Genomic DNA, 72,089 nt, shown 5'->3' with positions numbered 1-72,089 from the left:
AGTTATCCCAATGTATATCTTGCCCCTGTGGGGACCAGTTTTTAATTGGGGAGTGCTAGCTAAGCGGCTTACAGCAATATTGGGGCAAGGAAGGAGACCAGCAGCCTCCCTCAAAACAGAACAAGACTTATTTTAACAAGAACAAACTTAAAAAAACAAAACAAAACACAAACAGGATCAGTAGGATCAAGGGAAAGGAAATAAAATGGGGAAAGGGAAATTATAATACCTGAAAAAGTACCACAGCCCAGGAATTAGCTGAAAATATGCAGCAGGACGCCTGTCGCTCTCTAGCTTCCACCTTGAATGCCCAATTCTCCTCCCCCAAATCTAGAAACACCCCACACAGCCCCAGCCAATGGAATGGCCGTTCTGTCAGTCACATGACTGCCCTCACTAGGCTTCCAATCATTACAATTTTGCCAGGCCCATGTAGGCATTGGCGAGTAGTGACGACGTGAGGTGCCAGAGCCCTGGCAATGGCTACAACCAGTGGTTGGAGCACTGTGCGGTTTGCAGAGCCCCAGGCCAGTGCACCCGAGGCATAAAAACCTCAAATAACAATTAATTCTTTACACCACTGAACCCAGATGGCTGTGGAGGAGAAAATGAGGTTGGTGACTTTGAGCAGCCCTCCCTGACTTAAATCCAATACACTGCAAGTCATGACATTGGGGTGATATCATGGTTCTCTTAGAGAAACAAGTGTTGGGGGGACTTGGGACCTGGATCGTATGGCTAGCCTACCCAAAGAATTGGTGGTTTATCATGAATTTTGTAAACTAAAAAGAGATTTAGGAAATGGGAATATATAGCTGGGGACAGATCACTATGGAAAGCTGTCCCATCTGAGTGAGAGAAGACAAGGGGAGGGAAGGGTTAGACAACTAGGAGGGGATCTTTGAATAATGGCGTATCAGTAGGATATACAGCATCCATTCATATCCTGCATATCATTTTACAGAGCTTGGTATTACTTATCAGAGGACCAGGGTCATGCTGGACAATACTCATTCCTGAGGTGAGAGACATAGCTGTCCCTCCCCCAGGAAAGTTCAAGAATTCCTTGGGGTTTGGGGTCCCTCATCTCACACCATGCCCTCCTCTCTTATTTCTGGGGAGAAAAGGGCAAAGGTCCATCTTCTGTAGCTTCTTCAAGGCTTAAAAATGGATCATTGAGGTGTTCCTGTCAATTAAGGAGATAGGGAGTAAAAGTTTGGTGGGCACAGTCCAAGGGTCCCATAGGCAATATATACCTGCGCTATACCTGAATTCAAAATTCAAAACTCAAAACAATATAAATTATAATCCCCAAATATTGTATCTTAAATAGAAAATTTCTACTCTTATGGAGTTGCAAGGAGCAAAAATGTTAACCAAGAGACATACATATGTAAGAGGTTTCACTTAACATCTTTCACTTTGTCATGGGGTGCAGAGCACCCCAGAAGTTCTCTGGGGCCCATCAAGGAATCTTCTCCTTGAGAAACTAAACCAAAGGACAGATACCCTAGAGAGATAAGCAGAACCAGTTTGTACTGAGCTAGCTTTGGGACTTCCACCCTTCATTCTGGTCTCCCTTACCCCTGGGGAGATAAATTTGGGTGCAGCTGTGGCCTTTGTGTCCTGAAGAGAGATCCATAGCCATCCCTCACCCAATTCCTCTAGTTACTACCAGTGGGGGATGGTCCTCTACTCCTCACCCAATTCCCCTAGCTACCACCAGTGGGGGATGGTCCTCCCTCACTAAAGGAACTTTCCACAGTCAAATGGTTACCCCTCCCCCCCATCAGTCCTCTATAAAAGTACCTGCTAGTCTCCTGCTCAAGGAGATTGGTACCTCAGAGCCACGTGCTTTGTGTCTTTCTCCCCAAGAGAAGTCCAAGGATTTCTCTTGGTTACCCTTCCCTTCCCGTGCCCCACCTTATTCTAACTGCTTTTGTGTGCAGGAGGGTATAATTCTTTAAAGGGGAATTCCTAAGAACCCCAACCCCAAGTCTTTATGAGTCACAACCCGTACTCCATTTCCCCCATTACAACTTGTTTATTTTTTCCTTCTTCTTGAGTTTAAAACTATTCTGGTGTAAAGATCAATTATTAGAAATTACTTCCATATAATGAGCAAACATACATTCTTAGTAAGAGCATTCCTTGTTTAGGAATTTCTTAATCAACATAGCCTATAACAAAAATGGGTAGGAGTCTCATTTAATTTACAGTTGTTTCTAATTAGCACATGAAAATTTAAATTTTTCTTTAAAATTGGCCAGTACTTTAGTTTGCAAGACTGTAAATACCCAAGTAGATGCTACAATCAAACTCAATTTTTTTTTTTTTGGTTCTTTCTGAATTCATAGGTAAGCACTTAAAGTGACAGTACAGTCTTTTTTTCTTTTCCTCAAAAGTTTGCAAACTTTACTTTCAAGTTCTCTGTTCACACTGTCAGTGAAAACAGTGTACAACTTTCTTTCTACTTGCTTTTACCAATCAAATAAAATTCTCTGCATGTATTCTCTCTCCCCCCTCCTCCCCCCTCATATCACTGAAATTACCATCAGGGAGGAAAGGAGGGAAAGAAAGAGAGAGATAAAAAGACTCTCAGTTTCCCTTTTTAAACATATCTATGTAACTCAAAATATCTTAATTAACCTTATGATTTCTTAATCATAGTACTTGAGATCATGGGGTCAGCAGACCAACACGTTCCTAACCCATTCATTCCATTTTTAACAGTAACCAAATTATATACTATAAGAAAACCTAGAAACAAAGTGCCTTAAAACAATATTAGGAATTTTTTTTTTTTTGGTGAAGCAACTGGGGTTAAGGGACTTGCCCAGGGTCACACAGCGAGTAAGTGTCAAGTGTCTGAGATCAAATTTGAACTCAGGCCCTCCTGAATCCAGGTCCTGTGCTTTATCCACTGTGCCACCTAGCTGCCCCCCATTAATTACTTAAAACACACACACACACACACACACACACACACACACACACACACACACACAAAACCCCAAGTTTTTACAATGTCCATCTAAGGTTATGAATGCCTATCAGAAAATTTTCATTCCAATGCCAAATTAAAATTCTGAGTCTTTATGAGTCACAACCAAAAATTTCTGTAGCTTATACATAAAATGACAATGTTTGACAGACACATAAATGCACATGAGACACACAAAGAAACCAACAACTGTGAAATAGTGAAGGTTACTTCTTCCTGTCTAGCCCTCTCTGGGTGTGTTAGGGGCTGATCAGGAGGCCTGTCTCCCTTAAGTCTCCTCTTTCCTACAAATAACTAGTATTTGGTATTACAATAGAAAGTGATTTTTTTTTTCCATTTTTCTTCTTTTCCCCTAAATCCAAGTTTTTTCCCCAATTTTTTTTAAGTCTACACCTAAGGTGTGTCTGTTTGGGGGGGGGGAGAGAGAGGAAGGAGGGATCACACAGAATACTCCCTCCATTATCATGCTTGGTTTGGCTAGACCAAACTCAGACTACCACACTTGTGTCTAAGTGGGTGCAGACAAAAATCTGAAGAGAGTTTCTCAAGGCAGGAGATCTCCAGACCACAGAGAAATGAAGATCTAGAAGTAGCCTGGATATTCTGACCTCAGATCATGGGGGCCACCCAAAACCACTGAGGCTCCTGACAGAGCACTGTGCACACCCCACCTATGGAATCCAAATGAGCAGCCCCCTTTTTACCAGTATGACAATTTTTCCCAGGTTTTGGCACCAAAATATTGGGGGGACTTACAACCTGCATGTGGAGCTAGGGGGTGGGGGAGTACCTCACCTAAAGAATTGGAGGCTTATCAGGAATCTTGTAAAATCAAAAAAGATTTATTAGGAGAGAGGAATATATGGCCAAGGGACAGATCACTATGGAAAGCTGCCCCACCTAAGTAAGAAAAAGCCTGTTTTTTTTGTATGTTTACAAAACAAAGGGGTGGGAGGGGCTAGATAACTGGAAGGGGATCTTTGCTCAGGATAAGCAGCATCTAACCATATCTTGCATATCATCTTGCAAAGCCTGATATTGCTTAACAGAGTACCTGGGCCAAGCTGGACAACACACATTCCTGAGGAGGGGGAGATATAGCTCCCCCTGCCCCAGGAAAGTTCAAGGATTCCTTGGGGGTTGGGTTCCCTCATCCTGCAACAGAAAGAAAAACAAGAATTCATCCAGAGGCCTAACAAGGCCTGGGCTGGGACCTATTGTAGGCCAATTAATCAAAGGCAGAGTTGTTTGGGTTTAAGGAGTGGTCCTTAGAAGAAATTTAGCTTTTAAACCCCAAGAAATCTTGTGAGGTTCTAGCAATCAAACATATTCCTTTGGACAAAGCTCCTGGAGGTGAGAGCATGATTCTCTATATGGAAAGAGGGTAGAGAAGGAGAAAGAAGGGAAGAGGAAAGAAGGGAAAGGAAGGGAAGGGGAGGGGAGGAGAGGAAAGGAGAGAGCATTAAGAAAGGGAACAGGAAGGGGTAGGGGAATAGATAATGGAAAAAGAAGCTGTGTTGTTCAACTGGACTGCTGCTACTTACAGAATGTTGAGAAGCAGAGGGTAAAATAGATATTGAAAGAATTTACTGAAAGCTTCCTGAGTTTCTAAAATGAAAACTCCCAGGAATATTGTAGTCAAATTCCAAAGCTCCCAGAACTTTGACCTGGAAGGGACTAACATCATCATGTAGTTCCTAGCTTCTTAGACTACAGGTCACAAACTGCAAATGAGGTTGCTTAACTGAAAAGGGTGGGAGGGTCTCTGCAGGCTTGATTCTGAACACCAACATGGACACTTTGCACCACGCATGCTATCACAGGATTGCATTAAAATTTCTCAGGCAAAAAGAATGGTCTTGATGTAAAAGTCCTCTGACAAACACCATTTACTGATAACTGGCTGAACTGCATCTAGTTTCATTTCTAGGCCAATGAATTGCCAAGGGCTCACCCAATATTGTATTCTGGCTTCTGATTGATTTGTAAAATCTGTCCCCAAACTCTTCTTTCTCTTCCTGAGACTTCTGAGATTTCTTTCTGATCTTCAGCTTGTTGTGCAAATGAATATGTCTGGAACTGTGCTAAACTTATTCTCCCTAATGGCAATCTCACTGGTATCTCTGTTCTGGTGTGATGATTGGAATGACACCACCTGCTGGAGATTTACTGTAGGTTGCTCCTCCATGAGGAGAAGGCGTCTGAGGGCAAGACATGGGGCTCTTTGGCGTCAGGAAGTGACATTTGCTTGTGTGAGGAAGAGGGGTTGAGGCTGGGGCTCTTGCTCTCTTTCATCAGGACTGTGGTTGAGAGTGGAGCTAGGAATGCTCTCTCCCTTTAATAGAAAGATGAATCTAGGCCTTTCGCTCTCTCTTTACCAAATTCTTATTCTCCTTAATAAATGCTTAAAAGTCTAACTCTTGCTAAAGCATGTAATTTATTGGCGACCACTCATTAGATATTTTAGACAGACTAGCTAGAATTTTAGCCCCTTACACTGGTATCCCATAAAAACCCTGTTCCCAGTTCCCATCTTGGAGTATTCTTAGCATCTGTTATGTAATACCATGAGTTATATCTCCTCTGTCCTGATTAAAGACATTAACTTTATTATATTCATTGTTTTCATTCATTTTCAGGTTAATACCTCTAGATATACATTGTAAAATGAAGCCCTGGGATAGAAAATGACTTTCAAAAAATTCATACAGTTTATAAACAGTAGAGGAATGATTCAAATCCTTCTTGCCAGAATCAAGAAATAAGAATCTTGTAATGAAAGCATTCAGCCTTTCTATAGTAGAAATGAATTAGGTAGGGCTTCTTAAACTTTTTTCACTTGTGACCCCTTTTCATCTGGGACATTTTTTATGTGATAGCATGATAGCATGTGCAGTGCAAAGCATACATGTTGTATGTTCAGAACCAAGGCTACAGTGACCCCACATTCAGTTAAGCAACCCCATATAGGGTCACGACCCATAGTTTAAGAAGCTAGGAATTAGAACAACCTACCAAAAATGGTGGTAGGGGGTCCTTAGGTATTCCTCTGTAAAGAAGCACACTCTCTCACAGTCCAAGTGGAATAGAAATGGTCTTTCATTTGGGTGCTTGAGAGAGGAAAGTTGAAGAGGGCCTCAAGGGGAAGAGATGGCTTAGAGACATCTTTTTTCTTCCAACAGAAGAAAGGGCAAAGCTTTGAAAGAGGATAGATGAGGTGGCCACCTGCCATTGGAAAGTTCCTTTTTGAAGTGGGATAGGGAAAGATTCTGGAGAGTCAGGGGAATTTTCTTTTTTTGGAATGATAGACCTGTCTCCTGGGGATAACACTTTCTCCTAGCTCAGGTAGCAGTCATGCTAACTTATTTTCCTGCTATAGAATTTTATCTCCACTTACTTCTTTTTTTGGTGGTGGGTGGTGGTGGGGCGGGCAGTGAGGGTTAAGTGATTTGCCCAGGGTCACACAGCTAGTGTCAAGTGTCTGAGGCTGGATTTGAACTCAGGTCCTCCTGAATCCAGGACTGGTGCTTTATCCACTGTGCCACCTAGCTGCCCCCTCTCCAATTACTTCTTAGGTGTGTCCATCCTGATATCTACTTGGCCAGTTCAAACTTTTATAGTCCTTTAATTCCTTGATATATCTTAAGCCCCATGGCAAGAAACATTGTTAAAAATATTTTTCATCACTTCACTCTCATCAGTTTTGCATTGTAGGTAGAAACAGACCCAGAATGTTACCATTTTATTATTTTTCTTATTTAATGAAATATATAGTGCAGGTTTATAAATTAAAATTTTTGTTCTGCTTAAAATACATATTTGTATGTAAATTCATCCTCTCTAGATTCCCTGAAAGCTTGCTACATACAACTATAATAATTGACATGTCATAGTTCTTAATTGTTTTAAATGTGTTCTTATCCTTGAACTCTGATATTAGGATGCCAATAGTTATTGAATAATCATAATCATTCTTCAATAATATCAAACATACATGTTACATTTGAATCTTTTTTTCCCTCACAATAACCCAGAAAGGAAAGCAGTGTGGGTACCATTGTCCATTTCAGAAATGAAGAAACTGAGGCTGAAAGATATATGGGATTTGTTATCACCAATACTAGTAATATATTGCAAAACTATGATAGGGACCAAAATCCCCAGATGCAAAACCCATGAGTATTTGCCATATAACAACCCACTCCACTGAAAAATTCAAAAGAACTGGACTCGTGCCAGATTCCCTGGTGTTTAATTAAACAGTATGGAATGGCATGAGGGATGAGCTGACCTCACAGAGCAGAGAACAACAGAAACCTGTTCTACTATAAAGTTTCTGTGTTATTAAGGTAAAGGACACATTTAGAAAGAGTTTGCTTCTTGTTGCTTGGGTGGGACCAGTTGTAGAGAAATGGTGTGTAGTAAACATTGGGAGGAAATCCCCGATTTAAACATTACTTCTTATAAACTTTATGATCTTGCACAACTAAATTTAATGCCACTGATCCTGAGATTCACCATGTATATAACTGAGATAATAATTCTTTAAGGAATACCCTAAAGGGGTACCTATAAAGACTTAATCAGATAATGTGTTTAACACATCTTACAAACAAAAATACAATTTACACATGTCAACATGTATGTATTATTTTGAAATATTTCCATCTAAAGAGGAAGTGTGTGAATATTTATTCCATTGAACAAAGGTAAGCCTGAGTTATTTTTACTGTCCCAAAATCCACACCTTTAATCTGAGATATTTGTCAATAGATGATCTGTAAATTGTATGATCCCATTATGGGATTTCACTTTACCAATTTGAAGGGAAACTTTTACTTAAACTAGGATCAGAATCACCTTGCCATTAAGAGAATGATACTACTTTTCAGATCTCTCTCTGTCTCTGTATCTCTGTCTCTCTGTCTCTGTCTCTGTCTCTCTCTGTATCCATTATATACAAACATGCATATGCATTGATCAACATAGATATTTTATGTATGTATTTCTGTATGTCTACACTGATGTTTATGTAGGTGAGTACACCTATTTGCATATACATATATACACACAGAATGATAGATGAGAGAGATGATTGATTGATAGATATTGCATTTCATGTTTAACAATCACAAATAACAAAAAGTTATATGTTGGGGTAAGAATGTGTCAGACAAGTATATGTTTTTTCTTGCTAGTTGATGCAAAAAGTAAATACATTATTTAAAAATCTTTTTAAATCCCACAAGCCCTCTGTAGTTGCCATAGAAATCCAAAAATGTTTTAGTCATTAACCTCAAAACTTCCTAGCAGAAGGTATTAAGACTGAAGCCCTGGTGTTTTAACCAACTCTGATGTGAGTAACCTGTTGTGTCCTCGTACACCAATGGAAGCAATCATAAGACTATCATCTTGGAAATATTTAGATTAGCTCTATCTTAATAATGCGAAACTCTAATGGAATTGAACAACAAAAACTCCTTGTTTATTAAATAATAGATATAAGGTTGTCCTTGGTCTCCTTTCTTTATTAAACTATGGCCATTGACATGGAAATGCATTCTACAGGGTCTAGTGAGAGCTCTCTGGTGGCAGAACCTTGTCTTGAATTTGTACACCAAAGTAGAGAGCAATACTTACCCCAGGAGATGCAGATTTAACTGATCTGTTGTGCAGTTACATATTTTGTAGATACTTCATTGAGGAGAAGTACTGTCATTCCATAGTAATGGTTATAAAGAGATGAGTTATCAAACTACAGAACACTAATTGCAGTTGAATTTTGAGCTAGAATCCCTACACATCCCCAACTATGTTACTAAGATAATTGCTTAGAGTAACACCTTAGAATGTTGTAGCTGAAGAGCTATTAAAGATTAAAGGTGGCGCAGTGGATAGAGCACCGGCCCTGGAGTCAGGAGTACCTGGGTTCAAATCCGGCCTCAGACACTTAACACTTACTAGCTGTGTGACCCTGGGCAAGTCACTTAACCCTAATTGCCTCACTAAAAAAAAAAAAAAAAAAGAAGGCAGAATAGCCTGCTAAGAAGAATAGCTATAGATATATATGTGTGTGTGTGTGTGTATGTATATATTTATATATATGTATATATGAATATATGAATATGTATGTATGTATATGTTTATGTGTATATATGCCTGAATATAAAACAAACATATGCATGTAATATAATTTTTTATTGTTATCCAGTCATCTTTTCAGTCATGCCTGGATCTTCATTACCCCATGTGGGGTTTTATTGGCAAGAATAGTTTGCAATTACCTTCTTTAATACTACGTCTACTATTATGTAAAAGGAAATATAGTTATTATACACGTGTATATAGCAATATAATGGATTTCATGGTATACCCATATATAGTAGTTTGGTCTGTTTATTATATACATGTATGTGTGTATGTATGTAGTCAACAAGACAGAAAGAAAGAGATTGAAAGTTAACCTGCATTTCTTCTAATCCCAGCTGATTACAGAATTTGAATAAAATAATTTTAGACATAAAATTGAATTTCTATTTGTATTTTTCACCCTGAGGAATGCTTCTCAGCTTTTCTTATACATTATTTCCTACCTCTGTATTTTAATCCAAATGTTCTAGAATCATAGTCCATGGGTTTTGGCATAGAAGCTACATGCTGGTAGAGAATAGAAAACTGGTATTCTCAAGGGGCTGTAGAATATTAAAAAGTAGATACATAGGAATTTTTAGACCATATGATATGGATTGCCAGAATTTTGAAGACCTTAAAATATAGAGCATAAAATGTCAGATATACTAGGAACTTTAGAACATTTGGGCAGCTAGGTGGCATACTGGATAGAGTGCCATGTCATTAGTCAGGGAGACTCCTCTTTGTGAATTCAAACCCGACATCAGACACTTACTAGCGGTATGACCCTGGATAAGTCACTTAACCCTGTTTCCCTCAGTTTTACCAACTTTAAAATATTGCCAAAGGAAACGGCAATTTACTTCAGTATCTTTGCCAAGAAAACCCCAAATGAGGTCACAAAGAGTCAACAACAAATCAGATCATGAACTAGCAGAGATTGAGGGGAGCATGACATATTATGTCATAACCATAAGGAAATTTAAGAGTAATCTAATTTATCTTCCTTATTTAACAGAGAATAAAATGGAGATCAAAGAAAGAAGTGACTTTACTCTTCCATATGCACAATTTTCATCCCTTGAATATACCGAAGATAAAATGGATCAAAGAAATCTCTCTATTGTGGAGGAATTCATTCTTATAGGATTTTCTGATTTGCCAAACCTTCAAGGATTTCTGTTTAGTATTTTCTTAATCATATACATGAGCATCATATTAGGGAATGGACTCATCATTATATTAACCATGGTTGCTCCAGATCTAAAAACACCCATGTATTTTTTCCTTGGAAATTTTTCCTTTGTAGAAATCTGTTACACTTCAGTAACTCTCCCCAGAATGTTGTCAGACCTTTGGACACAGAAGAGAAATATTAATTTCTTTGCTTGTGCTACACAGCTTTGTTTCTTTCTCATTCTGGCAAGTACTGAATTCCTGCTTCTAACTGTGATGGCCTATGACCGTTATGTGGCCATCTGCAGGCCTCTGTATTATCCTCTCATAATGAATCCCAGAGTATGTGCCAAGTTAGTCACTGGTTCCTGGATCAGTGCAATTCCAACTATAACAGCACTTGTATACCTGATTTTTTCTCTGCCCTTCTGTGGTCCTAACAAACTCAATCATTTTTTCTGTGACTCTCTACCACTACTGATGGTAGCCTGTGGGGACACTTCTGTGATGGAATACATTGTTTATGGGGGTACTGTGTTGTATATCATGGTTCCTTTTCTCTTAATAATCAGGTCCTATGTTAAAATTATTGTCATTATTCAGAAGCTCCCATCAGCCATAGGGAGATTTAAAGCATTTTCTACTTGTTCTTCCCATCTCACAGTTGTGATCTTACTTTATGGTTCTGCTATCATTACATATTCAATACCCAAGTCAAAAGCCTCCTCAGGAACAGAAAAGGTGCTCTCACTTTTCTACACTATTATTACTCCCATGTTTAACCCTCTCATATACAGCCTGAGAAACAAGGATGTTATTGCTGCATTTAAGAAGTTAATATCTAAGTAATTTGTTTCATGTATAGAATAAATCGTGGTACTGAACCTGATCCATTATCTGTCTCACGATTCTTAAAGAATTCTAGACTCCTGCTCTCTTATCTCTGTTTGAAGATTTTCCATCCCCTGATATTAATCTCATGCACTTGATAGAACTCTCTCCCCAGTATGATGTCAGTTGTGTTTGTGTGTTATAAAAAGTCCATATAATTAGTCCATGTAAAAAAAAAAAATTCTTTGCTATTTTTGAATTGTCTTTCCTGGGGGATATAAAATGGTAACTTGAGGCAATGATTTACTTGTTCCAGATAAAGGTCACTTAATGGCCACTCATTAAATACCTTTAAACACTCAATATGTACCAAACACTTTGTTAAGCACTGGGGATCCAAAGAAAGTCAGAGAGCTCATGAAGATGCATATGTGCATATAATTTCTCCTTTACATCAGTACAGTAATAGTGAGGATGTGAGCAAATGTATTTTCTCTTAGGTTATAAATATTTCAATTCATTTAAAGTTTTATGAATTTTTTTGCATGGCTTATTTTTCAACATCCCTCTATCCTCCATAACTTAAGGTGTTTTCTGGAGTCAGCTCAAATTGGCACATGAGAGCCATTTTTTTTTTTTTAATGTCCAGTCTGAACATTTACACCTTGGAAATTAACAAATACTGAACATCGGGGATTGTTTTATTGTTGTTGATTATCCAAACTTTAAAAAGTAATAAAGAAAATTTAATAATTGACATTAATCTTAAACTTCTGTTATAGATGTGTCTCCATTAGGAGAAAGGTGTGGGAAACAATATTTTAGCAAACTGATAGAGAAATCATTTGAGACATCAATGTCAGTATTCCATAAGTGTTGTGCTTCACCTGTCTACAAAAAGAAGGGTAGAAAATTTTATCCTCAGTGTTCCAGGCTATGGAATTTTCATAAACCATTGCAGATTTTTTTTTTTGGACAACAGTATCGAAATTAGAAGAAGAATCTAAGGGTCTGGTGCTACAGTAAATTAATTAAGTCACTCTAATCCAAATGTGATAAGTGATAAGATGCTCAATAAATCAAAGAGTATCAAACATAAGCTTTCTAGTTTTAAGTGATAAAAGCCATTTCTTTGAGACCTTCTAAAGCCATCTTTAAAAGCCATTGGATGAAATAAAATCATACTACACAGTTCCAATTGGTTGAATTGTTTTATCCACACTCTGCTTTTAAAGAAAACATAAACTGGCTAGAATTAGAGTTCTTCCTGAGTCGATAGTTAGGAAAGAGAATGTTCCTGTAAAATCCTGCTGAGACAGCATGTTGGGGAAGGAACAAAGACCTCATTACCAACCTAAGTGAGTCTAGATCCATCCTCATTCATCCTTCCCCCACTCACTAGGTATGAGGACTTTGAGAGTTTCATTAAGTCCAAGAATGTGAAATTTTGAAACTTCCTTTTGATATCCTAGTGGCACCCCATGTCACCATCTATTAACAGTATCTTAATTGGGAGCCAAGAATGGACAATATAGATTCAAAGATCAACAAGAATATAAGCATGCCTAAGTAGCCATTCTTGAACAACAAGGAAATGGGATAAAAATGAAAATATTATTTCTTTCAATAAAAAGCCAACCAATCAAAATAGAACTTCCTCCTTTTACCTCAACTAAAAATCATTATTGTTCTGTGGCTGTAACTCTGTCCGTCTCTCTGTTTCTGTCTCTGTCTCTCTCATATGTAACTTCTCAAAGAAAAGAAAAATGAACCATGAAAGTCCCAGATTACGCTAAATAAGGAATCTTTTTTCATGTATTGAGATTTTAAATCTCAATACAGATGGCCAAGCATCTTAATATTACAGTCTTTAGGTTCTACTTCCTCATCGTGTGTGAACCTAGTTTGTTAGTGTAAAGATTGGAATGACGCCACCTGCTGGAGACTTATTGTATGAAAGCTCCACCATGAGGAGAAGGCGCCTGAAGGCAAGACATGTGGCTTTTCTTTGGCCTCAGGAAGTGACTTTTGCTTGTGGGAGGAAGAGGGGGCGAGGCTGGCACTCTTGCTCTCTTTTGTGAGGAGTCTGGTGGAGATCGGAGCAAAAGATGCACTCTCCCTTTGATAGATAGATGAATCTAGGCCTTTCTCTCTTCACCAAATTCTCATTCTCCTTAATAAATGCTTAAAAGTCTAACTCTTGCTAAAGCTTATAATTTATTGGCAACCACTCATTAGATATTTTAGACACACTAGCTAGAATTTTAGCCCCTTACATTAGAAACTTGAGTCTTAGATTGTACTGGCAGAAACCTCAATAACAGATTGAAAAAGAATTGTAGATTTATTTCCCTTTGTCAAAAATTGGTGAGTTGGGGGAAAAAAAAGAAATGTATGTGAGTGTCCTTGATAAATGCTAAATACTTCTGACTCACCTATTTTACTCCAAGGTTTCCAACAGGTAGACCAGGTAGAGATCATCTATTCCCACAAACTACTCAAGTCAAAACAAATAAAGCTGTGACACATAGGAGCAACTGTTTACATTTTTTAGGTCAGATGAAATAATATTCTGCTACTTTTTACTTTGATTAATGTAATGAAATTATATATACATATATATGTATATAGCATACACACAAATGTATGCACATATATTTATGCATATTCATATATATATACATATACCTACATATATCATTTAAGCATTAATCTCATTTTTGTTCAATTTTCCAGCAAGTAGGGAACTCTTAAACACCCATTAATGATGTGGTCTGGTATAATGGAGAGAACCTGAAGTAGTTTAGTATAGTAGAAAGAACCCAATAATTATAGGTAAGACTTAGATTCTATTATCTCCTCTTTTACTAACCGTGTGACCAATGGAAAATTATTGCCCTGGTCTGACATTAGGGTCACACATATATAAAATGGAGAAAAGAAAATAATTCTATTTTTATTCTTTGATGAATGGTTGTTGTGAGAAAAGTATAGGTTAAGTATTCTAGAAATGGAAATATTATCAATAATGCCAATATAAATTAGGATATTGAATTCCTTTGAAATATTTTTGACAAGCTCTTTTCTTCAGCACTTATCTTCATACCCCTATCATCAACTGAGAGGTACTAGGACAAAGGGGTATAAAGCAGGGAACATGGCCTTTAACTACAGATAGTACGTTAACCATGTTACAAAGATGAGGTATGAAGGCATAACCCTCCATTTTAGTGTAAATAGTTTTTAAAATTAGCTTTGTTGGCAGATTTTTCATGAATCTAGTAGATAGAAAAACTTATAGCACAGTAGTATTCCATCACAATCATAAAACAGAACTTGTTTAGCCATTCACCAATTGATGGTCATTTTAGCGATTTCCATTTCTTTGCTGCCAACAAAAGCTTTGCTTAACCTTAACACAAAGAGAACTGCTATAAATATAGAACATTTTATTTTCCTCTTTCCCTAATCATCTTGGGAAATAGACATAGTAGTGGTATTACTAGATCAAAAGGTATAAGTAGTTTAATAATTCGTTAGGCATAATTCTAGATTGCTCTCCAAAATAGTTGGATTAAATGACAGTTCCACCAAGAGTGTTCCAATTTTTCAACATCTCCAACATTTGTCACTTTCCCATTAAATAATTTTAGCCAATCTACTAGGTGTAAAATGATATCTAAAGGTTGATTTAATTTACATTTCTCTAATTAATAATGATTTAGAGCATTTTATATGACTATACATTGTTTTGATTTCTGCAACAGAAAACTGCCTGTTCATACCTTTTGACCATTTATCAATTGGGGAATGACTTGTATTCTTATACTTCTTTTTTCAGAGATGACCTAGTCAAACTTCTTTAACATTTTTTTCTTAAATCATAAAAGTATTTTTATTATTTTCTAGTTACATATATAGTTTTTGACATTTATTTTATAAGATTTCTATTTCCAAATTTTTCTCCTTCCCTTCTCTTCTTCCCCTCTTCCCAAGACAGAAAGCAATCTGATATAGGTTATATATGTACAATCACATTAAACATATTTTTGCATTATTCATGCTGTGAAAAAAGAATCAGAACAAAAGGGAAAAAAAACTGCAAAAAAGAAAAACGAAAAAATTAGAAATAGTATGGTTCAATATGCATCTAGATTCCACAGTTCTTTTTTTCTGGATTTGGAGAGCATTTTCCATCACAAGTCCTTTGGAATTATCTTGTACCATTGTATTGCTGAGAAGAGTCAAGTCTGCTACAGTTGATCAAAATACCATGTTGTTGATGCTGTGTACAATTTTCTCCTGGTTCTGCTCATCCCATTCAGCATCAGTTCATGTAAGTCCTTCCAGGTTTCTCTGAAATCTGCCTGCTCATCATTTCTTACAACACAATAATATTCCATTACATTCATATACAACAACTTGTCCAGCCATTCCCCAATTGATGGGCATTTTCTCAGTTTCCAATTCCTTGCTATCACAAAAAAGAGTAGGTATAAATATTTTTGTATATGGGGGTCCTTCTCCTTTTTTATGATTTCTTTGAGAAAAAAGACCTAATACTGGTATTTCTGGGTCAAAGGTTATGCACAGCTGTATAGCCCTTTGGGCATAGTTCTAAATTGCTCTCCAGAATGGTTGGATCAGTTCACAGCTCCACGAACAATGCATTAGTGTTCCAATTTTTGCACAGCTTCTCCAACATTTATTATTTTCCTTTTTTGTCATATTAGCCAATCTGATAGGTGTGTGGTGGTACATCAGAGTTATTTTAATCTGCATTTTGTTAATCGATAGTGATTTAGAGCATATTCTTATACATTTGTCAGAATTATTTATATATTTGAGAAATGAGACCTTTACCTGAGATTCATTTTATACATTCACTTTCCCATTTTCTGCTTTCCTTCTTATCTTGGCTGAATTTGTTATATTTATATAAAACCTTCATTATCTTAATCTCCTCCTTGCGGGAGGTTCATATCGTATTTTGGACTTCCTGGATTCCTAACACATCCTCTGAGGTGGGTATCCTTTTTCCTTAGGGGTGTATTTTTGGAATTTAAATGTCATAAAGTGAATTTAAGGACACATTTGGTCTTTCTGCACATTATTCATGATGACATGCTTAAGCTTCTCATAAACCAAGGGTACCTCTGTTTATCTCTTTACTTAACGATCTGGTTTCTGGGTTCAGTTTCTGTTTCCTGTCATCTAGGAATATTAATGGCTATTAATGGTTAATGGTCCGTGGTAACCTGCCCTAAGCTTCTCTTTATAGTATTTGTTGATAGGAACTCAAACCTTAGTTTCTCTGTTAACCCTTTTAGCTAGCATTGATCAAGTCTTAGATTATCTGTTAAACTTTTTTAGCCCCTTCCAACAGGGTGATGTCATGACTTGCAGTAAATTGGATTTAGGTGACACAGATTTTTGCAAAGTAACCAGCCTCACTCTGTCTTGCAGAGCCATCTGGGTCCAGTGGCAAATACATATCAGGTTGACTGGAAATGGCCCTGGATGTTTAAGGCAATTGGGGTTAAGTGACTTGTCCAGGGTCACACAAGTAGTAAGTGTCTGAGGTCAGATTTGAATTCAGGTCGTCCCACTTCAGGGCCAGAGCTCTATCCACTGCTCCAGCTAACTTCCCCAGTTCTGGTTAAATAATAAATATAAAAGTCCCCTCTTTATTATGAGTTTAATGGACAGTGAACAGTAATAATGCATGTATATGCACTAAGTCAAGCAACCATTTTGCATTCCTTTGTTTTCCCATTATACAGCAGGTCTTCCTGAATTCCTAAAGATATCTTTTAAGTCCCATCCACATAGACTGTAATTAAATAGAATATGTTGTAAATGATTTGATGATGGGGCAGAGTGAGGCACAGTTGCAAAAAGTTATCAGTGGCAAGAAAGTCAACAGGACCGGCAATGGTCTGGGATGCAGTGGATAACTGACTTTTTTGATGTCTGACCAAACTCTAAGTGCTTCAGAGAGCCTGCTTCAGTCACCTTCAGGGCCATTGGTACAAATTGTTTTCATTCACGCATTCCATCAGAGGAAGTTTTCACAAGCTTGGGGTAGACATGACCCTATTTCATAGACAGATTTGAGACCTGTTAGTTACCCTCAACCTGAGTTAGCCAATTTAGCTAGCTTTACATTTTCCAAATGTAGATGAAGGAGCAATTGTGGATATAGGTTTATTGGATTTTATAAAGTTTTTTATTAACATCTATAATAATATTAATTTATGGAAGAAGAGGAGAAATGAATTATAAAATAATACAGTAAGATTAGTACAGAAATACTTGGAAGATTCTATTCTAACAGTAGTTGTTAATTGTTCCCTGTCAATGTGGCAGGAATTCTTTTTTTTTTTTTTTTTTTTTTGCGGGGCAATGGGGGTTAAGTGACTTGCCCAGGGTCACACAGCTAGTAAGTATAAAGTGTCTGAGGCCGGATTTGAACTCAGGTACTCCTGAATCTAGGACCGGTGCTCTACCCACTGCGCCACCTAGCTGCCCCAGCAGGAATTCTTAAGGGAAATAAATCAGGGACCTGTGCTTAGACCTGTTCTGATTAATGATTTTTATTGAGGCAAAAGTACATCTGGAAGCTGCTTCTGTATTTACTGTTTGGAACTGAAATTTTGAAATTTAACCACTGCATACTTGTATTTACACGCCTGTGGATCATTCAGACATTCCTCCACTCACAGTGCTAGGTTGTATCCCCAGAAGAGTGATTGCTATTATATGCTGGACTCTAAGGGCAACACTGAAGGTGATTATTCTAACACTATATGATGAGCTCCTAGTGGTGTGCTTAACCTTAATGATGATTCAATTCAGTGGGTTAATTCTTTGTTAAAGGCATTTATTCAACTGATTATTTGAAGAATTGATGTTTCGATGAGTAGCAGGGGCTGGGGCAGGGGAAGGGTACATTTCTTTCTCCTTTAGTTTAAAGAATATCACATTCTAAACTCTTTGCTCATATATCAGATAAGGCCTGGCCTGGGAATTAACTGAAATATAGTAAAGGCTAAATGCACAAAAACCCTCTACCAATATTCCATGGTACCTTAGTGCAAATTCTATTATCAAATAGTTCCCTATAGAATTGAAATTTGAAGTAAATTTTCCAGGATCACAGAGCCATTGCTTAAAGGCAGAACATAAGTGAGCTTTAATGAATTTGAACATATAACAGCTAGAATAACTAATAGCTTTGGTATCATTCCTTCAAATTCCCAACTCTGATACTTCTCATCTCCAGGTAGAAAATGGAAGCAGTTTTTCACATTTCCTACTTGACAATATTTCTGGCCTCAAAAGCCTTGTCCCTCAGCATGGCTTGCACAATACCTTAGTACCATTAATACCAATTTACTCAGTTCTAAATCCAGTACTCCTAAGGGGACCTTTTGTGGAGGAGTGCCAGGGGGAATGGTATCTGGGAGGGTCTGTCTGTACCTCAAGGCCTTCTCCTCTAAGTTCAATATCTCTATCTTTTAGTTCTTATTGACCTTCAGCTTTTCTGGAGCTCTCATAGCAGCCATTATCTGGCCTTGACCTTGCTTTCCTAGAGACTTTACTGGTTGACTCAGGACAGATTCTGTATCATTGCTTCTGGAAAGGGTTAGAGTCTACTTTCAAAGGGCCAGACACTGGGAAATGCTAGAAGAATGTTGCTTTTGTTTCTTTGCTTTTCCTAGTTCAGAAATTGAGGAAACTAAGGAGATGTAGGTTGAGGGGAAGGGGTAGAGGAGGGAGGACAGACTTTTCCCCTTGAAGTGGGAGTTTTATAAAGGACATTCAAAGCCCCTTCATGACCTGGTCCCCCACCTGCACCTTTCCAGTCTTCTTATCCACTTACTCCACCAATTACTCTTCTATTGAATGATAATGGTCCCTTGCTGTTTTCTGATCAATCAGTCTACATGTATTTAGTGCCTTCTATGACACATTGCAATGTGCTGGGAATACAAAAGGTGGCAAAAAGGAATCCTTGCTCTCAAGGAGCTAATTGGGGAAATAAATATAAACAAATCAAGGTATATACAGGATAAATATGAAATAATTAAAAGAGGGAATGCAGTAGAATTAAGAGGGTTTGAGGAAGGCTTCCAGTAAAAGACCACGTGGGTTAAACAGATTAGGTTTGCATTCGTATGGACTATGGCCTAAACAGTCCATGGCTGCAGTTTATCATCTTTGTAGGATAAATAGGATATGATGGCAGTTATTTGTCATTGCTTCTAGAAGAGGATCAATAACATCAGGAAGGTGATTGATGTCTTGACTTGAAAGTGAATAGGATTCAAATGAGGCAGCATTATGAAAAGTCATCAGCCTATCTTTCTCCTCCAGAGTCATCACAGTACAGTAGAAAGACATAATTCAAGATGACTGACTATGGCCCTGGATGGATACCAGGTCTCGCTTTGTCTGATGAGACACCCATCCAGTGATTAAAAACCAGGTAAGAATTGAAGCGGAAGATAGTCCATTAATAAAGGCCTACTGTTTGATCGATATAAGGCATCATAGCTATTGAAAAGAAATTTAGTAGCAAACATGAGAAATTTTCTTTTTGAAACTTATACCATAATGCTTGAGCAGCCTCTCTATCAAGTCCAAAGCTCAGAACCAAAAATCTCCATGGGATTTAATCAAATCAACATACATTTATGTTGTTTTGGGGGACTTGTGACCTGGATCCGGTGGTTAGCTCACCCAAAGAATTGGAGGCTCATCATGAATCTTGTAAAATAAAGAGATTTATTAGGAGAGGAATGTATGGCCAGGAAACAGATCACCTTGGTAACTGTCCTGCTGGAGTAAGAGAAGACCTATCTTCTGTATCTTTACAAAACAAAAGTGAGGAAAGGACATTACAAAGAACTGGGAAGAAAATATAGGGAGAGTACTTTGGAATAAGGGATCATCAGTAAGATATGCAGCACCCATCCATATCTGGTATATCATCTTGAAGGCCTTGATATTGCTTATCAGCATACTGGGGACATGTCCTGCAACACCTCATACCTGAGGTGGGAGAGAGAGTTGTTTTTCCCTTGGCCTTGGGGGTTGGGATCTTTAGGTTTCTTGGGGATCCACTGCATTCCCATAACATATGTGAGAGTAAACATGATAGACTATAGTAGTTTCCAAAGTGGGAGCCATGACCTGATCCAACAGATATGTGATTGTCATGCAAAATTTAATAATGTAATGATAACTACAAATTTACTGAGAACTGACTGATCCCCACCCACTCCCCCTTCCCAGGCAAATGAATTGCCTGGGAATAAACAATATTTGTCAAATCCAGACTTTTGATTGACTTATCGACCTCCCGTACCTCCCCCCAACAAACTATCCTCTCCTAATGGTTCACCACTGTAAGGGCCCAATTTATTATGGGGAGAGTTAATTGGCTGGCTCGCCATAATATTGGGGTTCAGAAAATAATGAGAGAACTCTAGGTCCAAAGTTTCCTCCCTTTCCAAACTGCCTTTTTTTTAGTTATTTTTCCCAGGCTAATAAGAAAGGAGATTGACAGACTCTTTTCCACAAACAAACCAGGTTTAATTAATGAGAACAAAATTTACAACAAAGGTGAAGTTAATAAAGCCAGGAACAAGAGAATAAGGGAAGAGAAAACTAATAAGCTCCCTGGCTCTAGTAAAGACTGAATCAAACCCCAAACTTGACTGCAGTTCAGCTAGCTCAAAGAGCTAGCCTTGCTTCCACAAATTCACCACCTGGGACCCATAGTTTCAATGAGAGTCAGCTGTGCAATCCCTCTCCTGTACACTCCAAAGCTCACCAAAAGGAAAAAGAGCTTCCAAGAGTGAGTGTTCCCCTTTCCTTTCTCTCTCCCTCTCCCACAGGGGAGGATCTTCAAGCTGCTTGGCTGAGAGTTTTCCCCTGCTGATGTCAGTAGTACACCAACAGGTCACTCAGGGCCATCCAGGTGTGGCCTACATCCAATCTTCCCCAAGTACGTACTTAGTCAGTTTCTCATTCTCATCCAATTCAAACAATACTAAATCAATCAGGTGGGGCCCCTGGGCATCTGCCAAATTCCATTATTTTATCACACCACCTTACACCCTGAACTTTATGTTATTATGTAAAAGGTGCCACCTATATTAAGTAATTTCTCTTTAGAGTTAAGTAGCATCTATACTTACCTTTGGAGCAGTTCTATGGGCTTATTTTGAGCCACTTCAGTAACATGCGCTCAACTCTCAAATGATTAAGTTAAAACATCAATTTTTTTTACCACATTCCCCACTTTGTTTCATTTGAAAAACGAATAAGTTTGCTCAATGAAACAGCCAAAAATAATATCCTATGCTAGCTAATAATATGTTAATATCAATATAGAAAAAGGGAGAGAGAAAAGTTTTGTCCAGAGGGGTAATCCCTCATGAACGCAACTCTTTGACATTGTTCTTGCAGAGGGAGGGCCTCTGCAGAGAGTCCATGTTACAGATGGTATATAATAACAGAAGGAGATAACAAAAACTAAAAAAACAAAACTGTTCATATAAAGTCTCTGAGTTCTCTTGTCTTCTTGAGGTGGTAAGATGTCATCAGGAGGAAGCTGGATTCCAGTCTGGAAAACTGGGCTCTGAACTCTGGACTCTGATCTGGAAAGCTGGATTCTCTTCTTTAACTGTTTGAATTGCTGGAATTTTACTAAACCTTAGCATAGCATTGTCAGTGATCAAATTAATAAATTCCATTACATGCTTGATTGGATTCTTTGAGTGGTGACTTACTAGCAACACTAGAACTGCCAACACTTGACCTGCAACACTAGGGCTGCTAACACTAGAGGTGTGCAACAATACTTGAGCTGTTAGCCATGTTTCTAATATGGCCCTGGGCAAGTTACTTAACCCCAGTTGCCTTAAATATAAAGGGTCATTGTCAGCCATCCTGATGTATTTCTTTCCACTGAAACTAGATGGCTCTGGAGGAGGGAGTGAGGTTGGTGACCTTGCACAGCCCTACCTCACTTAAATCCAGTTCACTACAAGTCATAACATCTAGATGATGTCATGATCCTCTTTAGGAACAAAGGACAAACAAGAACTTCACCTCACATAATTTGGCACTCAATTTCTCTTGCCCTGGCATTTCAAGGAGGCAAATTTTATATCCTTTAGAGATTGTGAAGTCCTAGGTGCCTTCCTGCCTGCCATGTCATGTGTAAATAATTTGTAAAACATGGCCACTTATTTAACTTTTCATTTTCACAAATGCTCTTAAGTCCAGTCCTTTATATCGTGCTCTAGAAAGTTGGTGTTTTCTCATACCCTACACTATCCTCTGTTGTTTTGGGAATGGTGGTGATAGAAATGAACAGGACACCTCTTTTCCACCTGGTTAGGAAAGTGAGAATTTTCAGACTGACTGTGAAAAAGAAATAAATTATATGACACCAGAACCAAGTGCTAGCCTTTCAGATTGTTTGCCCTGGTGAACAGCTACTTATTATAATAGCAAAGGGAATTTCAGACAGTTTTCCCCTATCCAATTATTTCAGGAAACTTTGCATTGGATGCATGTGTATCCTATGATCTCTTGTTTTTGCTGCAATTTTAATGATTTTGACACATTGGTAACAAGTGAGAGATTTTGGAGGTAATTTTGCTAAAAAATAATTAATTTAGTGTACTCATCACAAATTTTGATGAAAGTTTGTATAATATTTAAAGAGGAAGAAAATTTGTAGAATGCATAGTGTTACAAAACTATGAGAAATAACTCACATACTGTAAAGAGTTAATAGCCTCCCCCAGAAAACAAAATGTCAGGAACATTTAACAAAATATAATTTAATAGAATTAAATATAAAATCTGCTTATATTAAAAATCTATTAAAAAACAGTTTTATAGAGGTGAATTTACATATGCTTTATCTATCTATCTATCTACCATCTATCTATTTATTTATTTGTTTATTTTGTGGGGCAATGAGGGTTTAGTGACTTTCCCAGGGTTACACAGCTAGTAAGTGTCAAGGGTCTGAATCCAGATCTGAAGTCAGGTCCCTCCTGAATCCAGGGCTGGTGCTTTATCCACGCTGTGCCACTTAGCTGCCCCATATAGTCTGAATTTTTTTTTAAATACAGTATTATTGGACTAAAAAATAGAAAATGAGCCAAAATGCAATGTTTCAGGAAAAATACTATATTTTATTATATTAAGTGTTTCACAGTATCCAGGAAAAAGGAGCTGATAGTGACTCTAGTCTGATTGTACCAAATTGGGAATATCATTGTCATAACTGGATGTCTCATTTAGATAGGTTTCACATATGACTAAAAGTAATCAGAAGTAAGTCACAAGGATGATGAAGGGTCTCAAGATTATAAAACTTCAAGTTTTTCTAAACTGATCTCTCTCTGTCTCTTTGTCTCTGTCTCTGTCTCCATGTCTGTCTCATATACACATATACATACAAGGAAATTATTAGGCCTGCACAATTCAAGGCATATAGTCCAATGCATACCGGGGTGAAAAAGAAGGTATGTTTTGATATTGCCCATCCTTTACAATAAAAAAAAAAATAATGGTTCCAACTCAATCAAGGTCCAGAATATCAAGATGCAAATTTGAAGCAGTTCTCTCATAGCTTTGTGAATGCCTTGTGCATACTGAAAATACTGTAATAAGAGTAATACAAGAATGTCTACAGGACATTTTTGTTGTTGTTGTTGTTACTGTAGTTGTTTGTCCTTTGTTCTCAAAGGGGAACATGCCATCAAGGTGATGTTATAACCTTTACTAAATTGGATTTAAGTGAGCGTGGAAAGTACAAGGTTACCGGCCTCACTCTCTCCTCCATAGAAATCTGGGTCCAGTGGCAAGATATATTTCAGGAGACTGGAGACAGCCCTCTCTGTTTAAGACAATTGGAGTTCAATGACTTGTTCAGGGTCATACAAGTAGTAAGTGTCTGGGGTGAGATTTGACTCCAGGTCCAGCACTCTATCCACCGTGCCATCTACCTGCCCCTATCTACAGGACAAAGGGGGACTAAAAAAGAGTAACTAGCTTCCTATAGCTTGATTATTGCTTCCCCTGCTTCAATCTCTTTAGTATTAATTTTTTCAGTTCAACTATAGTGTCCTTCTCTTAGGCTATACATTAGGAAATTAAAGACAGGGTTTACCATGGTACAGAAAAGAGAGCACTTTTTTTTTTTTTTTAGCTGAGTAGCTGGACTTGGGTCTAAATACATGATGAGAATAGTTTCGTTAAATAGTTCCACAACCATGAGGTGGGAAAAAAAATAGGTATAGAAACGTTTGGAGCTACTCCCCATCTGATGGCAATTTCAGGATAGTAGTGGTGATTCTAATGTAGGAAATGAGTATCAACAGAAAGGGCAGCAAACCAAATGATACAGAATTAGCACAGTCAAAAAAAAATCACTTCTAGTGATCTAGTAGTGGTGAGACATCACAGGATGCATGATTGATTTTGTTGGAATCACAGAAGTCCAAAGAGAACATCTGACATGTTTGTACTACCAAAAGTGGAATCCTACAAATTGAAGAGCAAATGACCATTAGGAGACACACCTTGTGGTTCATGATGAGAAGATAGTAGTGAGGCTTACAGATGGCCATATACCTGTCATAGGCCATCACACCCAGTTGTAGACACTCATCCCCCCAATTCCCCAAACTATATATAGGAAACAAAGTCTTACAGTACAGTACATCACAGTAATAGTTTTCTTTCTGTGTCTAAAGGCCTGACAGCATTCTGGGGAGAGTGACTGAAGTGTAGCAGATTTCCAAGAATGAAAAGTTTCCAAGAAAAAAAAAATTACATGGGGGTTTGGATAGCTGGATTAACTTTCACTATGAAGATAATGAGACTGTATCCTATGACTATGCAAATGAAGATAAATAAGAAAATCGCATAGAGAAATCTCTAGTGTTTAGGAATTTCAGAAAATCTCAGGAAGATGAATTCCACCACAAAAGTAACATTATCTCCTACTACATTTACTTTGTCTTAATGTCTGTGGATAGAATGAATTCATAAATAAAGAGTCAATTTCCTTTCTGAGCCTCATTTTCCCCCTTAGCAAAAAAGGAAAGATCAATTGGTTGGATCATTTATTATATTCTTCCCAGGTCTGACATTCTATTTCTCAAGCTTCCCTCAAGATTTATATCTTATATTTTATGTCTTTAAGATAATTCCAACTCAAAATTCTATATTTTCATTCTCAGGAATTTATATTTATATATGGAACAAGGAACTGACATGGACTTAGACTGAATACAATATTCTAAATCTCTCTCTCTCTCACACACACACACACACACACACACACTCACAAACCTAAAAACAGATCCAATTCCATAAATAACATTTCTGTTTTCAAAGAGTTTAATCTCTTTGTGGCCATAGAAGTACTTAAAAGAGACATATGACATATATTTTTTTCACATTCCATGGCTGACTTCTTGCACCATGCACCTCTCAGACTCCCAGTTGTTGTTTCTGTTGTTCTTGCTGCCTGGAATCATGGCTTTACTCTATAGTGCTTATCAGAATCCTGCCCTTCTTTTGAGGTTCAGTTAAACTTTCCCCATTCTCTGAGCAATCATCCTGATCCCCACTCCCTTGCCCCAGCCAAGTGTGAGCTCTGCCTTCTCTGAATTCTTAGCTTAGTTGTCATATTTACTTTAAATCTGGAACTTAACAGCCCTTTAACTGTCAAGCTTAGTAGTCAACCCATGCTTGTTTCCTTTGTGTATTAACTGATATCTAATATCTAAAGGGAAAAATACACATACTGTCTTAAGTATTTTTATATACTTTGATGTATTTCTAGAACTTCAAGTGGGCTGTTAGGGAAAGGCAAGGTTTTATCCCTGGCTATCCCAAATAGATCTAAGCTAGGGTTTTCCATTCTATAAGAAATCTGTTCTCAATCTCTCTCTTCACTAATTTCTAATACACTTTCATTAATACTTAAAAGCCTAAAGTCTTGCTGAATTGATCAGTAAATTTTAGCTAGTTTCTCCCCTGAACTGGAGTCAGGTCAGGTGACCACACATTAGATTTTTTTTTTTTTTAGTGAGGCAATTGGGGTTAGGTGACTTGCCCAGGGTCACACAGCTAGTAAGTGTTAAGTGTCTGAGGCAGGATTTGAACTCAGGTACTCCTGACTCCAAGGCCGGTTCTCTATCCACTGCACCATCTAGCTGCCCCTACACATTAGATTTTAAACATCACAGTTAGAATTGTAGGATTTACACCTCTCTTCCTCTTCCTTCCCTCCCCCTTCTCAGCAATGTCTGCTTTCTGTCCTGAAAAAGATAAAAGGCAATACACAACTGTTTGTTTTTTTGGAAGAAGTATTGGACTAGATCAGAATTTTAGTCCTAGGTTCCTCCCAAAATCAGTACCTAACGTTTTACAGCTCTTGACAAATTTAAAAGACTAGAAGGTACAGAGAAGGGGATGACTTGCTTTAGTAAAGAAATTTTTCTTATCTGAGATTAATTGATATCAATGAAATCATAGGCTCTGTCCCTATTGATGATGATAAAATTAGTCATCTTCAGCATCATTGTTGTTATCATTTTATTGTTAATAATTATCATCATCATCGTTGTTGTTATCATCATGCAGGAAACCCTAACTTTCCCCCAAGGCTGAATCCATGTCATGCTGTAGACATTTTATCCTACAACAATCTCTTTCTCTTTTGTGCTATGGACCTGTCTGTCTGTCCATCATCTATCTAGAATATATCTGTATTCTATCTCTTTATTGGAGCTATTTTCCTTCACCTTCAGCAAGGCAAAATGATTTAAATGCTTCTTATCCTTTATGCTACTGATTCACTAGTTATACCTCACTGTATTTGTGACAAAAAAGTCAACATTCCTTTTCATTGTTATACATTGCCATTTGCTCACCTAGTTATCTGGCCATTTGATGGAACAACATGTTCAGGAATAGATTTCCAACATGAATTTATATGAATGCTAATTTTTCTTAATAAGACCCAAATACCCAAATAGGTTCAAAATTCTCACTACTATAAACCTAAAAATAACTAGAAGCACATTAAAAATCTCTCGTCAGAGTAGCTAAAGCTATGATAATGAAACACTCTTCCTTACCTTTTAAAGAAATATTTTAAAATTATTATACACATATATGTGCATTCATATATATGTATATTCTTGTGTATGTATGGATATGTGTGTATATACACACATATATTTGTAGGTGTAAGTGTAGATATAGATGTGTATGTGTATATGTATGTATATGTATATGTATATGCATGCCAGCTTTGCTTTCAGTTTTCTTAGGAAACATACCAGAGGCTTGAATACTCAAAATCCATGCAGTTATTAAAAATGCTGAATATATGTATGTGCATGCATGCATGTATATATATATACCTATAAGCCATACACATGTGTATACATAAAAGTATACATACATATGCATATACAGATATATTTGGCTTTCCTGAATAAGTTATATATTCAGCTTTCTTGAATTATATTCATATACATGTATACATATTCAACTTTCTTGAATAATTGCATTATCCAAAAAATATATGTGTGCATACATATCTTATATATGTACATACACACATGTATAAACACATATAGCTGTATGTATGTGTGTGTATATACATATGCATACACATACATACATATATACACATATACATACACATACATACATACATACACATATGTGAGTATGGATGAATGCATGCATGTATACACATATATCTACAATGACAGAGAATAATTTGTGAGAAGAATAAATAGGAAAATAGGAAGGGACCAGCTTATAAAGAGCTTTAAGAACCAGAGGATTTTTCTTCCTTTGATTCTAGAAAGTAAAAAGGAAACGCTAGAATTTATTCAATATTGGGAGGGGTCTGACATGGTCAGAACTGAGCTTTAGAAAGAACACTTTGATAACTGAGTTGAGAATGGACTGGAATGTGAAGGCATTTAAGTCAAAGAGACCAAGAAGCAGGATATTTTGATAGTGTAGATAGGAAATGATGAGGGCCTAAATCTGACATTATCAGAAGAGAGAAGGCTGGGGTATACCAGGATGGTGTGAAGCTAGGTTTAGTCATATTCTTTGACTCTGTCTATTTTTGTAATGGTTTTGGTCATAGATATTTGTGTCAATCTCTGAGAGATGGTAAATATTAGAATTTTATCTAAGCTATTTAATGAAATCTCTCCCCACCCCCACAAAGCTAATTTTGTCACATTAGATTATTTTTTCTTATTTGTATCCCCAGTACTTAGCTCAATTCTTGGCAAATAGCAGGCATTTAGAAACGTTAATTGAATTGAATGCCACACATAGATAATTAAAATGGCCAGTTTTTAAACAAATAAATTGTGAGGAAAAGGAGCGAGACTGAATATTGTTGGGTCAAGAGGAAAAATATATGTTAAGGTTACACTGAATGTTTCTGTTGATAGTGAGTCCCCACAGGAGATAAAGGACAGGTTCATAATCCCAGTCATGGAATAGCAAAATAAATTGGAAAGTTTAAGCAGGTGTTGGATGGCTTTAAATATAATCTCTAATGTTTTGTTTTAAGTATGTTTATATATATGTATGTATGTATATGTATATGTATGTATATATACATATATATGTATATATGTATATATGTGTGTGTGTGTATGTATGTATGTGTATATATATATATACTATACACACACATATATTTGAATTCAGGTCCTCCTGAATCCAGGGCCAGTGCTTTATCCACTGTTCTACCTAGCTGCCACCTACAGATATCTTTTGAAATAAGAGAAATCAATTTATTTATCACCAAGGGGACAAATGTAGAGGAAATGTTTTTATTTTTAGATTTGACCATTGGCTTCATGAATCACATCATTTGGGAAGGAGTTTTCTCAGTGCATCAATTACATCCTTATTCCTGAGACTGTATATCATGGGGTTAAACACTGGAGTCACAGTAGTATAGATAAGAGAGAAAATTTTGTCTGAATTGCCTGAATTACTGGATTTGGGTCGCAAATACACAATACTACCAGACCCATAGAATAAACCAACAACCATGAGGTGAGAAGAACAAGTAGAGAAGGCTTTAGATTTGCCTGAGGTCGATGGCAGCTTCAGGATGGTGGTGATGATTCTGACATAGGATGTGAGTATCAACAGAAAGGGAATCATGACAAAAAGCAGAGCAGAAATATGGACGGAGAGCTCTTTCTGATATGTGTCCCCACAGGCTACCCCCAGTAATGGCGGGGCATCACAGAAAATATGATTGAGTTTGTTAGGACCACAGAAGTTTAGAGAGAAAATCTGGTATGTGAGTCCTATCAGGACTGGGATTCCAGTAATCCAGGAGGCAATCACCAGCTGAACACATACCCTGCGATTCATGATGATAGGATAGTAGAGAGGCTTACAGATGGCCACATAGCGGTCATAAGCCATCACAGCCAGGAGCAAGCACTCTGCCACCCCCAGAGTAAAAAAGAAGCAAGTCTGTACAGCACATGCTAGGAATGAAATTGTTTTCTTTTGGGTCCAGAGGTCTGCCAGCATTTTGGGGATAATGACAGATGTGTAACAGATTTCCAAGAAGGAAAAGTTCCCAAGGAAAAAATACATGGGGGTTTGGAGAACAGGATTAGTAGTTGTTATAAAAATAAGGAGGCCATTTCCTATCAGTATACTCATATAGATGACTAAGAAAATTCCAAAAAGAAGCCTTTGGATGTTGGGAAGGTCAGGAAATCCCAGAAGAATGAATTCCACCACAAATGTGACATTGCTTCTCTCCATTTTGCCAGTTTCTTCTGCCTGTGGAAATACTGAATTCAGAAGCTATACATCCCTCAGTGTCAACCGCTGAAAAATTAAAATGAGGCTTGAGCGGGGGGAATGTGGGAACAGGTTGTTGGTTAGAAGAGCTGGTATATCACTCTTAGCTTTTGTAATTTTTGTTTTAAGATGAGGGCAGCTGGGTGGCATAGTGGATAAAGCACTAGCCCTGGATTCAGGAGGACCTGAGTCCAAATCCAGCCTCAGACACTTGACACTTACTAGCTGTGTGACCCTGAGCAAGTCACTTAACCCTCATTGCCCTGCAAAAAAAAAAAAAAAGTACATTTACCATTTAGATTAAATTCTCATTAATCTACGTACCTGGAAATGTTACTAGATTTCAGGTATGTGACCAAAAAAACCCCAAAAATCAAAACAACAGCTTACATCATGCAAAAAGAAAACAAACCTAAATAAATGAAAATGAATAAGCAAATAAATGAATAAATGCACAAATAAATAAACATATGAATAAATAAGTAAGTGCATGAGTGAATGAATAAAGGAAAAAAGGAGTAAGTGAATAAACAAATAGATAAATAAATAAACAAATGAATGAATGAAGCAAAAACAAACAAGTAAGCATCAAATATTTGGTTAACCCTTTAGTGTACTCCCTTAAATTTAAAATCACACTACAAATAATTCCTTTTTAAGTATGTATCTTAAGTTCTGATTCTACTCACTAACACACATTTCTTCCTCTTCTGCCTTTTTTGGGCTATTGTCCTAATGGTGCTATTTTCTTTATGTTGATGTTACTTATGGTCACTTGTGCTGGCACCACGCCTCTGGCCCCCAATACACACACACACAAACACACACACACACATACAAACACACACACACACACACATATTGGAGCCTCCCTCAAAAGACAGCAGAGCTAAACCAAAGAAATTAAGAAATTTCCTATGTCAGAAAATGCATACCTCATTTATCACCTATAAAATAATTTCTATACAAAGAGGAGGCATACATGTTTCAGTCTCAGTCATTGTAATAGTGTTCTATATTCTTTCAAAGAAGGGAGTTTCTGAAGTAATTGATTATTTTTGTATTAGGAGAACTTCAAATTAAATCACCAACAGGAAACTACTGATTTCCTTTTTATGAGTTATTTTGTGATCTTCCATTTAGCTTTTTGTTAGCCAGGATTTTCAGATTTTGCTTCAGAATTTAAATTGATTAAATTGAAATAACAACCACATATATGTGTTATTGACAATATATGACATCATTTTTAATGGTAAAGAACATAGGGAAGTCCATTCCAGTTCTATAATTACAGATACAAATATTAAAAAATAGCCATCATTTTCAGTATTTTATGATTTTGCAAGGATTTTATATACATACTCTCATTCAATGAATAAAACACACTGTGAAGTACAGTCAGTTCTGACTGCTTTTTTTTACCAGGGACATAACAGTGACAGAATTTATGTGACTTGCTAATATTCCTAGACCTAGAAAATATCAGAAAATGAATTGCATCTTAGACCCTCTTCCCTCTCATGCCAACAATTCTGACCCACTAGAAGCAACTTAAAGAACCAAATAAGGGATATAAAAGAATACAAATGAAATAGGTTCTTTTAGTTACATGAAAGGAAAAATCTCTTATGCAAAAATTTTGATACAATGACATTTAAAAAAAAACCTAATATTCCTGATAAAACTTTAATATTCATAATATATTTGAAATTATCATATATTAATGATACTAATATCTATTATTCTCCCATAGGTAAGAAATTAAATAACATAACCACATTGTATATGCAAAATAAGAATTGTAAATTAACTATTACAAAAACATGTTACTTGTAACATAAGTGGAATTTAAATTCTGTGTTTTCTTTTCACAAATTATGAATTAGTTAATATGATAAAAATTAGAAATAATACATTTTCCAGTCGTTCTGAGAATATAAGCATACTACTACCATGTTATAGGAGTTGTTAATTCATCAAAATATTCTGAGGACCTACTTAGAATTATGAAAGAAATGTCACTTCACTATTCACAGTCTTTGGCTCGGCAATCTCGCCAATGTGGCTTTAAGGAAGTCAATAAGAGAAAGGTCCCACTAGAGAAAGCACGTTTTGTGAAAGAGGAAAAAAATAATTATATTAAACATCCTAGAATTGAATCCATAAGTGACTGTGCAAGTTTTGTAATAGGGATGTAATGAAATGATGTATCATAAGGAAAATGAATGTGAGGAACTAAACATGGAAAAACAAGTTTTAAATGACCAGAATAAAGAAATACAGATAGTAGTACAACAGCAGCTATAATGCCCACATTAATGTGAATGCAAGGAAAAGTAAGATAAAACTGAGTTGTTGTTGTTGTTGTTATTATTATTATTATTATTATAGATTTCTGTGCAGGGCAATGAGGGTGAAGTGACTTGCCCAGGGTCACACAACTAGTAACTGTCAAGTGTCTGAGGCTGGATTTGAACTCAGGTTCTCCTGAATGCAGGGCCGGTACTTTATCCACTGTGACACCTAGCAACCTCTTAACATTAATTTCAATACCAAATTTACTCCTGATGAAGATACTGAAACATATTTATCTACTCTTAACACTTTAGATAAGGAGAACTATGGTTGTTGAGAGTTAAATAAGTTATTGATTGCACATATATAACCTATATCAAGTTGCTTATATTTTAAAGGAAGGGAAAGGGGACCGGGTGGGAGGGGATTTGGAACTTAAAATTAAAAAAGAAAGAGAGAGAATGATAAATATTGTCTTTACATGCAATTGGGAAAATGTCATTTAAAATAAATAAAATGACGGTATTGAATATGGTTAATACTTTGTTTTGCTTAGCTGTTTCTTTATTACAAGAGATATGGGGGTGGTACTATACTTGGTGATAACTGTGGTGTCACCAAAACCAAAACCAAAATAATAAGAAGGTAGAAAAAGCAGCTATAGCAAAAGCAATGAGATTTTATTTAGATGCCTGCATTTGCATGATGCTTTTTTTGTTTGTTTGTTTGTTTGTTTGTTTGTTTTTTTTGTTACACAGATATGGCAGGGCTTGTGAGAAAAAAATCTTCATTATCTGAGCATTTTTTTCTCTGAAAATATAAACCTGAATAGTATAGGCATTTTAAAGCTTTCAGGGAGCTCCTAGATGAGTGAGGTTAAAAATTCCTTTATGGTCAGAAATGTTAGAGGTGAGGAAGCCAAAGGATTCACACTTACCTTTCTGAGATGAGATTAAATCATATTCAGGTCTTTCCTTTAATTGAGATAGTAAAAAATAATCTGAAAATATAACACCTAGAATAAATAAGGCACTTTAAAGTTTGGGACACTCTTTCTCTATGTTATCACTTTTTATGCTCACAGCAGCGCTCTATTATAAGGTATTACAGATATTTCCATTTTTCATATGAGGAGAGTATGACTCAACCATTTTGAATAACTTGTCCAAAGTTCCACAGTGGGTGTCACAGGGAGCTTTGAAGTCAGGGCTCTCAAGACTCCTTCCAATAAAAGCTATTCTTTCTCTCCTTGAACATTACCATAAGCCCATATACTGCCCCACTATGAAAGGGAAACCAAACTTCTAAAAATGATCACTTACATAAAATCACTGCACTGTTTAAGTAGAAATGATCTCCTGACCTTCTATGCTCATGGGGACAGTTCTCCCATGATTCTTATCACATTTTAATGAGAGAGGTCTTCTGGCTCAAAGTCCACTCTTCTAAATATCTCTTAATGAGGCACTGCTATGTAATAATAAATCTGGGGATTTGAGCCATGGGAGCACATTACAACCCTGGCTTTCGAGATTCCTAACTGTCTAATTATTGAAAGGTCACTACTCTCCTCTTAACACTGTTTCCACATTGGTGGAATGATGATGTTTTGAATTCTTTGCACCATAGTGTTATTGTGAAAAAATCGGGTAGCAAATGGTAGGATGTTTTAACATTTATTATTATAAGAAATTATAATAATCAATGTTTTTATTCAATTACTTGAAAATAAATTAGATCCTTGTATCTTGAAACAAACATATTCTTCTCCTTAGCATCTCCCTATGAAAGAAAAAATTTGGCATTTTCCCACCTAGTCCTCGCTGTTCAGATCTATGGAAGGTATCTGAGTGTCCTCGCAATACATTGAGGTCTACATAATACTAAGGAACCTTGGAATATGAAACATAAGACATGGGTTTGAATCCCAGTTCTACTATTGTATATTGGATATACTTGAATAAGTTATCTGCCCCTTTTTAAGTTGGCTTAATTGTGTCTGAATGGAGCAGCTTGAAGTAGATTCCCTTTGAACATTTCCACCCTGAATAGAAGACTTTTATATTAAGCTAATAATTCTGGTAAGATGGGAGTATTCCCTAGGCCAGGCCACCTGATTAAAAATGTGTCCTAAGCTCCTTCTCTTTTCAGGACTTCTATTTACTTCAAAGAATCATCACCTCTTCTCAAGTAATGTACAATATTTCAGAAAAAGACAGAATTTATGTAAATAAACTATTTAAAATATACAAAATAATTGTATATTGTTTGAGAAATGATTCATATTAGATGTGGAAATTATGAAAGATTGCATGTAAAAGGTATCAGAGTATATGAACAGAGTATAGAGAGAAATGAGGGATTCTCAAATGGAATGAAGAAAAGAATCGAATGTCAATATGGCCTCCACAGGCCCCACAGAGCTGTAGTATATAGTAAATCTACATAGGTATGTTATGATCAGGTTGGGAATGAATATAAAAGTAAGTAAGAAAAGATTTTACATATAAGCCTGAAGGTACTATGAAGCCATGGAAGTTTTTGAACTTGGTGGTGTCACATTTGTTTTGGAGAAAGGGAAGTCTAGTGGTTGGAAGGTCACTTAGGTGTTATAATAGTCCAGGGAAGGTGTGATAAGGAAGTGCAACAGGGTCCTTGCTATGTGAGTAGAAAGAGGGGTAGATGGGAAAGATTTTCCAGCTATAGAAATGATAAAATATGTCAAATAATTCCATTCAAGAATGGAAACAAGATGGTGAACTGTAGTGACTAAGTGATGGTGGTACTCTCCACAGATGAAGGAAGGTTTTAGGGAAAGATACCAAGTCGTGTTTTTAAAATGTTGAGTGTCTCAGAACAGAGTATAATATTCAAAATGATAGTGTAAGTTATTTCTGTGTGTGTGTGTGTGTGTGTGTGTGTGTGTGAAAAGTTTGTTTTTAAAAGAGGCAGAGAAAGAACATTTTTGTAAGAAAAGTCAAATAAATGTCCAGGAGGCAGACTTCTATGATGACCAGATATAGATCTGTTCCTCAAACAAATCCAAGAAGATCTGTTTGAAGGCCCAGTAATGACTAAGGTAATGATAGCTGCAAAGCATCATGGTCCTTTAGTGCTTCTTGTTGCTAACACTTTTGGAGTACTAAAATTTAAAATTTGACACAAGTGTAGTTGAAACACCTGTTGTGGGCCTATGGTAATATTAGATTAAAACCTGTGGGAGTTGGTAAGGAGGGAGCTGCTGTGCTGAGATAGGAGTAGAGCCCAACCCCACAGTCACCCTGACACAGATCCAGTCCCAGGAAGGCCTCACCAGAGAAGGAGACCCACAGAGCCTCTGAATCAGCTAAAGCACCAATGTTGTCTGGAACTAAGCTCACAGTCTGATGAGAGGGCTGAGCCCTTGGCAAGGGGGAGACTTAAAGGGGTCTATGCTGGTGCTGAGGCGGAACTTGGGTTTTTCACCCCTGCTGGGTATTAGGAGGTAGGCTTGAGTAGCAGTGGCCCAGGTGGGGGAGGGGCACAGGCTTTTTGGAGCTGACAACCACAACACACAAAGCTGATTGATTAGCAAGTTGGTCTGGGGTCATCTATGGACCAGGGAACAGGCCAGGTGAGTAAAGAACCTGATCCTCCTTAAATCATACCACCTGGGACTTCTGAAGCTTGGGACACTGCAGCCTGGAAACAGTGTCCCACTTTAAGGAACTAAAAGTCAAGTAAAAGAAAGGCAAGATGAGCATACAGAGAAAGGTGAGGACCATAGAAAGTTTCTTTAGTTAAAAAGAAGATTGACATGCACCCTCAGAAGAAGATGTCAGTGTCAGGGCCCCTACATCTAAAGCTTCCAAGAAAAATATGAATTGGTCTCAGGCCATAGAAGCTTTCAAAAAGGACTTTGAAGATCAAGTTAGAGAGGTAGAGGAAAAAAGGAAAAATAAATGAAGGTGATGTAGGAAAGACATAAGAAAAAAGTCAACAGCTTGAAAAGTCAAATTGGCCAAATGGAAAAGGAAGTACAAAAGCTCTCCGATGAAAATAATTGCCTAAGAATTAGGATTGAACAAATGGAAGCTAGTGACTTTATTAGAAACAAGACACAATAAAGCAATCCAAATGAATAAAAAACATAGAGGGCAATGTGAAATATCTTCTTGGAAAAACTGTTGACCTGGAAAGAATCACCTACCCTGGAAAACTGAGCATAAACTTCAAGAGAAAAAATGAGATATTAATGAAAAAAAGAGGACTTTCAGGTATTTGTGATAAAGAGACCTGAACTGAATGGCAAATGTGACTTTTAAATACAAGACACTAGAAAGCCATAAAGAATTGTATTTGGGGGACATACCTGTGGTCATGCAGTGGGTGACTGTCTTGTGTCTGAGGCAGGGTTTTAGAGGGGATCCCCCTGCATCCAGGGGTGATGATTTGTCCACTGTGTCACCTAGCTGCCCTATGATGATATCGTTAGGGTTAAAATGAGGGGTGAGGGGAATGCACTGGGGGAGGGGGAAGGGCAGAGTTGAAATACTACATGATAGAAACAGGAAAAGGTAGGGGAAGAGATTGGGGAAGAACAGGGCAGTAAATGAATTTTACACTCATCAAAAAAGGTTCAAAGACCCTAAACTCATCAGAGTTGCCTCAAGGAGGGATGAACACACACACCCAACTGGGTGGATTAATCTATTTAATCTGGGCAGTAAATGAGCCTAATATTCATCAGAATTGGCTCAAGGAGGGAATGACATAAGCACTCAATTTGATGGAGTAATCTCTTTAACCCTGCAGGAAAATAGATGGGGAAGGGGATAAAGAGAGAGGAGCAAAAGAAGGAAGGGCAGATTGGGAGAGGGGACAGACAGAAGCAAATCCCCTTTGAAAAGGGATAGGATGAAGGAAGATGGATAATAGAATAAATATCATGGAAAAGGGAATAGGATGGAAGGGTAACAGTTAACAGTAGTAATCATGAAAAAAGAGAAAAGGGGGAAATCATACAAAAAATATTTATAGCAACTTTTTATGATGGCTAAGAATCGAGAATAAGGGAATGTCCATCAATTGAGGAATGACGGAAGAATTTGTGGTATATGATTGTGGTGGAATGGTATTGTGCTATCAGAAATGACAAACAGGATGATTCCAGAAAAACCTGGAAAGACTAATGAACATCGATATATAGTGAAGTGAGCAGAGCTTGGAGGACATTGGGCATAGTGACAGCAGTATTGTTCAATGAGCAATTGTGAATGACTTAACTACTCTTAGCAATGCCATGATCCAAGACAATTCCAAGGGACTAATGATGAAGGTTACTATTCACTTCCATAGAAGAACTGATAAAAAGAGCACTTGTGGATTGTACATATATAACCTAGTTGCTGTCTTGTTGAGGGGGGACAAAAGGGAGGGTGGGAGAAAAATTTGGAACTCTAAATTTTATGAAAATGAGTGAAACGGGAAAAAAATAAAATAAATGTTTGTTGACAAGGGAAAAAAGACTGTGGGGGTCTTACATGAAAATAATGACTTTTTTGGGTTTTCTATTGTAAGGTAAATATAAGTCACTCACTTACCAACAGAAGGCTTAAATTTGTGGAATTAGAGTTAGTTAAGAAGCCAATACAATATGAGCTTCAGGGATAAGCTCAAGGAGAAATAGGAGAGTAGGTTGAATAATAAAGTTGCAAAAAGGCTTCCAGGTGAGAAAATTGAATCTTTACCTATTTTAAAGGAAATTTGATTATAGTTGGTTTTGCTGATTTCCTGGAAAAAGTTTGTAACTTCTCCTTGAAGGCCTGTTAATCTTGTTGTTGTTTGAAAAGGTATGTGGAGTATTATTCTGTTTTTTGGCATTTGTAGCTGAGAGGGTCTATCAAGCAGGTCTGTTTCTGGGGGAAGGTAGGTGGTGGAGTTTATAAAGCAATTGTCCTGGATTCAGAAGGACCTGAGTTCAAATCTGGCCTCAGACACTTGACACTTACTAGCTGTGTGACTCTGGGCAAGTTAAACATGAAAGGAAAAAACTTAAAACTCATAGAATCATGTAGAATCCCTTACTATTTTCAGACTGTAGGATCTGGCAATTTTCTGATTTAAAGAAATAACATCTCTTCCTCCTTCTTTGTCGTTGAATTTTGAAATATAAGCATTACAATGTCTAGTACTTTAAGCATAGGTTTTGTGGAAAAATAATCTTTTGGTTTCAATGGTTAGAACAGAAATGAATCAAACTCATGTGTGGAGGAAAAGGAATCTTTTCATTAAAAATAATGTGAAGATTTTCTAACAATAAGTATTTTCATTTATAGTTTTGAGTCCCTAATTTTATCCCTCCTTGCTTCCCTCCCCTTCCTCCTTCCCTGAAGCTGTAAACAATCAGGTGTGGGTTACACATGTGCAATTATGTAAAACATTATTATAGTAGTCATTTTGTAAAAGAAAACTGGAATAAAAATGAGAGAATGTGAAAAATAGCATGCTTCAATCTGTGTTCAATAAAGATCAGTTCTTTCTTTAGACATGAATACTATGCTTCGTCATTAGTCCTTTGGGATCGTCTTGGATCATTTTGATAGCTGAGAATAGTCAGGCCATTCATTCACAGTTCTTTATCAACAACATTGCTGTCTTTGTGCACAACATTCTCTTGGTTCTGCTCCCTTCACTATACATCACTTCATACAAGTCTTTCCAGGCTTTTTCTGAAATCATTCTGCTTGTCATTTCTTATAGCCCAGTAATATATTCCATCACCATCACATACCACAGCTTGTTTAGCCATTACTCAATTGATGAGCATTCCTTTGATTTCCACTTCTTAGCCACCACAAAACGAGCTGGAAAAGGCATCTTTAATCAAGCTAAAGAGAGTCCTGAGCCTGGTACACTGATGTGTATCTGAATACATGAGTGTTGATAGAGAAAACTTATAGAAAAATTTTCATACATTCAAAAAGAAAAGGGGAGTACGGGTGTGTGTGTGTGGGGAGTTATATGAAGCTTAAGGCCCAGTCAAGAAATGCCAGCCACTTCTGGCAATCAGTGCAAGAAAACCCATTTCACTCTAATTGTTTTTTCTTTCAGGATCCAACTTACCGCAAACTTGAAGGGCAATGACACTAATCACTTTTGGTAGTTGTGACTAGCACAAGTTGGTTTTTGTTTACAGGGCAAATAGAACTCAGATTTCCAGGGTGGATCGTAGCCCAACCTAGTTGAGAGCAAAATGCTGTATGTATATATATATATATATATATATATATATATACACACACACACACACACACACACACACACACACACACACACACACACACACACAGGTAGAAGCACACCATACATATACATACATTTATAAGTGCACATACACGTACATATTTACCTATACATGTACATGTACATGGCTGGCCAAAAGTCATGAAGGGGTCTGGTATTTTAATAACTTTTGGAAATTATTTTTCTGTATTTTATGAAATTTGATTTTTCACATGTAATGTGAATTTGTTTCATATATTATGTACATGCAAATATATACTACTTGATGCTATGGTATTATAAATTAAAAACAAGAAGTAAAGGAGTTATTAAATATTAAATCTCCATCATTTTTGGCTCACCCTGTACATGTGTACATAGGTGTGTGTATATATCTATATCTATATATACACACATACATACACACACATATATATGTGCATGTGTATTATTTATATGTCTCTGTGTATATATGTGTGTAAAATGCATGTGTATGTATTTAAATTTATACTATAAATATATACTATCCAAAATAACATGCTACTTTTTCATTTGTTGTTGCTGTTTGTTAATTTTTGTCATTTCAGTTATTCTTGACTTTCTATTACCCTGTTTCAAGTTTTATTGGGAAAGATACTGTTATAGTTTGCCACTTCTTATTCCAGCTCATTTTATATATGAGGAAACTGAGGCAACCATGGTTAAGTGACTTGCCCGAGGTTACAAAGCCTGTATCTGATGTCAGATTAGAACTCAGATAGTCTTAGATTAGATGTAAAGTCTTACATTAGATACAGAAATTGAAACATTTCTTTCCTTAAACAAGAACATGGCTTATGGGAAAGATCCTCTGTTTTTTTTTTCTTACTCTTTCCATTTTCTTTGTTTTTGCATTATTACAGTTTAAAACTGTGCATGAGTTTAATAAACAGTGACATGTAAAAAAAAAAACCATACACACTGAAAGCTGGGATCATAGAATCAACCAGTTGGTTATTCACTAGAAGTAAAGTTGCAAATTATGTGGAGTGGGTTAAAATAGTACCCAGACTTTGTACCATATCTCTCACACCTTTGGTCTTTAAATGTCTGTTTTGGCCAAAGAGAAAAAAAAAAAAACTAAGTCATTAAAGGAATAACAATGGAGCTGAAAATGATATCATTTTCAGTAGTATGGAAACAGAGTTTTATTCAAGTTAAAAAGTGATTTTCTTTAAAAGAGCAGAGTTAATTTCATAAAAATTTAATATGAATACGTTTATCAAGTTTCAACTAATTTGCCCTACCAACCAAAGTAGTATTTCTCTGTCTCTGTCTCTGTCTCTGTCTCTGTCTCTGTCTCTATCTGTCTGTCTGTCTCTTTCTCTCTCTCTCTCTCTCTCTCTCTCTCTCTCTCTCTCTCTCTATATATATATATATATATATATATATATATATATATATATATATATATATATATATTTATCTGTGCCTGTCACTCTTTCTCTCACTGTCTACCTCTACTTCCATCTCTCTGATAATCCATCTCTTTCTCTCTCACAAACACATACATGAAACTAAATTGAAAGGTTTTTAAAGAGCAAATTTACTAGGAAAATAGTATGAAGCATAGAAGGAGTACAATTAATATTTCTATAGATATTTACCAACATCTGAGATAAAAGGCTATTACTTAATCTCAGTTGGAATCTAGTAAAACAAAATGAAAATATTAAGCAGTTCTCTTGTTATTTTCAAATAGAGCCCCTAAAATGGCTTTCATTTGCATGCAATAAAATTACTATAGAAAAATTAAAAATGTCTCTTTTTGTATGATCTGTGGAATAAATGGAGAGAAAACCAAAATATGTATTTCACTCATTATTTCATGATCTGTGAGACTTAGGAAGTAGTGTTTTGTTTGGTTGATTTTTTTTTTGTTTGTTTTTTCATTTCAGTGCTGACATTCTTATTTTTCAGGTTGTATATCAGGAGATTAAACATCAGGGTCACTATGGTATAGCAAAGAGCAAGTGCCTTGCCTCATCCTGCTAACTCACAACTCAGGACTTAAGTAAACCATACATGATGGACCATAGAATAAGCCCACAATGATGAGGTGAGAAGAACCAAGTGGAGAAGGCTTCAGTTCTCCCTGAGGTCAAAGGAAATTTGAGGATGGTACTCTTTTTTTTTTTTTTTTTTTTGGACATAGGATGTGGGTATCACAGAAAGGGAGTTAGGATGAACATCAAAGCAACAGCTTAGACAGAGACATCCATCTGATATGTATCCCCACAAATTTGAATAAAGGTTGGGAATCACAGAAAATGTGATTGATTTTATTAGGACCACAACAAGTTCGGAGAAAAATTGTAGCCTGTTTCCACTATCAGTAGTGGGACCCCATTCATTCAACAAGTCACAACCAGTTAAAGACATTCCTTGTGATTCATGAAAATAGAAGAGAAGCTTACAAATGGCCAAATGTTGTCATATGTCATCATGACCAGAAGCAAGCAGTCCGTTTCACTTAGAACATGAAGGAAACAAATGTGCATAGTACAATCTAGGAATAAAATATTTCTCTCCTGGGACAAGAGTTCTGCTAACATTATAGGGAGAGTAACTGATGTGTAATAGATTTCCAAGGAGGAAAATTTACCAAGGGAAAAAAAAATACATAGTAGTTTGGAGAGTTGGCTCAATCTTGGTTATGACCAAGAAGTGGATAACTAAAAAATCCCAAAGGAAAAGCCATTTGAGGTTTGAGAAAATCCCAGAAAAATGAATTCCATCACATTGGTGAGATTGTCTTCAGACACTGGGACTTTCTTCTTCCTGTGGAAATGATGAATCCATAATGAAGCAATCGCCCTCCTTCTCTGATCCTCAGTTTCCCTCTCAGGCAAAAAGTGAATGTTGGATTTGAAGATCTTTCAGATCCCTCCTAGATTTAAGTTCATGTTTTCATCACAAACCTCAATTTCCTGTGTTATATTCTTTCAATTCCTATTTCAATTCTAACATTCTATAATCTTGGTGAAAAGCTCAAAATAAACCAAGAATTGGTAGTTAGGTATTTATCCTACAACATGTACTCTGCTAAAGTTCTATAACCATCATTATTAGATAAAATTATCCTTAAAATCATTAATTTTGAAATGAACACAATTCTATATAATATTTAACATTTCTGTTTTATTATATGTTATTTTCCCTGACAGAATATACTATATACCTCATAATTTCCTCCTTCTTTCAAGGTTTATCTTATTTTTCTCCATTTCCCTGTGTAGTTTTTTGTGATCACCAGACAAAATCAATTTCTCACTTTTTAAAATTACCATTTCATAAGATCTGTAGCAGATATTTGTCAGTTAGCAAATGCCTGCTGCTTAACCTCAGTGATAATTTCCATAAATACAACCTATGTTTTGTATTGGATTCTTAGAATATTAGGTGTAATGAATATGTTATACAATTTTTATCTATTTTGAACTGAATCCTCCACGTAACATGTATTCAGTAAATTCCTGTTAGTTAGAATAGATTGGACTATGTACTATGACCAAAATATTTCCCCTGCTGACTTGAATAAATTTCCAAATTTAGAAAATCAGCAATTGTAGCAACACATTATCCCATTTTAATACATTTTCATTCATCAAACCATTTTCTCCTTTTCACATTTTAGTGTAGAATCTTGATCATGTCATTTACAAATTAAAATACCTGAAAATTATTCACTGGAAGAATGAGACAAATAGGTAAATAATAATAGTTCAAAGATTTAAACTTGCACATGAACTGAGACATAGGTCAGATAGAACTCTTCTATGTGAAAGGTGGGAGAAATTAAACAGTAGTAGAATAGTTGGTTCTTGAAGGATGGTAGGTGCCAAGGGAAGTGATATTGCAAAACCATTTTATCTTCTTTTTAAAGAATGTTCCTGAATCCAACATACTGTCCTTGTAGCTATCTTGGCTTCTTCAGTATGTTAGCTTGGTAAAATGGAAAGATGCAGAAGATGGGTTCAAATTCTACCACTGAACCTCATCATCTCTGCTTCCATTAGGAAGTCACTTACCAAATATGTGCCTCATTTTCCTCATTTATAATGAAGTGAGCCTGAGATTCCTTCCACATTTACAACTGAACTTAGACCACCAAATATGATAATGCTATTCCTGCCTTTATGCATTTAATATTCACCTCTACTCACAGTTCCTAATTCTCTCAGCAGTATTTCAATTGAGCCTCTCGTTGCCCCCCACTCCCCCGTCTGTCTCATGCCCCTCTTACTATGAAGGCAAACAATATGATATCAGTTACTCATGTGAAATCACACAAAATATTTTTATATTAGCTATCAGTAAATAGCAATATTTAGTATAATAGAAAATAAACAAAGTAAGAAAATTAAACTATTTGTATTCACAATTCACCCAATTTCTCCCTAGAGGTGGTTAGTATTATATCATTCGGAGTTCTTTAGAATTGTCTTGGATGACCGTGTTGGTCAGAGTAGCTAAGTCTTTCAAAACTCATCTCATTAAAACACTGATGTTCCTTTGCACAATTATTTTCTGGTTCCCTTAGTATCTCTCACATATGGTGAAATGAAACCCACAATTGACCATAGCTCTATGAATAGGCTTACCTTCCTCAAAAGAAATACATTTGATAAAATGTTATATGCATGTTAGAACATGTAGAACCCAAAAGGGTGTGCATGACAAGATATGCACATATAGGTAGACAGAGAAACAAAAATTAGTTGCTTGACATTGGACGATCTCAACAGAAACAGAGAAACTGATATATCATAAATATGAATATAGGCATAGACATAAATATATTCTAAATATATACATATAGGAAACTATTATATGTGTGTGTTGTGTGTGTATGGACAGAGAGTAAATGTCAATATTGTTTGTGAGTATGTAGTATGTTTATAATTCATTCTGTAGTATATCATGTAACATATATATGAACTATTAGTACACTTTATATAATGTGCCATATGTGTCTATATGGCATGCTGTCTATGAAGCCTAGATTGCTAAACTACATCTCTATCTCTCTATGTCTCTGTCTCTGTCTCTGTCCATATATAAATATAAATACATATATACATACACACATATATAGGACATAAACATGAGTTTACACTTATCAATAATGTAACACATATGTTTACATATGCATGCATTTAGGTAAAGAAAAACTATACTGCATATTACTATATATGTATTTGTAATATTAAGTAATCAATATAGAGTACATTAAATATTAATTCTATTTAACAGCTACATATAATATATTGTTTTTGTTATTCAATCATTTACTCACATCTTACTCTGAGTGACTGCATTGACTGTTCACAGGGTTTTCTTGGCAAAGATCCTAGAGAATTTTGCCATTTCCTTCTCTAATGTGTTCCAATTTTATGAAATAGAAACTGAGGCAAAGAGGTTTTAAGTGACTTGCTCAGGCTCACACAGCTAATACTTATCTGAGGTTATATTTGACTTCAGATCTTCCTGACTCCAGGCTGGATGATCTCTTCATTATACAACACAGCTGCCTACACAAAGGATACTATACATTGTTTTTACATAGTGTACTAAACCTAACATACTATATATTCTGAATATAGTATACTATATATGTGTGCATGTGTGTGTAGATACACATTCAATTCCTATACATTTTATACATAGTAATTCTACCCTTTGAAATATAGATAGATGAACTGTGTGTCATATAAGTTTATGTATATGTATGTATGCATATTTATATGTGTGTATGTGTACATATATAGCATGCATATACACACATAAAACTATCAATCTACAGCATATATACTAGTATATACATTATTATTATATATGACACACACATGTATTCTTTATGTTTATACACATATATTCATATACACATAATACTATGTTGTTCAACTGTTTTCAGTTATTTGTGACTCTTTTGACCCCATATGGGTTTACTTGGCAACAATGCTAGAATGTTTTTCTGTTTCTCCCTTTCATTTTACAGATGAAGAAACGTATATGTGCATTTGTATGTACACATAGATGAGACAGAGAGACAGGAAGAGGCAGAGACAGAGAGAGAACTAGGTTATTTAATTGACTGCAAATTCTATGGTTCATCTGGGTAAACTTATGCCAATAGAGCTAATGGAATCCTGAGTTTTAGCAAATATGCTAAATTCAAAATTAGAGACCTTACAATGAATTCCACTCCCTCAGGTCACTGATGAAAAATGATGACTTGCTGTCAATGTAGCATTTGAGAAAGATATCTAATAATCTAGAGCATATCCAGAGAAATAAGAACAAGAACATTAAAGACTTTAAAATTCCATTTAAAGTTGTTCTGAGGGCAGCGAGGTGGCAGAGTGGATAAAGCACCGGCCCTGCATTGAAGAGAACCTGAGTTCAAATACAACCTCAGACACTTGACAGTTACTAGCTGTGTGACCCTGGGCAAGTCATTTAACCCTCATTACCCCACAAAAAAAAAATTAAAATTAAAAAAGTAAAGTTGTTCTGTTTTGTTTTGTTTTGTGGAGAAAATGGGGATACTTCAAAATTTAATTTTAAGTTTGGTTAAAAGAAATGGTGAACAGTAAAGGGTGAAATTACTGTCTTCATGGGTTTGAAGGGCTTGGATGTGGGAAGGCAGGGTTAGGTTGATTCAGTTTAAACCAAGAGGGCAGGATAAATAGGAAAGGGTTGCAGAGAGGCAGATTTATACTTTAGGTAAAGAAAGAACTTCATAACAATTAGTACTATCCAAATGTATAATAGGCTGCTTTGAGAAACTCTACATTACAGACCTAACCCTAATTGTTTTTTTTTTTTTCTTGGCAAAAATACTAGAATGGTTTACCATTTCTTTCTGCAGCTCATTTGAAAGATAAATTAATGAGACATACAGGATGAAGTGACTTGCCCAGTGTCACATAGATATTAAGTGTCTAAGGTCAGATTTAAACTCAGGAAGTGTCCATTAGATGTATAAATTGAAATGTTTTCTCTCCTTAAAACAGAACATGTTTTAGGAGCAAGATTCTATACTTTCTCTTATTCTCCCCATTTCTTCTTGTCATATTGTTATAGTTTAACAATTTGAGGGGGCAGCTTGGTGGTGCAGTGGATAAAGAACCGGCCCTGTATTCAGGAAGACCTGAGTTCAAATCCAGACTCAGACCCTTGAGACTTACTAGCTGTGTAACCCTGGACAAGTGACTTAACTCTTATTGTCCTGCAAAAAAAACAAAAAAACAACAAGAAAAAGAAAATAAATCAGATCACTGCCCATTCCTTAAGTCCATTTTAGTTTCACTGGCATGTAAACTAAGCATGCTCATGACAAGGAATTCATTTCTATGGGGTAGCTAGGTGGCTCAGTGGATAAAGCACTGGCCCTGGATTCAGGAGGACCTGAGTTCAAATCTGGAATCAGACACTTGACAGTTACTAGCTATGTGACCCTGGACAAGTCATTTATCCCTCATTGCCCCTGCAAAAACAAAGTAAAAAAACAAAACAAAACTACTTGCACAAGATTAATGAATGTCAACACATGAAAAACAGACACACTGGCAGTTGGGATTATAGAATTAACTAGTTGGTTATTTGCCAGAAATGAAGTTGCAAATTCTCTGAACTGTGTTAAAATATTACTCTAAGTACCATATCTATCACACTCCTAGTCTTTAAATGTTTGCTTTGGCTAAAGATAATAAAATAAATTACTAAAGTAAAAGCAATGGAGCAGGAAAATAATATTATTTTCAGTAGTGTGGAAACAGTTGTTTTTAGTGAAGACACAGTGATTTGATTTAAAAGTGCATAATCAACACAATGACTGATTGAAACCACAGAAATAGAATATTACATTTTTAGAAGATTCAAATAATTAACCCTAGCAATCAAAGTAATATCTGTTTCTATATTCATCTCACTCAGTATATATCTCATAGTCTCCTTGTTTCTCCATCTCCCTAACTTTGTATCTCTCTCTCTGTATGTATATATGTCTCATTATAACTCCTTCTCCTTATCTCTCCATCTCTCTCTCTCTCTCTCTCTCTCTCTCTCTCTCTCTCTCTCTCTCTCTCTCTCTCTCTCTCTGTCTCACTGTTTCTCTGTCTCTGTCTCTCAGTTTCTTTATATCTGTCTCTTGGTCTCTCTCCATCTGTCTTTCCCTCTGGCTATCTGTCTCTGTTACTCTGTCTCTGTCTCTCTGTCTTTCTCTGTGTGTCTCTCTCTCAAACACATAAAACTAGGTTAATAGTATTTAAAGCACAAAAGAATGCTAAGAAAATATTATAAAATATAGTAGGACTATAATCAAGGTACCTATAGATATTTGCCATCATTTTACATCAAAGACCACTGTGCAACCTCAGTTCAGATCTAGCACAATACAATGAAAATATTAAGCAGTTTTCTTATATTTTAAAATGGAACCCCTAAAGTGGCTATTATTTGTATGCAATGTTAGTCTTGTGAAAAACATAAAAAGATTTTTCTTTATGATCTATGGAATAAATAGAAAGAAAATCACATTTTATTTATTTGTCTCTTTGTTTAATGACCTGAGAGATTTAGGAAGTAGTTTTCTAAGTGCTGCGATGACATCCTTATTTCTCAGGCTGTAAATCAGAGGATTAAACAATGGGGTCACAGCCGTGTAGAAAAGAGCAAGTGCTTTGTCTAATCCTGCTGATTGATTGGCTTTTTGCCCCAAATAAACTGTACTTCCAGACCCATAAAATAAACATACAACCATAACATGAGAAGAACAAGTGGAGAAGGCTTTGGATCTCCCTGAGGTTGAAGGCAATTTCAGGATAGTAGTTATGATTTTGACATAGGATGTAAGTATCAGCAGAAAAGGACTTATGATGAACATCAGAGCAGCAACTTGGACAGAGATCTTTACCTTGTATAAGTTTCCACAGGCCAATCTTAATAAAGGCGGGGCATCACAAAAAATGTGATTGATTTTGTTAGGACCACAAAAGTTCAGAGAAAAGATCACGTATATCTCCACTATCAATACTGGGATTCCAATCATCCAGGAAGCCACAACCAGTTGGATGCATACCCTGCGATTCATGATGAGAGGATAGTAGAGAGGCTTACAGATAGCCACATAGCGGTCATAAGCCATCACAGCCAGGAGCAAGCACTCTGCCACCCCCAGAATATAAAGGAACAAAGCTTGTACAGCACATCCTATGAAGGAAATCGTTCTCTGCTGGGATGAGAGATCTGCCAGCATCCTGGGGAGAGTGACAGATGTGTAACAGATTTCCAAGAAGGAAAAGTTCCCAAGGAAAAAGTACATGGGGGTTTGGAGAACAGGATTAGTAATTGTTATAAAAATAAGGAGGCCATTTCCTATCAGTATACTTAGGTAGATGACTAAGAAGATCCCAAAGAGAAACCCTTGGATGTGGGGAAGGTCAGAAAACCCCAGGAGAATGAATTCCATCACATTTGTGAAATTGTCCTCTGCCATTGGGCCTTTCTTCTTTCTGTGGAAATGATGAATTCATAATGAAGCAATTCCTTTCCTTCTCTGGTCCTCAGTTTTCCTCTCAGGAAAAATGTGAATTTTGGATTTGAGGATCTGTCAGATCCCTTCTAGTTTTAAGTTCATGTTTTCTTTTTTTTTTTTAAAGTTAATGTTTTCATCACTAACCCCAACCACCTTTGTTATGTTATTTCCATTCCTATATCAATTCTAACATTCTACATTATTGAGGGGAAAGCTCAAAATGAACCAATAAGTGATTGTTCAGTCTTTATCCTATAGCACGTACTGAGCTAAAGTTCTATAACCATAATTCTTAGATAAAATTATCTTTAAAATCATTAATTTTGAAAAGAACACAATTATACACCATATTTAACATTTATATTTTATGATATGGTATTTCCCTAACAGCAGGAGCCATAGTCCTCATAAAAGATTATAAGGACATAGTAATAATTTTCTCAAACAGTTACTGCTCTTATTGGCTGGTGCCTTTCAGCCAACCTGTCTTTGCTAATGACATTTTTCATACCTGGAATGTTTTTTTCTGATTTTCTATGCATATTATCATTTTACCATTCTTTCAATTTCTCTGTCATTTCTCTCCATTTCACGGTGTAGACTCTGCCAGCATACTAGACAAAATCAACATCTCCCTTTCTTTATCTACCACATCATAGGATCTGAACAAGACATTTGTCAATTAGCAAATGTTTGCTGCTAAACGTCAATGATCTTTTCAAAAAAATGTCTATCGTATGCTTGGTGCTGGGTACTTAGGATCTTAAGGGCAATGGGCAAGTCTTATACAATATTATCTATTTTGAACTCAATACTGCACATAGTAAGTATTCAATACATGTTTGTTAGGTGGAGGAGTTTGTTCTTATGATATAAATTCAGCAATAAGAACTTTGCCCAAAATATTTACCCAGATGACTGATGCATAAAATTTTAAATTTTGAAAATCAGACACATAGTAAAAAAAAAAAAATTCAAACCTTTTCATTCATCAAAGCACTTTCTCCTTTTCACACATTAGTGTAATCTTGATTAGATCATTTTCAAAGTTGCATATGTGAACATTATTCCTGCATGAAAAAGACAAGCAAATAAGTAAATTATAATAATTCAAAGATATAAACTTGAGCATGAATGGGGACATAGCTCAGGAAGAAGTGGTCTATGTGAGAGGTGGAAGAAATCAGGAATTAATAAGGTAATACTTGCTTCTTGAAGAATGGTAGGTACCAAAGGGCCTGATAGGGCTGATGCTGTACTGAGAGAAGTAAAACGATTCAAAGTAATTTCATTTTCTCATTGTTAAAGAATGTTCATGAAGCCAAAACACTGTTTTTCTACCCATCTTGGCTTGTTTAGCATGTTAACTTGGGACAACGGGAAGATTACTGGCTATGGATATAGAATATGGGTTCAAGTTCCACCCCTCAACCTTATTACTTACGTTTCCATTAGGAAATCACTTACTATCTCTTTGCCTCATTTTCCTTCATTATAATGTCAGAGATGATCCTGATCCTCCTACCATATTAAGAAATGATTCTAGGTCATCAAATATGGCAATGGCATTCCTGTCTTTGTGCATCTAATATCCACCATTTAATATTTAATATAACTCATAGCTCCCATTTCTATCTTTTTCTCTCTCTGTCCTCTATCTCCTTCTTTCTCTTGCTCCCTTCTGTCTCTTTTTCATTCATTTTCTGTTTCTCTTTATCTGTCTATATTTGCCACTCTTTTCTCTATTCTGTTACTGTGTTTGTCTCTCTGTGTCTATCACCCTGTCTCTGTGTCTCAGCTTTAACTATTTTACTCCCTCTTTGTCAATATCTATGTCTGACTGTCTTTGCGTCTTTGTTTCTCTCTGTCTTTCTCCTTCCATTCAAAATTTACATAAATAGAGTAACTTAAGTGAACTTATAATGAAACTTATAATGTGCTCAATTCTTTTTTCAGCGGAAAAAAAACATTCATAGAGGAAGGAGAGGAAACAGACACTAAAGTCACCATTTTATAGCTGCAATACTTTAAACTGTGTTTTATTATTTACCTTCCTATTTGAGAAAATTGATTAAAAGTAATTTATAAAACAAAAGGCCAAGAACCAAACTCTGGTGTACTACAATCTTGACCTCCCCTTAAGCTGATATCAATCCACTAATGATAGTTCTTAAAATGAGATTAAATCAATTGTACATCTATTTACCATACTATTTTCAAGGCCACATTTCATCATCATATTAAAAAAATAACAAACAAGACCTTTTATTGTTTTTTTATGCTCTACTGATCTTAATTTTTTAAAAAAATTTTCTGATCTTAATTTTTTAAGAGCAATCACTTTTCAATGGATTAGCCTACTTTTTTGACGCATAAACAATACAACCCTCCTTCTGAAAAAAGTAGAGCTAAACAAAACCATCTGATTTTTACCATATTTAATGACAATAGCCTTGCTCTTCACTGATAAACTACTACTTCTTTTCAAAGAAGAGGGAGTCCTGCTTTGTTGTTAGTCCACTGAAATCATGGCTAAGTCCCACAATGATCAATGTCCTGAATTACTTTTTAATGTTATATCAGGAAAAAAAAACCCTCTTTTGCTATTTCCTTATACTATAATATTTAATTAAAATCCTATAGCAAAATATTTTTAATTTAAAAAAAAATGTGTTCATGCTGTCAATTGTTTTCCAATTCTGTCTCATTTACTCTTGATCAGAAGATGTAACTAGCATTTATATATAGTGATGTATGGCCTGGGAAATACTTTATAATATCAGTGTCACTCATTTGATCCCCATAACTTGTACAAATTTTCTTTTCACAATTTCTTATGTCAACAATATTGTAACAACAATGTAATAACATGTATATTATTATAACATATCATTATTTTTCAATGAATAAGCATATTTTGTTTCTAGTTCTTTGTGATCAAAGTACTGCTACAAGTATCTTTGAATCTACTGGAGTTTCCCCTATCTTGGACTTTTATAGGGAATATACCCCGGAGAATAAGTGATGCGTGAGAAGTGATTTCAAATGGTTTTACATTTTACATTTGAGTAAAATGAGGCTGTGGCAGCTAGGTGACACAGCAGATAAAATGTCGGGCACTAAGTTAGTAAGACTCATCTTCCTGACATCAAATCTGGTTTCAAACACTTAATAGCTGTGTGACCCTGGACAAATCACTTAACCCTGTTTGCCTCAGTTCCTCATCTTTAAAATTGCTAGGGAAGGGGGCAGCTAGGTGGCGCAGTGGATAGAGCACCGGCCCTGGAATCAGGAGTACCTGAGTTCAAATCCGGCCTCAGACACTTAACACACACTTACTAGCTGTGTGACCTTGGGCAAGTCACTTAACCCCAATTGCCTCAGTAAAGAAAAAAAAAATTGCTAGGGAAGAAAATGGGAAAACACTTGAGTATATTTTCTAAGAAAAGCCAAAATGGAGTCACAAAGAGTCAAACATGACTTCAGAAGAATGAAAATGGGACAAAGGTTAAGTGACTTACCAAGGTTTTCACACCTAGTAAATGTTAGAAGCAGGATTTGAACCCAAGTCCTCTTGAATCCAAGCTTAGTAGTATTGCCAAGACAGCATCTAATATCTCTATTCAAACAAGAGATACAAAATAACATAAATAATAGATAAATTCAGTCATATGAGATAGAAGATTTTGGACAAAATTTTTAATGCAGTGAGAATAGAAATGTCTATTGGACAAACTTGCCTAAAATATTTGTGATAAAGGTCTTTTTTGCATATATATGTTTGTTCAACTATGCAAATACATGTATGAGTATGTGTGCATATGTACATAAGTATGCCATACATGTGAAACAAATATAGAATATTGATAATAATGGGAATGACAATTACTGCTTGAATTTAATAACACCTACTATGTACCTGCCCCCCTGCTAAGTGCTTTGCAGATATTATCTCAATAGAACTTTACAACAAAACTGAAAGGCAGGTGCCATTACTTTCTCCATTTTGCAGATGAAGAAACAGAGGCAAACGGACATTTTATGTGATCTAATCAGTCACATAAAAAGTGATTTCCTGAGGTCAAATTTGAACTTAGGTCTTCCTGGCTCCAGGCAGCATTCTATCCATTATGCCACCTAATTGCCCCTAATGGGCCAAATAATATAAACACTGGCTTCATTAAAAACAAAACAAAACAAAACATTCACTCAACTAAGAAATGAAAATTAGTACAATTCTCTCTTTTAATCTCATACCAAATTAATTGATTAAGTGGGAAAAAAGATTAAAATATAGCAGAACGAATCAATATTGCAGTTTCTGCAAGATAAAAAGAATGATATTTTTGTGATGAAGCTGTTAAGTCATCCAAAATTCTGAAAATTCCTCTGGAATTTTACAAGAAAAGTCATTAACTTTTCCTTTTTATCAGCAGTCTGATTATTGTAATGAATACATGAAGGAAGTCAAGATCCCACAGAAACCAAAGTATTCATAGGATGGTCTGAGGAAGCAAAATAAACATTCAAAACCTGTAATAACAATGGTTAGGCACCAGCAAATAACTAAACAGATATTGATATGGGACTTTCATTAAACATCATAGTATAAGAATATCAGAGATGAAAGAGAAGTGTGAAGGCTTTTCTATGAACTGAGAAGAAAAGAAAGAAAAAAAAATCTGTTCTGCCATTCTGCAAATTTGGAAACAAAACAAAACAAAACAAAACAGTACGAAGAAGTTTGCCTGAGATTAATTGCACTAATAAATCTTTGTCTGGAGAACACATGATAAAACCTGCATTCCCCTTCTTAGCAATGATGGTTGTGGGGCGAACAGGTGTGGATAATTGGATGATTTATCATGTATGATTTCTTAAATGCTTACCTTTCTGTTTTTTTCTTTGTTAAGAAATTAAGTAGATGGGGTTTTCTAGAAAATTACTGTGATGTATAAAATAAAAGTAGTAATAACCCGAGAAAAATAGCAGTTATAAACAAGCAACACTAAGTTATATATTGGGCGAATTTTGTGTTTAATTGGGAAGGATCCCCTCTATAGCTTGGATTATAGACTGGTCAGTGGATGTTCTATGTAAAGAAATTTTCATTCCCAAGAGATTCTTTTTCCTGTGCCTTTATAGTTGAGCGAGATCATAAAATTCAAAATTGCCAAGTATCTCATCAATCAGTGAGAATTCAAAACATAAACCTCTTTCAAGTGAGAGAAATGGAAGGAGCGGCAGCAAAGGACCCACACTTACCTCTCTCAGATGGATTTAAATCACATTCAACAGTTTCCTTCTCTGATGAATGTATTAAAATAATATAGGCATACAATAACTGGCATCCATTAGCTTCTTTGATGATTGCAAAGATATTAACATACATTATTTTATCTATAGCTCAGATAAGTACTTCATATAGATACTACACGTATTTCCATTGCACAGATTGGGAAACTAAAATTCAAATAATCTGACAGATTTGCTCAAACATCCACAATGATTTTTCATAATGAGAATTGGAACTCAGTGTTCTCATGACTGTGGTTCAGTAATTTACTGGCTTATTTCTCACCTGAGCTTTACAATATAACACAAATAATACAAAAACCTGCAAAGAAACCAAGTTTCCTTCTAACAATGATCATTTAATGAAAATCACTTTGTACTCTTTAAGTAGAAATGATTCCTGCCTTGCTTAGCCCTGTGGGGACACCAGCTCTCCCATGCTACTTATCACATTTTAATGAGATGGAAGGTATTCTGGCTCGAAGTCCAGTAACCTAAATACCCCTTCATGAGGCAATATAACATAATAGAACAAAATTAGGGCTTTGAGCCATGAGACCATGGTGCATCCTTGACTAAGCAACTTCTTACCTTTTTAACTATTGTGCAATCTCTATTCATCTCCCAACGTGAGTTTTTCTAGCTGAAAAATGGGAATTATACTGTTTTACATTCCTTGAATTAATGTGTTTCCATGAGAAATGCAATAGAAAGGGCTGGAGTTTTTTGTTTTTTTTTTTAGCTTCATGAGTTATTACCATAAATGATCACCGTTCTCAATTATCTGATTCAATTTATTGAGAAAAATAAAACACCCTTTATATATTGAACCACATTTTCTTCTCTAAATCATGTCCCTGTAAAATACAGAGTTCTGTATGCTTATCCTACCACATGCCCTGCCTCCCAGATCTTAGAAAGATACAGTAATATATCCTTAATGCATTAAGATAGAAAAGCAGGGGCAGCTAGGTGGCGCAGTGGATAGAGCACAGGCCCTGGAGTCAGGAGTACCTGAGTTCAAATGCGTACTCAGACACTTAACACTTACTAGCTGTGTGACCCTGGGCAAGTCACTTAACCCCAATTGCCTCACTAAAAAAAAAAAAAAAAAAAGACAGAAAAGCAGTGTTGGGAATTGTGGATTGTGATCAGAGTATAAGGGTGTGAATCCTAGCTCTCCTCATTCTTGCCCTTTGACCTTGGGTAAGTTATTCCCCTTCTTTGTTCCTCACTTTGCTAAAAAGTTGGAGGCTGTAGTAAATTATGCCCATAGTTCTGCACCTAGATTACAGACCACAAATATTCCCAGCAGTTGGATGGACAATCCATCAACAACTTTCTGGTAAAATGGAGACCTACTAGGCCTTATGACCTGCCCAACCAATGTCTTAAAATCTTCTGGGTCTTACCATTGTATGATGGAGGATGGAGTAAAACATCCTCCGTGTCTTAGAATCTAAGTTGCTATTATAATCTAGTGTCTTCTGGACCTTGCATTCTCTCTGCTACTGTTCCCTTAAGATGTGTAGGCTTTTCTATCTACTCTTCAGATGAATTCTCTCACAGATCTGTAGGTTTTTTTTTTTTTTTGGTTTCTTTTTTTAGCAATTATAATGTAAGGTCTGAACAAGCAGAGACTATGTGCTTTTTGCTATTTATATTCTCAATACTTAGCATAATGCATGGCAGATAGCAAGTACTAAAATATTTTTTTCTTCAGTTGTTCATTCATTTGTTCATTTATTCATTCCCTCCCAGGAATAAGCCTACCAATTCTGTGACCAGTTCCTTTTTTTGTTTTGGCCTGCAGAAGTGACATAGAACATGACAATTCCTGTTCCTACCCTAGGACTTATCTCTTGAGTGAAGGGGAATTTGATTGATGAAGGCCTAGACAAGATCTCTTTTTGCCACATTTCAGAAATCTGTGTTGAATGGGATTAAAGGAAATATCTCTTGTAGCCAAATGCATTTTCAAAATGTGTGCTTAGAAATAATGCCAGTTATTTTGTATCTGAAACCTGAGGTGACAGGCTTTAAATATTTTGACATTCCCTTTTTTCTCTGCCTCTCAAGGAGCAATTCTGCTTAGGAATCATTCTTACTTTGAACATTCAATAAGTAGTTTAAGTCCCTGCTTGGCACAAACCAGAAGAAAGGAAGAGTGATTATAGGAAAGTGTAGCATAAAACATAACTTTAATTGAATGCGGTATTATTGTTATTATAAACTGCAGATACTAGACTGAAAAAGTTAAAGTTCAGAAAAGAGAGATTTCTATGGAGGGTCAGTGGAAGTTAAAAGAGGGAATAGAGAGGTCCTAAATTTGAAGAGGATCCCGTGAGGTAGACTAGTCCAACAATGGGTGGCAAGATTTGGGGGAGGAAGACAATGACTTGGAACAGTGACTGGTGGGAGTTAAAGGGGGCTGCAGTGATGCTACACCTTGGTTCCTGTGTGCCTTTGTTTAGCTAATAAGTCAACAAGTTCTTGCATGAAATTCATTTTAGTAATATAGATCTTGGGCTCTGGAAGTTGATGAAATTTAGAAAGGAAGAAAGAAAGAAAGGGAGAAAGAAAGAAAGGGAGAAAGAAAGAAAGAAAGAAAGAAAGAAAGAAAGAAAGAAAGAAAGAAAGAAAGAAAGAAAGAAAGAAAGAAAGAAAGAAAGAAAGGTTAAGTGCATTATCCAGTGTTACATAGATAATTAGCTTTTGAGGATGGATTTGAATTTAGGAAAAGGAGTCTTTCTAACTACAGGAGCACCACTCTATCCACTGAACCAGGTGAGGAAGCAAATGAATTTCATAAATACTTAATATTGCTTTAGAAAATCAGTCAATTGTGGAGGATGGAGAAGTGAAATGCTTACATCAGCAAGATTGAATAAGAAACTACTGCAATAGGTAAGGGAAGTGGTGATGATGATGGCCTGAGCTAAGGTGTTGATCTTGTGAGTAGACAAAGGTGGATAAAGTTGAGTTTTTTGAAATATCATAGTTTATTACATTAAATTCCCAGAATTTGAATAAAAACTCATTGAATTCTGTAACGATTGGAATAACGCCACCTGCTGGATACTTACTGTAGAAGAGTTCTGCCCATGAAGCGAAGGTCTTTGAGGGCAAGACCAGGCATCAGGAAGTGACGCGGACGAGTGGGAGGAGGAAGGAAGAGACTGGCGCTCGGTCTCAGGCTCTTTCCTGAGGACGCTGGCGGAGAAGGGAGCTAGAAATGTGCTCTCCCTTTAATAGATAGAAATCTAGGCCTTTTTCTCTCTCTTTACCAAATTCTTATTCTCCTTAATAAATGCTTAAAAGTCTAACTCTTGCTAAAGCTTATAATTTATTGGCGACCACTCATTAGATATTTTAGACAGTTTAGCTAGAATTTTAACCCTTAACAATTCAGAAAATAATAAGGAATCATAAATTAGAAAAAAATATATATTAAAAGCAAATATATCTGTTAAGGAAATTATTCCCAAATTATATAGGATATTATGATATCTATACAAGACTGAGTCATTTCCAAAGGTTAGAAATAGTTCTCAAAAGAAAAATTGCAGAGTTTTGGAGGTGGAGCCTAGATGGCAGAGTGAAAACAGGAACTTGCCTGAACGCTCTCAAATTTCCCTCAGAAACAATATTAAATTAAGCCTCTCGACAGATTCTGGACCTATAAAACCTATATAAAAACAACCTAAAAAGGAAAAACAAACAAAAACAAAAACAAAACAAAACAAAAAAAGGATTGAAACCATTTTCTCACTTAAGATAACCAAGAAGATCTTCTGAAAAGATCTGTTTCATCTGGGTTAAAGGGTAGCATAGCCCAGCACAAAGGGTGTCAGGGTGAGCCAGCAAAAGGCTCTGTGTTAAATGTCCAAGCCAGGTTTGAACTCAGATCCTCCTGAATCCAGGGCAGGTGCTTTATCTGCTGTACCACATAGCTGCCCCTAGAACTCAACCTTAAAAGGCACAAATGAGGCTAAAATAAAAATGAAAATAAGAATAAGAAACTAAAAAGAACCATCACTATTGACAGTTATTATGGTAAAATCAGAGGAAGACAACAATGATAAAACTCCTACATGCAAAGCCTTAAATGGGAAGAAGAATTGGTCTTGCGACCAAAAAGCCCTCAAAAAATATCTTTACACATAACTAAGAAAAATTAAACATTACAATTAAAAAAATAAAATAAAAGTAAAGCAGCAAAAATAGGAAAAGAAAAATTGCAGACTCTTAACAGCTACTTAAAATATAATAAAAAAATAAAAAAAACTAGCAACGTAAAATAACTCAGATATTTCACATATGTGAAATTGACAAAGATAATAATAATCAATGTTGAAATAATTGTGAGAAGGCAAAGGAGATAGTACATTACTTTTAAATGTATAAATTGGCCCCACCATTTTCAAATTTTGTTATGGAAATAACAAAATAACAAAAATATTCCCACCCTTTAGTGCAGAAATAGTTTAGCCAGGCTCATAATCCAAAGAAGTCAATAAAAGAAAGAATATTTCCACATGGGCCAAAAGTTTGATACCTGCACTTTCTGTAGTAGAAAAAAACTGGCTATAAAATAGATGTCCATTCACTGAGGAATGGCTAAAGAAATTGTGGGACATGAATCCAATGGAATTCTGTAGTGTAAAGAATTAACTGTTATTTGAGGTTTGTATGACCTCATCTTTTAGCTAGAATTTGAAAGAAAAACCTAGACCTGCACTGGCCTGGGGCTCTGCAAACCACATGGTACTCCACCCACTGGTTTTAGCTGATGCCATGGCGCTGGCACCTCATGTCATCACCATTCGCCGATGCCTACATGTGCCTGGCAAAATGATTATGATTGGAAGCCTAGTGAGGACAGTTATGTGACTGTAAGAGCAGCCAGCCAACTGGGTGGGGGCTGTGTGGGGTTTGCTAGGAAGGGGGAGGAGAATTCTCCATTCTAGCTGGAAGCTGGAAGGCAACAGGAGCGCTGCTGTGTATTTTCAGCTGATTCCTTGGTGGTGGTGTTTTTTCAGGTTTTATAATTTTCCTTTCCCCATTTTATTTCCTTTCTCTTGATCCTACTGATCCTGTTTGTGTGTGTGTATATGTGTTTTTTAAGTTTGTTCTTGTTAAAATAAATCCTCCTCTGTTTTTAGGGATGCTGCCAGTTGCCCCAATATTGCGGCAAGCCGCTTAGCTGACACTCCCCAATTAAAAATTGGTCCCCACAGTAGTAAGTAATATTGACTAGGAAGAATTCAGGGAAGCAAAGGAAAAATAATAAAAAGAATGTAGAGGACATCCATATGTTATCCAATCCTTATAATTTTACAAATTTGACCCAAATAGGAATGATTCACAAAACCCTTGAGATTGATCCACTCTTCTGTTGTGGATCTACATTTATTGATCATTTAATCAATCAAGTGTAGTTTGTCCTTCATTCTTGGAGTTACATGATATTATGGTGATGTCATGACTTGCAGTGAATTGGATTTAAGTGAGGAGGACTATGCAAAGTCACCAACCTAACTCTCTGCTCCAGAGTCATCTTGGTCCAGTGGCAAGGTATATATAAGAATGACTGGAGAGGGCCCTGGATGTTTTAAGGCAATTGGGGTGAAGTGACTTGCCCAGAGACACATAGCTAGTAAGTATCTGAGGTCAAATTTGAACTCAGGTCCTACCAACTTCAGGGATACTACTTTATCTACTATACCATCTAGCTGCCCCAATCAATCAAGTAATATCCAAGTCAATTAATCCTTGCCCCAAAAAACGTTAGCTGTTCCATTTTTGGAGTGAAAGAAGCACTAAAGGAGGGAGGAAGGGAGAGAGAGATGCAGAGAAAGAGCTACAGGAAGAAACACAGAGAAACTTACAGAAAAAGATGAGAGAGAGAGAGAGAGAGAGAGAGAGAGAGAGAGAGAGAGAGAGAGAGAGGATGGCCCTTATTCAGAAAATGAACTTATCACATAATTTCCTCCCCTGTTTCTAATGTCTCGATCAGCAGTAAGTGACCAAAATGGAAGCATAAATGGCTTTTATTTTGATTACATCCTTAGATTAAATGAAGCTAGGAGGAAGAACTCATATACTGGATGAGTCAATTCACCCCACCTTCTTCACCATGAGGATATTCAAGAACCCAAGAAAAACCTCACATATGGCATATGGGGATTTGCAGACCTGTGTCAGTCTTGGTTATGACAAAGAAAGCCTCTATTTTTCCTATCAGCCAACTTTGGTAGATGACTTTTTTTTTTGAGGGGCAATGGGGGTTAAGTGACTTGCCCACAGTCACACAGCTAGTGTCAAGTGTCTGAGGTCAGATTTGAATTCAGGTCCTCCTGAATCCAGGGCCAGTACTTTATCCACTGTGCCACCTAGCTGCCCCCCCGCCCCGGTAGATGACTAAGAAAAACAGAAAGCAATTCTCTTGGAGGTTGGGAAGATCAAAAAATCCCAGAAGAATGAATTCCATCATAACTGTGAGATTGTGCCCTGACATTGTGTCCTTCTCACTGTTAAAATAATGAATTCAGTTAGATAATCACTTCCCTTATTGGGTCCTGTTTTCCTCTCAGCAAAGAAGCAAGTGTTGGATTATATGATCTGAAAGATTCCTTCTAGGTTGAACATGCTGTGCTTTAATCTCCCTCCCCAAAATTCTGTGCTATCTCCTTTAAGATATTTTGTATGCTTGGTGTAGGGGGAAGTTTTCTTTTCTTTTTTCTTTTTTTTTTTTGGGGGAGGGGGGGAATGAGGATCAACTGACTTGCCCAGGGTCACACAAATAAGTAAGAGTCAAGTGCCTGAGGCCAGATTTGAACTCAGGTCCTCCTGAATCTAGAGTAGGTGCTTTATCCACTTCACTTCCTAGCTGCCCCATGCACCACCTGGCTGCCCCTGGAATTTTCAATAAGTGATTATGAAGTGCTTCCTTTCTGCCAAGAACTGTGTTAAAATGCTGTTGCTATTTTTCTTCACTACTTAGATGGAATTATGGAACTAGAGAATGTTATCAGGTTAAAGCTATAAAACCATCCTCAGTCTCATCAATGGCAAACATTTTACCTAATATTTCTGCTTTCTAGGATGGCAATCTCCAGACAATAGGAACTATAGCCTTCATATAATATATGGGATAAAAAAGGAAATACTACAAATCTTCCAAATTGGTTATCCCGTATTGCTTTGCACTTTTCAGTCTACCTGCCTTTGCTCACGGTATTTTATTTTCCTTCCTAAATCGTTTTTTTTTTTCAATTTTCTGATTATAAGAATCTTACAGATCTTTTTTTTTTATTTTTTGGGCGGGGCAATGGGGGTTAAGTGACTTGCCCAGGGTCACACAGCCACTAAGTGTCAAGTGTCTGAGGCCGGATTTGAACTCAGGTACTCCTGAATCCAGGGCCGGTGCTTAATCCACTGCGCCACCTAGCCGCCCCCCAGATCTTTTAAGCATACCTTATTTCCTCCCATTTTTCTGTTTAGAATTTTATAGCAATAACTAGATTCTCATTCATTTTCTGTCTTTCTGCTGAAAATTCTAATTCAGAGTCACCAAAAGAACTACAGCAACATTCTATTTCCCATTTTTCAACAATTATTGTGTTTCTCTGATCAACTTCTTATTTGCCAGAAACTTCAAATACTGAATCATTATGATCAGTTGTTCATAGAGAAGCATTCAGCAAATGGATAAATCACCTAAGCAAAACAGTCCACTTTTGGGGAGGATTGATGGATGAAGAAGAAAGATGAGGTATTGTTCATATTTCTTGATTCAGAAGAGATCATGCTGACAGCTAACATTTTCATCAGATTTATAAAGCAATTTTGTAGCGTACATTTTTATTCACAAAATAATTCTCATGTCAGTAGCATAAGGAATGCAATAATATAATATTCTAAGAAATGTGATATAATGTACAGCATACTTTCATTTTATAGATGAGACAGAGGTCAAATGACTTGTAAAGATTCACATATTTTCTAAGAGTTGGACACAGTATTTCAATGTAGGTTATCCTGACCACAAAAATAACACTCTATCTGTACAACATCTAATATGTATACATAAACAGTGATAGGAAAAAATCCCACAAAATAAAGAATTTTGATAACATTAAATCAATAGATTTACATGAAACTATTTATTTGCATTTGAATAATATTTTTAAAACATTTATCCACTGCGGGAAAATGTGTAATATAGTTCTGATAAATCTGATTTTACACATAAAAACACATACATTGGGTTAACTATTTTTCTTTGTTAAAAAGGAAATTAAGTGGGTGTAATGTTCTGGGAAATGATTGTGGTTCAAAAGACAAAAGGCTGAAAAATTGAAACAGGTATAAAACAAACTACATGGATTACTTTATTTGGCCATATTTGTGACTATCTATGAAGTCCCCCTACCCAAACAAACACACACACACACTCTCTATCACATGCAAAAAAAACCAAAACAAACAAATCAAAACAAACAAAAACCCTTAGTTGACAGAGGAATCTTTTATTCTCTGGTAATCTCTTTCCCAAATCTCCATGCCTGAGATAGATAATAAAATTTAGAATTCTCAGGAAAATCACAGACCTGTGATTCTTCAGATACCCTTCAGATCAAAGGAACTGAAGGTGAGACTGCTAAAAAGGTCAAACGTACTTTTCTTAGATGGAATAAAATCATATTTTTTCCACTCATTCCTTTTTCAATTCTGGTACTGAAAAGAGGAGAGGCATATAGTAACTGACCTCCATGAAAGACTTTAATATTTGCAACCCTCTTTATGTATATCATTGCACCAGCACCATAATGTAGGTACCACAGGTATTCTGAGTATAGAAATTTGGAGACTGAGGCACAACCAGTACAAATGACTTTGCCCAAAATTCCACAGCTGTTAGGTTGAAGTCAGGATTTCAAACCAAGGTTCTTCCAACTGCAATTTCAACACTCTTTCCAAGAGGACATAACTCTTCTCCATTATGCATTACAATTTACCAGAAAGCACAAACAAATCCAACAAAGGTTAAGTGGGGGGCAGGGGCATTTCTCTTCTAAAAATTCTATTGCAATTGAAGGAATTCATTATTCTATTCATTTTTGTATTTAAATATTTGTAAAAATTCTCCCCTAATATCTCAGACCAAACATTCTCCTCTGTTGCATACCGTTGCTAAAGGTAACATTTTGCATAACTATCATAGATCTTGGGAAGGAACACTAGTGTACTCATCGTGTGTGAAGGTAAAGGGAAGTGCTAAGACCACATGATTATTTTGAATCAAACGATATGGTCTTGAATCTCAGCTCTACTATTTCTTACCTGGGTGAATTTTAGTAAATGATTTTTCTTTCCTGTTCCCCTACTTACTTCATAGGGAGAGGTCATATTAAATGATCGCCATAATCCTCCACCAAGAAAACAAGTCAACAGTATTCATAGCATTTGAATGGGCAAGGCATCAACAATTAATCAAGATACAGGAACCCAGGCCTTTCCACTTGACCTACCATTTTGTCCTAAAATCCTCTGACCTTACTATTTGTCCTGCCATTGCATTCTCCAAGCTTTGTCATCTGACCAACTGATATTACCCTACATTATGTCAGAAGGTATGATGGTGCTACTCTACTTTTAGGATTTCTGTGCTTTGCTATCTATTCTGAAGCTCATTCTTCTCATATATAACTTGTATCAATTAGACTATGAGCTCCACAAAAGCATGAACCACCTATCTGTTGTGTTAGTATCTTGAACACTTAGCAGAATACTTGGCAAAAAGCAAGTGCTGAAAAACAAACAAACAAATAAATGAACAAATAAACAAATGGATGAATAAATAAGTAAATGAATGAATGGATAAATAAATAAGCAATTAAATAAATAGATGAATGAATGAATAAATAAATGTATAAATGAGTAACATAATGAATGAATGCATAAATGAATGAATAACTAAGCAAACAGATTTATATAGATAAATAAGTATTTTTATTCTTCTATCCATCCATTCATTCATCCATCCAACTATCTATTCATTCATCTATTCTTTAATTCCCCAATAGATTTAAAACTTCTGATTTTATGACCAATGTAATTTGGCTTATATAGATACTAATTTAAAGTATCACTATTCCAGGCCTTCCCTGGAAATATTCCTCAATATCTTTGGTTGAACAAGGCCTTTTAAACCTGTGGTGAATTACATTGTAGGAAATGTCTTTATTTACTCTGTATATAATATGTGTATTTTCAGAATTTTTTTTTTTCTTTAGAAAAATGTCTATCAATTTATATGTCTGATATTGAAGGAGACAGACTTTTAAATTGCCTGATAATATCTTTTCTTTACATCCCCCAAGTCACACTGACTTTTAGGAATCATTCTTACTTTGAACATTTATTAAGTTGGTTAGTTCTTCTCTTTTAAATGGGAAGGGAAGTTGCAGGAGAATATGTAATAAATCTTATAATTTTATATGGATAGGAAACATCTTTTCTTATTGTAAAACATAAATACTAGGTAAAACATTAGCAGATGTTGGTAAATTGGAGACTCCAATTGAACATTACTGGGACTAACAGAGAAAGCTTGCTTTAGATTTACTAAGCCAACAATAAGAAAAAAGAGACACCAACTAGTAACAGTGACCTGCAATAAGGTGGGCTACAGTTTTGCAACACCTATACAGTTGGGAGCCTTTGGTTAGAGAATAAGTCAGTTAATCTTTAATTACAATTCATCATATGTGCCATACAGCCCATGTTTTGGAAGTTGAGTAAAACAAAGAACACTGGTTCATGCCAATATGTCATCATCACATATGTCGCCAATACTTATGTGCCAGAAGAGCAAAGATTAAAATTTACTTTAGTATACTATTAATTATCTACAATCTTGGATAACATAATACACACTATAGGAGAGATACCAATTCATTATTTTAAAAGCTACTATTAAATTTTTGTTGCATGTGCCAAACACTTTCCTAAATGCTAGAGATGAAAAGAAAGTATTGGACAATCCCTGCCTTTAGGAAGGGAGTGAGGGGAAGAGACAGACAGACAGACAGACAGAGAGAAAGAGAGAGAGACAGAGAAAGAGAGAGAGAGAGACAGAGACAGAGTGAGACAGAGAGAGATACTATGAGAGACAGAAAAAAGAGAAACATTCAGACATAGAGAAAAATTAGAGAGAGATAGACAGAAACAGAAAGATGGAAAGAGAGCAATAGATTCAAATATCTGAATAATTAAATCTTTTAGCACTAATATATTAGGTCTAATCCAGAATTTTGAATTGTTTCCAAAATTACATATTTTTGCCAAGGTGGTATATGGTAAAATAATGCATAACTCATGTTTGTTTCTCCATTTACCTATATGTTCATATACTTGCCAGTTATGTTTTTTTCTATTTCCTAATATGAAATAGCATTTTGTCAACTTTATTCTTTTGAAAAATGCATATTTTTTCATAGAGCCATGGTCAATTATAGGTCTCATTTCACCAAGTGTCAGAAACACAAAATTACCCAATTTGACTCCTTGCATAAGGACATCAAATTTTCTTGTTTACTGCTTATATTTTGGATCGGTTAGCATAGACAATTAATTTCATGAACTTTACTATTGGTCTGTTTTTTATTATTTTAATCTCTTGTGAAATTGAATTCTAGCAGTGTAATTCTATTGTTCCTGCTTTGTACTTATATTCAATGTTGTCTTAGAATATGGGATATATCTATATATCCAATTTAAATATTATAAATGTATAGCACCTATATGATAAACATGCACATTATATATATATATATATACATACATATATATATATATATTAGTGTATACACACATGTATATTACTGTTGTTTGTGTTCACTTGTTTTTATTAATGTTCTTACATTTCATGACACCATTTGGGGCTTTCTTAGCAAAGATACTGAAATGATGTATATCTTGCCACTGGCCCCGGATGGCTCTGGGAAGACAGAGTGAGGTTGATGACTTTGTATAGCTCTTCCTCACCTTAATCAATTTCACTGCAAGTCATGCTATCACCCCTCTGTCATGGTCCTCTTCAAGAAGGAAGGATAAACAACAACAATGCATTGAGGTAGAGGAACAGTGTTAGGGATATCAGATTATAAATCAGAGGATGAGAGTGTGAATCCTAGATTTCCTTTTTATTTCCTTGTGATCTTGGGAAAGTTGTTTCCCTTTTTTATTCCAAAATTTGCTTAAAATTTGGAGGTTGTAGTAAATTATGTTCCTAGTTCTCCACCTGATATAGCGAACGCAACCATAAACAGCAGTTGGATGGTCAAGCAATTAATAGCTAGTATTTCTGGTCAAATGGAGGAGCACTAGGCCTTATGGCCTGCCCAACCAGCATCTTAAAATACTCTTGGCTTTACAAACTGTACAATGGAGAATGGAGTAAAATATGCTACATGTTTTAACATCTAATTTCCTAATACAATCTAATATCTTCTAGACTTGGGCATCTTCCATACTACTATAGACTTAGTCCCTTGGGGTTTTTACATCTTCTCTGCAGCTGAATTATCTCTTTTTTTCCAATTATAATGTAACCTCTAATTGAGCAAGGACTATCTCCTTTGTCTCTTTATATACCCAATGCTTAGCATAGGTCTTGGCAAGTAGTAAGTGCTAAATGGTTGTTTTCTCTTCATTAATTCATTGATTTGTTCATTTATTCATTCCCTCTCATCTAAAACTTCTGATTCTAGGACCAGTTTATTTTGGCCTGTGGAGTGACTTACAGTATAACTATTCTGGGACTATCGCTCTAGTAAAAGAGCACATAGTTGGCTGAGGTTTAGACAAGATATCTCTCTCTCTCTCTCTCTCTCTCTCTCTCTCTCTCTCTCTCTCTCTCTCTCTCTCTCTCTCTCTCTCTGAGGCAATTGGGGTTAAGTGATTTGCCCAGGGTCACACAGCTAGTGTTAAATGTCAAGTGTCTGTAGCCGAATTTGAACTCAGGTCTTCCTGAATCCAGGGCCAATGCTCTATCCACTGTGCCACCTAGCTGCCCCTCAAGATCTCTTTTTTACCACATTTTATGAATCTAGATTATAGGAAATGTCTCTATTAGGCAAATATATTTTTAGAATTATTCTTTGAAATAATTCCAGTAAATGTATATGTCTGAAATCTTAGGAGACAGTTTCAAATAGTCACCCAATCCCTTTTTCCTCTGGTACCCAAGTCACAATTCTGTTCCGGAATCATCCTTACTTTGAACATTCATTAAGTGCTTTAAGTCCCTGCATAGAAGAAGGGAAGAAAGATTATAGTAAAATGCATTATACAATGTATGGTTTTCAATGAACATGAAGTATTAATATTATTATTATAAAATGTACATAGATTGAGAATGGTAATATTCAGAAAAGAGAGATTTCTATGGAGACTCAGTGAAAATGAAGAGAGAAAATGGAGAGAACCTAAATTTGAAGAAAATCCAGTGAGGTACACTAGGCCAACAATAAGTGGTGAAATTGGAGGCAGAAAGACAATGACTTGGAATAGTGACTGGTGGGAGGTAACGTGGGCTACAGTGATACTACACCTAGGTGCTTGGGTGGTTTTAGTTAAGTAATAAGCCAGTTATCTATTGCTTGAAATTCAATCATCTAGAACCTAGGCACTAGAATTTGATGAAATTAAAAAGAAAAAAAAATGCCAATGTATTTAGTATCATATCTGTCCTTAATACTCATGGGCCAGAGTAGGACTTATTTTAATATTGCATTCAATATGCTCAATCTTGGAGCAAAAAAACAAACAAACAAACAAAACAAAAGAAAAACAAAAGCAACCATACCATTGTATATGTCCACACATACCAAATCAATGACTTTTTTCAAAAGTATTTTAAATTACGTATCAGATTCTACCATATGTTAGGGAAACAAAGAAAAAAAATGAACATTCCCTACAGTTTACTTTCTAAATCAGAAGACAACTTATAGATAAATAACTACATTTAAGATGCATATGAAATAGATGGACAGTTATTAATAGGAAACTATTGCAGTTGTCAAGGGAAGAATAGAGGAGGGTCTGAGCTGAGGTATTGGTCTCATGAGTCAACAAAAGAGGATAAAGTTAAATGACCTTTTTTAAAGTGATAGTTTATTACATTCAATTAGCAGACATTAAAAAATGAATTTAGTTGTTTATCTTTTTTTTGAGGGGAAATGAGGGTTAAGTGACTTTCCCAGGATCACACAGCTAGTAAGTGTCAAGTGTCTGAGGTCATATTTGAGCTCAGGTCACCCTGAATCCAGGGCCAGTGCTTTATCTACTGCATCACCAAACTGTCCCCACATTTGTGCACATTTTCAATGCAATGCAAAAATAAGCAGATGTGTATTTTTATAGGAACTTTGAAATAAAAGAAAAGAAAACTAATATTTATATGTTTTGCTTATTATCTGTATATATTTTATACATATATCTATGTTTTAGTTATTATCTATAACTGATTCCCTTAGGAAGTAGTTTTCTCAGTGCAGCAATGACATCCTTATTTCTCAGACTGTATATCAGGGGATTGAACATTGGGGTCACAGTGGTGTAGAAAAGAGCAAACACTTTGACTGATCCTGCTGAGTGACTGGATTTTGGCCGCAAATAAACAATACTTCCCGAACCATAGAATAAGGCCACAACCATAAGGTGAGAGGAACAGGTAGAAAAGGCTTTAGATCTCCCTGAATTCGAAGGTAGCCTCATAATAGTGGTTATGATTTTGACATACGATGTGAGTATCAACAGAAAGGGAGTGATGACAAATGCCAATGCAGCAACATGGACAGAGACCTCTCTCTTATATGTGTCCCCACAGGCCAACTCCAGTAATGGTGGGGCATCACAGAAAATATGGTTAAGTTTGTTAGGACCACAAAAATTGAGACAGAAAATCTGATAGGTCTCCTCCACCAGTACTGGGATTCCAATCATCCAGGAAGCCACAACGAGCTGGATACATATCCTGTGATTCATGATGAGAGGATAGTAGAGAGGCTTACAGATGGCAACATAGCGGTCATAAGCCATCACAGCCAGGAGTAAGCACTCGGCCACCCCCAGGATATAAAGGAAGCAAGTTTGTATAGCACAGGCCAAGAATGAAATTGTTCTCTTCTGGGTCCAGAGATCTGCCAGCATTCTGGGAAGAGTGACTGATGTGTAACAGATTTCCAAGAAGGAAAAGTTCCCAAGGAAAAAATACATTGGAGTTTGGAGACCTGGGTCAATCTTGGTTATGACAATGAGGAGACCATTTCCTATCAGTATACTTATATAGATGCTTAAGAAAATTGCAAAAAGTAAGCCTTGAAGTTTGGGAAGATCAGAAAATCCCAGAAGAATGAATTCCACCACAACTGTGAGATTGTCCCCTGCCATTGTGTCCTTCTGACTGTAGAATCAATGAATTGAGAACCACTTAATCACTTTCCTTCTAGCATCTCAGTTTCCCTTTTAGCAAAGAAGAGATTGGATATTATGATCAGAAACATGCCTCCCAAATTTAATATATTATATTTTAATTTTCCTCCCCAACATTCTGTAACATATATTTCACTATATTCTGTAATTTTTGAGAAAAAAGTCAAGATTACTCTGTAAGTGTTTATGAAGTGCTTCCTATCTGCCAAGGGCTATATTAAAATACTGTGACCATTTTTCTTGGATATTTAGATAGAACTATGTAACCAGAGAAAGACATCTGGTAAAAATATAAAATCCTTAACCTGAATGCCAACAAGAACAACATTTAACTCCAAACATATTTATTTTGTTCTAAGAAGAAAATCTCCTAAGAGTATGAATTGTGTCCAGTCCATAGGATATAAGATAGAAAAAAAGGCTTTCTAAATAAACCAACTAAGACTTCCTTTACTCTATTGTACATTTTACTAGTATTAATTAATTTATTATTGGATTGATTTGTAATTTATAATTTTACTGCTCAGTACTTTTCGTTCTATTTTTTTTTTCATGGCATTATTTTTACATTAGAAAGCTTTCTCTAATCTTCCCAGTTTATCACACTCCCACCATTATCTAAGGGCCAGGTTATTTCTTCTCACTATTCTGCGTACAACTTTCTGTCCATCAGCCTTTATATTTCCTCCCTTTCTTGAATGACCACATTATATCCATACCAGCCTTTTGTCAATTAGCAAATGCCCTCTGCTTAACATAACTGTTCCTTTCCATATGTTCCTCCTACTGTGTTCTAAACACCTTAAAGGCAAATATCATGTCTTATACGATTTTGTGTCTCTTAAACTCTGTCCTATACTTCGTAGTTGCTCAAATAAATTTGGTAGGTAGAATATATTTCCTATGTCACATGACTTCAAGAATATGTGTTACCATAATATTTCCCCAATTAACAGATATTTAAAATTCCAGATTTTGAGATTCATTCAGTAGTGGTAAGAAGTTAACCCATTTTAGTATCTTTTCATTCACCAGTCATATGCTTCTTTCACACTTTATTGTGGAATATTTATCAGCTTATTTCTACTGCAACATTGCCTTCAATCTGCTTGCTGGAAAAATGAGGCAAGAAGTTGGTAATAGATAATATTTCATATATCTAAACTTGAGAAAAAACTAGAATATAAACAAACTATTCCATGTAGGTAGGTGTGGTGATGAGAAAGTATTAGGATGGTTGTAGGTTCTTTAAGAAAGATAAGTGTCAAGAAGAATTATACAATTGAATGAAATACTAAGTAAACTTATGTGAAGCTAAGACATTTCCTGAACCCAATATTCTACCTCTCTAGCCAGCTTGGACTGTTCAATATAATAACATGCTACAGGAAGAAGCATTGGCCATCGATTCAGAAGATAGGTTCAAATCTCAACACTTATTACCTATCTTGCAATTAATAAGTAACATTATTTCTGGGCCTCATGTTTTTCATCTGTAATTTGAGGGGAAACTTCTGAGATTCCTCCCATCTTTAGATCTATAAGGTTAGACCAATAGATATGCCAATGTAATTCCTGCCTTTCTGCATATGGTTATATTTTCTATTACTCTACCAACGAGTGAGGAGTCAATATACAGTTATGTGCTAAAAGAAGTTGACTGGTCTTAAATTCTACTACTGCCACTATCACACAGAAATTATAAAGCTAGCATTAAAACATTTAATTTTCTGTGCTTCAGCTTTCTTTTGTATGTTGTATGATTATTACTAAAACTGCCTGCTCAAAAAGTGAATATCAAGATCATTTCACAGTAAATCTAAAAACACTGAAAATTATAAAATGAAAGAGATATGCAATGCAACATTGACATCATTACTACTAATGTCATTATCATTAGGTGAATTTTAGAAGAAACCATCCTCCTCAAGTCATAATCCTATAAGTATTCTCCTACAATAATATATTCTTCTGTGACTTCAGAAAGTAGTTCTTTGTGAATGGACTTTTATTAAAAAACAACAAAACTAAACTAAATATATTGGTCTTATGCCAACTTTATGCTCCTTAGGGAGAACATCC

At 36.0% G+C, this 72,089-nt stretch overlaps 4 protein-coding genes and 1 pseudogene across 4 annotated transcripts; 1 reads left to right on the top strand and 4 right to left on the bottom strand.

Moving 5' to 3' along the window:
* The first annotated feature begins 10,222 nt into the window (after nt 1-10,222).
* LOC122731672 (olfactory receptor 10AG1-like) lies at nt 10,223-11,161 on the top strand. The gene has a single exon (XM_043971927.1). The coding sequence runs from the start codon at nt 10,238-10,240 to the stop codon at nt 11,159-11,161; it is 924 nt and encodes a 307-aa protein (XP_043827862.1). The 5' UTR covers nt 10,223-10,237.
* A 13,328-nt stretch (nt 11,162-24,489) lies between these two features.
* LOC122731881 lies at nt 24,490-28,713 on the bottom strand (annotated as a pseudogene).
* A 391-nt stretch (nt 28,714-29,104) lies between these two features.
* Nucleotides 29,105-38,784, bottom strand: LOC122731600 (olfactory receptor 10AG1-like). Its single transcript, XM_043971823.1, has 2 exons — nt 38,764-38,784; nt 29,105-30,046 (listed from the first exon to the last, which is right to left on the bottom strand). The coding sequence occupies exons 1-2, from the start codon at nt 38,782-38,784 to the stop codon at nt 29,105-29,107; spliced, it is 963 nt and encodes a 320-aa protein (XP_043827758.1).
* A 9,425-nt stretch (nt 38,785-48,209) lies between these two features.
* Nucleotides 48,210-49,175, bottom strand: LOC122731880 (olfactory receptor 10AG1-like). The gene has a single exon (XM_043972133.1). It carries the CDS (start codon nt 49,164-49,166, stop codon nt 48,210-48,212), a length of 957 nt encoding a protein of 318 aa, XP_043828068.1. The 5' UTR covers nt 49,167-49,175.
* Nucleotides 49,176-69,026: 19,851 nt separating this feature from the next.
* On the bottom strand, nt 69,027-69,977 carry LOC122731879 (olfactory receptor 10AG1-like). The gene has a single exon (XM_043972132.1). The coding sequence runs from the start codon at nt 69,963-69,965 to the stop codon at nt 69,027-69,029; it is 939 nt and encodes a 312-aa protein (XP_043828067.1). The 5' UTR covers nt 69,966-69,977.
* Nucleotides 69,978-72,089: the final 2,112 nt, after the last annotated feature.

Source organism: Dromiciops gliroides, chromosome 6 (assembly GCF_019393635.1).
Source record: "Dromiciops gliroides isolate mDroGli1 chromosome 6, mDroGli1.pri, whole genome shotgun sequence".
Taxonomy (NCBI): domain Eukaryota; kingdom Metazoa; phylum Chordata; class Mammalia; order Microbiotheria; family Microbiotheriidae; genus Dromiciops; species Dromiciops gliroides.
The sequence above is the reverse complement of the archived record's forward strand: the minus strand, read 5'-3'. Positions and strand labels throughout refer to the sequence as shown.

Bases quoted from the DNA above. Each gene is read 5' to 3' on its own strand.
- LOC122731672 (XM_043971927.1), top strand. From the start codon at position 10,238: ATGGATCAAAGAAATCTCTCTATTGTGGAGGAATTCATTCTTATAGGA.
- LOC122731600 (XM_043971823.1), bottom strand. From the start codon at position 38,784: ATGTTTTACATAATTGCACAT. The intron at 30,047-38,763 runs GTGTAACCCACA...GTATTTCCACAG, and splicing joins TGTTTTACATAATTGCACAT to GCAGAAGAAACTGGCAAAAT.
- LOC122731880 (XM_043972133.1), bottom strand. From the start codon at position 49,166: ATGGCAGAGGACAATTTCACAAATGTGATGGAATTCATTCTCCTGGGG.
- LOC122731879 (XM_043972132.1), bottom strand. From the start codon at position 69,965: ATGGCAGGGGACAATCTCACAGTTGTGGTGGAATTCATTCTTCTGGGA.